The sequence below is a fragment of the Capricornis sumatraensis genome, chromosome 9, assembly GCF_032405125.1.
Source record: "Capricornis sumatraensis isolate serow.1 chromosome 9, serow.2, whole genome shotgun sequence".
NCBI classification, from domain to species: Eukaryota; Metazoa; Chordata; class Mammalia; order Artiodactyla; family Bovidae; genus Capricornis; species Capricornis sumatraensis.
Window position 1 is genome coordinate 16,268,796 of NC_091077.1, and position 63,265 is coordinate 16,332,060.

Here is a 63,265-nt window from a genome sequence, read left to right on the forward strand (position 1 = left end):
AAAATGTGGGCCATCCATGCGGTGGACTGTTCTTCAGCAGTGCAAGGGAATGAAGCATTGACACACTCTACAACTTGGCTGAGTCTCAAAACTATGTGGAAGAAGCCAGTCCCCAAAGGCCACATGGTGTCTGATTCCATTTACTCAGTAGATTCAGAGCAGGCAAATCCAAGGAGACACCAAAAAAGTAGATTAGTGCTTGCCTGGGGTGCGGAGAGGGGGAAATGGAGAGTGACAGCTAAGGGGTCCCGGGTTCCTTTTGAGGGTAAGGAAAATGCTCTGAAACTGACACACAACTCTGAATAAACTGAAAGCCATCTGAGTGTACACTTGAAAAGGATGAATTGCGTAGTATTTTAATTCCATTTCAAGAAAGCTGTTGAGGGGCTTCCCTGGTGGCTCAGTGGTAAAGAATCCACCCGCAGTGCAGGAGACCCGGGTTTGATCCCTGGGTCAAGAAGATCCCCTGCAGAAGGAAATGGCAACCTGCTCCAGTATTCTTGCCTGGGAAATCCCATGGAGAGAAGAGCCTGGTGGGCTACAGCCCATAGGGTCACAAACAGTCGGACGTGATTTAGCGACTAAACAAGAAAGTTGATTATAGACTCAGGTCCCTGCCACGTGGGAGACAGAGTTCTCAGTGCTGTCCGTCAGGACAGGCCAATTGAGGCAGAGACTTGGGGTCACAGTGTCACCCTGGCTGTGTCCCAGGCGGGAGAGTCCTCTGTGGCGGGGTGGTGGCCGGGCCCGCCTCGGCGGCTGTGAGCAGAGGGAGAATGGTGTACAGAGGCTCAGAGTCAGGAAATGATGTGCCATCCGTCATATCTTATAGGCCAGGGTGGACCCAATGGCTGCCTCCATCCTTGGGTGGAGGAACAGGAAAGGAGGGAGGCTGGAGACAGGGTGGCCTGAGCGGTGATGATCGGTTGAACCCAAACAAACAAGGACTGTAGAAAGAGGACAGAGTTCAGGTCGCTTCACAGGCAGATGAGTGGGGGCTTTGTCGGTGGTGGTGTGGGAGAGAGGGTGATGGAGGTGACCAGATGGATGCTGGGCCCCACCGTCATCAGCTAGGAGAACGCTTCCCTACGCAGCCTGCAGCTCCCAGGAGCCGACCCTCACTGGTCTGGCCACTTGGAGCTCTCTCCAAGTTTGTCTTGCTTTGGAGATTGGGGAAGACTGTACCCTCCCCTCAGATCAAGGGTCTCTTCTCGCCTCCCCATCTCCACCCCATCCCAGTGTCTTTCAGAGTTCAAGAACATTGTAGAACATCTGTAGACCACCAGGGACCCTGAAGTTGTAGCTCTCTGGGATGGAAGGGGAGCGGGGCAGAAGGGTAACTCATGGCACTCGCAATCTTTAGTTGGGGCACATGGAATCAAGTTCCCCAACCAGGGATGGAACCCCGCCCCCTGCATGGGGAGCGAGGAGTCCTAGCCAGCTGGACCCTCAGGAAGGTCCCACGGTGTCTATTGAGAAAGCAGGCACTGCCTGCTAGGGGTTTGGGGGAGAGGGAGGGAGGGGAGAGGTGGAGAATCCAGCAGCAAAGTGATGTGAAAACCTTCAGAAATGAAATCTGACAGCAGAACAGCAACCTGACTCATGTGCTTATGTAACCAGCTTCAGGAGTCTGATGCCCGTCAGCCGGGTGGTTTCCCATCCTTGCTTTTCTGGCCATTCCCAGCAGACATCAGCTAACACACACACACACCAAGGTGTTATTCGTGGAGAGTTGTGGTTCTGGAGATCAAGGAGACATCTACGTCTCTTCTCTGTTCTGGAACTATAGCGGGCCCCTCCCACCCCATTGATCCTGTGGAAATATGGCCCAAAGATGCCCACGTCCTAACCCCCAAGAACTTTGAATAGATGACCTACCGTGGCCAAAAGGAGTTTTGCAGGTGTGAGTTAGTTAAGGATCTGGAGGTGGGGAGATAATCCTTGGTTATCTGGATGGCTTCAGTGTCAACACTAGGGTCCTTATGCAAGGGAGGCGGGAGGGTCCAGGTCAGAGAAGGTGATGCTATGACCAAAGCAGAGGTCAGAGACAGGTTAGAAGATGCTAGCTTTAGGACTTCCCTGTGGTCCAGTAGTTAAGAATCAGGCAACCCACTCCAGTATTCTTGCCTGGAAAATCCCATGGATGGTGGAACCTGGTAGGCTACAGTCCATGGGGTTGCAAAGAGTTGGACACGACTGAGCAACTTCACTACTGATTCAAGGATCATGGGTTCAATCCCTGGTCCAGGAAGATTCCACATGCTTCAGTGCAGCTAAGCCTGAGACCCCTAGAGCCTATGCTCTGCAGCAAAAGTAACCACCACCGTGAGAAGCCCGCACACCGCAGCTAGAGAGTAGCCCCAACTCACTGCAGCTGGAGAAAGCCTGTGCACAGCAGTGAACACCCGTGCAGCCAAAAATAAATAAAAAAAAATAAACGTGCATAAAAAAACTTTCCAAAGAAGATGCTGGCTTTGAAGATGGAGGAAGGGGCCACGAACCACGGGAAGCAGGCAGCCTCTGGAAGCTGAAAGAGGTCAGGAAACAGTCTGCCCTGGAGCTTCTAGAAGGATTGCAACCCTGCTGTTTTAGACTTCAGACCTCCAGAACCAAAAGAGAATATATTTGTGTTGTTCTCAGCCAGTGTTTGTGGTAGGTTGACACAGACAAAATAGGAAAATTGCACACTTGGTTTCTGTGCGGCTCAGCAATAAAGAATCCACCTGCCAATGCAGGAGACGTGGGTTCGATCCCTGAGTCAGGAAGGTCCCTTGGAGGAGGACAGGGCAACCCACTCCAGTATTGTTGCCTGGGGAGTCCCATGGGCAGAGGAGCCTGGCAGGCCACAGTCCATGGGGTCACAAAGAGTCGGACGAAACTAAAGTGACTGAGCGCACGACACACCTGGTTTTCCTTCTCGTTTGACTCGGGAGCCCCCGGCTCACGGCCCTGCCCTCCTTCGCTTTCCCTTCTCACTCCAGGCCTTGTCAGGAGGCCACTGTCACTCCTCCTTCGCTGACCTGCCCGAGGCCGCTTCTCTGAACACAGGGCCATGAGCAGCTGAGCACAGAGATGACAGCAGGGCGCTCGGGTCTGCCTCTGTCCTGCTGGAGATACCAGCTAAACTCTCTAATCCCTGGGTTCCTGTCTGTCGAATCACAAACATACCACTCCTTGTTTCCTAGGGCTGTTATTGCTGGGGGAGCGCTCCCACAGCGTCTGGGTGTGTGCGTTCACTCGGTCATTCATTCATTCAGCAGATTATTTATTACCCGGTACCCGCTGTGAACCACGTCCTAGAATTGCAGCGGCGAATACAACTTGGCTCTTTTTGTTTTTAAAGAATCACTTCTCTCAAAATGAATACGTAAATGGATAGTTTTTTCCTTAAATGAAGTGCAGCCACAGTGGTCTCCTCCAGAAATCCAAGGAACAGTTATTGTAAGTCCCACCTGGTAAATCAGTGCTTCCAAATCTGTCACCAGGTTCCCCCTCCCACCCTAACCCTGCTGATGATCAGGAAGCTAAAACCTTCCTTGTGGTGTTTTTCCTTCTTCTAGAATGTTCCCAGAGCTTCAATCAAAGGGGAAAGCCCCCAGCTTCCCCACCTGCTGGGGTGAGCTCTGCCATCCACAGGCTCAACCATTCTGCTGCTGCTTTTTTAAGTTGGGATATTGTAATTCACGGGGCTTCCCTAGTGGCTCAGACAGTAAAGAATCTGCCTGCAATGAGGGAGACATAGGTTCGATCCTTGGGTTGGGAAGATCCCCTGGAGAAGGGAATGGCTACCTCCTCCAGTATTCTTGCCTGGAAAATTCATATACCATAATATTCACCCTTTTAAAACGTATGAGTCAGTGGTTTGTAATATAGTCACAGTGTTGTGCAATCATCCCCACTGTCTTAATTCCAGAACATTCTCATCATCCGCAAAGGTAATCTCGTACCCATTAGCCATCACTCCCCTTTTCCCCATCCCCAGGCACAAATCTGCTTCCCATCTCTATGTTTTTGCCTATTCTGGACATTTCCTATCAATGAAATCACAACAGGCAGCCTTTTGCATCTGATTTCTTTTACTTAACGTCACGTTTTCAGGCTTCATCCACGTTGTCACCTGGACCTAGCTGTGTTCTGTTTTGTTTTAAATATTTATTTATTTTGGCTGCACTGGGTCTTAGTTGAGGCATGCAAACTGTTAGCTGCAGCATGCAGGATCTAGTTCCCCAACCAGGGACCACACCCAGGCCTCCTGCATTGGGAGTGTGGAGTCTGAGCCACTGGACCCCCAGGGAAGCCCCGTGCATTCTTTTCCACTTTCTTTTCCCGGGTGGTCTGTCCCCAGCTACTGAATGTAGTTCCCCGTGCTGTGCAGTAGGGCCTTGTTAGTCCTTTCTTCTGCCTCCATCTTCACGTGGCCTCCTCCTCTGTGCCTGTCTCCGTATCTGTGTGTCTCTCCGCGTCCAAATCTCCCTCTTCTTTCCCTTATAAAGACACCATCATTTGGATCTCGGGCCCACCCTAAATCCAGGATGATCTCATCTTGAGATCCTTGACTTGATTACATCTGCAGAGACCCCATGTCCAAATAAGGCCACCTTCTGGGGTTCCGGGTGGACATGAAACTGGGGGGGATTTTATGCTACCCACCACAGGAGCTCTCTATTTCCAGTGACTTGTAAATGAGAACAGGCTTACAGGAGCTGTTAGTACTTAATCCGTACATTCTTTAGAACACATCGTAACTTTCGGGTATTTTAAAATTAAGGGTTGGACTCGAGCTCGCTCTCAGGAACCCAGTTTAAGTGAGGAGAGGAAAGAGATTGACCTTAAGGAGAACTAGTTTCTCGCTTGGGAAGTGTCTAAATCTGAATCCTCTGTGGGTATAATTTGCTGTAAAGTATAAATTGGTGCCTAATAATTACAGTGGGTCAAAATGTTTGGCTATTTGCCTGTCCTCTATAAAATCTGCTCCTTCTCCATGTGTTCAGATACCACCCTCTTAAATACAAAAGTCTTGTTGCCTTAGAGAGGGAAAAAAAGTTCTGTCTGCCTAGCCCTCCACCTAGCTTACATAAGCACATGAAAAGTGTTTTCTTCCTGACCTTGAGACATGAGATATATTAAAATGTATTCAAGCTCACAGTGTTGCAGTACTAAAAGGAATACTAATGAAGGTTTTGCAAGGTTCTGGAATTTTCCAAATGTAGGAGCCAGTTAGAACCAGCATTCTCAGGACAGGGGGGATCTTGAGATGGTCAGAAACCCACCCCTCATACGTGTTTGCTACCAACATGAGCTGTTTCAGGGCTCTGGAATTCAGTAATGACTCTACACAGCTAAACCACTTCCCTGCTTCCTTTATTCCATTCCCTGTGTGTGTCAGGAATTAAAAGGGAGCATCACATGAGCCCTTCTGGGTGCGTGTTGATTGCAGGGAATAGGCCCTCCTTTCCAAAACAAACCAATTAGATACGGTAGACCAGGGCTCAGCATTCTTTTTCTATAAAAAGCCCAGGAGTAAATACAGCCTCTGCAGGCCACAGAGCCTGCTTCACAGCTGCCCTACCTGCTAAAGTAGCCCCAGACAACAAGTGGGTGTGGCCTGGGTGCCGATAAAACTTTATTGACTAAAACCTGTCGCTGGCCCAAGGGCCAGAGTCTGCCACCACCTGATTTTACAACAGACTCCTGATTTTTCCTGTTCTCTTTCTAGGCCCATGATTCTGATCCTATAAATATGGTGAGGGGACAGGAGTTCCTGGCAGGTGTGAGTGTGCACTGGGAACTCCATGAAAGGTCTTCTTGCTAAGCCTCCCCAACCTCTCACACCATTTCAGTTGTCTTCACAGACATGCAGTGCCCTTGAATGATTTCCCAGGCCGTTGCAAGCAAGGTTCAGTTTTGTTTTTCCTTTTAGCATTGTAGGTTTATGTTTTTCTTTCCTGCCTTCCTCCTTGAACAGAATGGTTTTTATCTACTGAAAGAGAAACCCACTGACCTGCGTCAAGTGTTTGATTCCCCCTGCCCTCCTCACAGCCACCTCTGCTGATGTTTGCTCTTTATTTCCTGCATTAAAGGTTTTAAAAGTAATACTATTATATAATCAGGCCAGTTGGGGTTTTCTGCAAGATTTCAGATGCGACGTAGCTACACCTGAATTAATCTTTTCAAAATCACTTTGTTTTCATTAAAATGTTTTTATCACGTCATTTCGATTTCTGGACAGTCAGTTGAATTAGCGTAATTGTTTAAAACTTGCCAATGAGGAAAGCCTGCTGACTTGCTAGCAGGGCCTCAGCAGGTGGAATGGTTTTGCTGGGGCCCCTACAGTCCAGCCTCTGGCCTTGCCCTCAGAGGGATGAAATAACTTATCCACAAAGCGCATGCCTTTTTTTAGGGTCTGAATTCCTTGTGAATGAGGCTGAAGGTGCCTCTTTGCCTGATACCAGAAAGTGGTAGGAAATGGAGCGAAGGGAAGCAGATAAGCTCTGGGACAAGCCTGAGCTGTGCAGGGGCATCCTCCTCACGTCCTTCCCAGCTGTGTTCATATCGAAGCATCGCTATCACACCTTTGTCCTCCCGACCCGATTTGCCCTTTTCATCCTCATGTCGGCAGGCCGTTTTCCCTGGTGGTCGGTGTTATCATTTAGGAGTGATTCTTATTAGTTTCCTTTTTTTTTTTTTAGCACTACAGAATATTTTTTAGTTGAAGTGTTCATTTTCAATAGTTCATTTACAATATCATGTTAGTTTAGAGCAAAGTGATTCAGTTACGTGTGTGTGTGTGTGTTCTTTTTCAGATTCTTTTCTGTTACAAGACACTGAGTATAGCTCCCTGTGCTGTATGGTAGATCCTTGTTTACCTGGTTTATATATAGGAGTGTGTATGTGTTAATCCCAAACTCCTAATTCATCTCCTACCCGGCACTCTCCCTTTTGGTTACCATAAGTTTGTTTTCTATGTCTGTGAGTCTGCTTCTGTTCTGTGAATAAGGTCATTTGCATCATTTTCTAAGATTCCAGGTATAAGTGATGTCCCATGATGTTTGTTTCTCGCTGTCTGACTCGCTTCACTTAGTATGATCATCTCTGGGGCCATCCATGTTGCTCTAAATGGCATTATTTCATTCTTTTTTATAGCTGAGTCATATTTCATTGTGTGGGTGGGTGGATGTGTACATCTTCTTAAGCCAGTCATCTGTTGGTGGGCACTTGGGTTGCTTCCATGCCTTGGCTATTATAAATAGTGCTGCTATGAACATAGGGCTGCATTGTGTCTTTTCAAATTAAACTTTTCTCCGGATATATGCCCAGGAGTGGGATTGCTGGATCACATGGTAGTTACTAGTTTACTCTTGGTAAAAAGTTCCAGTGACACCCTCCCTCCCCCTCCCTACCCGCTGCCTCCCCTTCCCCTCCATGCAGTGGTTAAACTTGTTCATCAGAATGACTCAAAAAGACATAGCAGCTTTGTTTCCTTATTTCCCTGAACCACCCTGTCAAATGCTAAGGGAGCTCTGAAGAGCAACCATTAAAAGTGGGCAGCAAGGAGCTTCCGGGCCACTTTTAGAGCCCTGAGCAACTCCCTGGGTGTCGGAACCAGTTTCTTGAGGAAGCTCTCAGGGCCCTGTCCATCATGCAAGAGAGCTGTCAACAGAGAGGAAAGACACTCAGGATGTCAGGTTTGTGGGAGGAAGCTGAAATCCACGATGGCTGAGCTGCAGCCTCACTCTGAACTGCAACGTCCCTCTAGCACTAGTCGTGCCTTTTTTTTTTTTTTAGGAAACATTCTAACTGGTTTTAAGTGTAGATTCACATTGCTACACCACCATCCCCACCATCCATCTCCTGGACTTTCTCATCTTCCCAGACCCTGTCCCCATGAAACACTGGCTCCCCAGCCTGTGTTACCCACCATTCTACTTTCTGTCCTGAGAATCTGACTACACTCGGTCCCTCGTACATGTAAAATCATGCAGTATTTGTCCTTTTGTGACTGGCTTGTTTCACAGAGCCTGATGTCCTCGGGACTCATCCAGGTTGTAACAGGCATGAGAATTTCCTTCCTTTTAAAGGCTGGGTACTATTCCATCTTAAGGATATATCGCATTTTGTTTATCCATTTATCTGTTCACGGACCCTTGGGTTGCTTCCACCTCTTGGCTGTTGTGAAACACGATGCTATGCACACGGGTGTGTAGATACCTGTTTGAGTCCCTGCTCTCAGTTCTCTTGGGCCCATACCCAGAAGTGGAATTGTTGGAGTGCATGGTAATTCGTTTGACTTTTTGAGGAACTGCCAAACTTTCCCGAAGCAGCTGCACCGTTTTACATTTCCGCCAGCAGCGTAGGAGGGTTCCAGTTTCTCTGCATCCTCGCCTGCCCTTGTCATTCTACATCATCCCAGGTTAGTGGGTGTGCAGTGGCATTTCATTGTGGTTCTGATTTGCATTTTCCTAACAATAGGGGTGTTGAACTGCTTTTCACATGCTTATTGGCTACTCCTCATTATCTTTTTTAAAAAAGTGTGTATTTATTTGGCTGCGCTGGGTCTCGGTTGCAGCATGCAGGCTCTTTTACCTGTGGCATGCAGGATTTTAGTTATAGCATGCGGAATCTTTTAGTTGCACCATTTCTGTATGTTCTTTGGAGAAATATGTATTCACACCCTTTGCCCATTTCTGAATCAGTCGTTTGGTTTTTCATCGTTGGATCGTAAGGCTTCTCTACGCTAGTTGGGCCTGACACCAGAAAGTTGTAAGAACTTAAAAGCAAGTCTCAGATGCCCATGACCTCTGAGATCTCTGGGCATCCCAGCAGAAGCGTCTGGCATCTGGCAAGTGTGGTTTCAGGCCTGGGGAGGAAGCAGAAGGATTGGCCAGGGCCATCCCCGAACTAGAGACCAGCCGACCCGCCGTCATGCCCCCGTCACCCAGAGGAGTGGGTCATCAAAGCTGCGGTTGTGAGCCCTAAAGCCAGCATGCATCCCTGGAAGAAACGGTGTCACAGCAGCATTATTTCCTCCTCTGGCAGGTGACGGTCTGGTCAGTCGACCAAGAAAGTGGGGTGGAACACCGGGAGATGGGAAGGTCAGATCTGGTCCTAGACAACGTTCTTGGGGCAGAAGAGAGAAGTACACGGAGACGTTAAGATGATTCTGAGCTAATTACCCTTTAGCCAGGCTTATAATAAGTTGGGTGAAAGTCCCCAAAGGGCATTAATTAGCAAGTTAATTCCCCTGGAGAAGGAAATGGCAACCCGCTGCATTGTTCTTGTCTGGAGAATCCCATGCATAGAGGAGCCTGGTGGCTACAGTCTGTGGGGTCACAGAGTCGGACACGACTGAGTGACTGAGCACACGCGCTCACATACGGTGAGTTAATCAGAGGGAGACGCTCCTGGGTTCCATCCTCTGCTCTGTCCTGAGCAGTCATTTACCGTGTAATTTAGAAAGACGCAGATGTGGAAGGTTTGCTTATCAAAGCTTTAGGGTGGCCCCCATCTCTGTGTCATCAGAGCCCCCAAGTCTCGGTGACTGAAGCCAGCAAGGTGGGCTTCAGAGCAAAGAATGTTTCAGTTTCCATGTCCGGGTCTCACTTGGCCTTTCCCACCCTGGGCTCTGAGGACATTTGGGGCCAGATGGTTCTCTGTGGTTGGGGTATCCTTAGTGGTGACCCACTGGATGTCAGGAGCACCCCCAACCCCCGATGATGATCTCAGCTGTTTTCAGATACTGCCAAATGTCCCCCAAATGCCAAAATTAGCCAGGATGAGAACCATTGGTCTAAATTAGCAACTAGGGAAGTACAGGATGGAGAAAGAGGACTGAATGACAGCCTGTGAGAAAACAGCCTACAGATTTCAACTGATGAAGCAGTGCTTCTGAGATGAACTCCATCTGCCCCCTGTTCTGCTCTACATGCAGCAAACCGGGAACCCTAAGGGCCATCGTTGCCATGTCTTGTCCCATCCCGTCCCCAGGCAGCTCTGCAAAGCAGTCTCTCCAGCCCTGGAGTCTCGTCCACTCCTTGGCTTCAGGTACTGTTCTCTGCCCAAGTCTCCATCCCTCTTCTGGATTGTCTCTTGAGACCCCGACTCCTGCATCTAGCTGTCACCTGAGACCTCCCAAGCAGCTTGGGCGACTCCCATCCAAGGTCAAAGTCACCACCTCTCCCTGCCCTGAGTCTGCCCCTGCCCAGTCCTCGTCTCAGCAGTCCTGGCACTCTCCACCCTTGGCTCCTTCTATTACTGCTCCCTGGTTGCATCAGCCGCTTCAAGAGGCAAATCTGATCTAAGACCCTCATACATAAACTTCTGTAGCTTCAATTTCAAGAATAAAGTATAAACCCGAGGGGCCTCTAAAGGCCCATGACAGTATCCCCCTCCCCCCGCTGCCCACTTTGTTTTTCCTTGTTTCTCTTCTTCAAACCCCGAGCCCCCTGCAGTTAAAGCATGGAGTCTTAACCACTGGTCCACCAGGGAAGCCCCCAGCACTTCTTTTTAAAAGTCATAGACCTTCAATATTTGAAGTAGATAAATGCACTTTTATTTGCCAGCCATTTGGTATAGACCCAACAGCCTTTCCATTAATGGAAACTTGTCAGATTTCCTACTTGAAACCAAACCTATGGTAGAGACTCTTCTCTCTAATTTCCTTTTAATCAGAAATTTAAAGAAGCCTCCAGCCATCCAAATGCTCAATCGTTTGAAATAATTTTAGATTTTTGAAGAAAATATAATAAACAAACAAAAACAAGATCATGTAGAAATTCCCTGGCGGTGCAGTAGTTGGGACTCAGCGCTTTCACCACCAGTTCTTGGGTTCAATCCTTGGTCGTGGAACTAGGATCCCATAAACCACACAGCTCCAGCAAAAAAAAATAAGATCGTGCAGAAAGTTCCCACACACCCTGCACCCAGCTTCCTCCTAATATTAACCTTTTCTTTTTTTTTTTAACTATAAAGGTCATATGACCATCACAGAGAATTTGGGAAACAAAAATGAGGGGAAATACCCGCAATCCCTTACAACTGCAGCTAACTGTCATTCTGTTGTGTCCCCTCCCAGGATTATCTTTCCTTACTCTTGTTTTCCTACAGTGTTGTTCTCATCGGTGCATTTATTTGGAAAAGCAGTTTACTGATGCAGATCTGAAATCATAAAGCATTTTCTAACCTCTGCCTCTAAAATTCTGTCCCCTTGAGGCTTGTGCATGTTATTGGAATACGTGGATCTGACATCTGACAAGAGGGAAATGATTGAAACGATACAAAGACCACGCCCTGTGCTATGCTCAGTCTTGTCCGACTCTTGCGACCCCATGGACTATAGCCCAGCAGGCTCCTCTGGCCATGGGATTCTCCAGGCAAGAACACTGGAATGGGTTGCCATTCCCCTCTCCAGGGGGTCTTCCCGACCCAGGGATCGGGCCTGTGGCTCCTGCATTGGCAGGCGGATTCTTTACCTTCTGGGGCATATTCACTGTGATGACAGCTGTCAGCGTACCACCCAGGCAGACAGATACTGGGGCAGAGTCGTTCGTAAATGATGACAAGAGTATTGGCTGGTTTTTAATTTTATCTTAATTTTCTCTTTAAAAAGAAATATTTAAAGTTCATTCCTCTACTATAATTGAGGGATCAAATCCAGGTAACAGTGACAAAGGTGACATTTTTTCATGAGCCCTTACCTGAGTTTCATGAGGACCATTTCTTTTCAGCCAGCAATCTGTGCAGGTAAGGAGTTTGGACTGCATTTTTCTCCAGGAGCGTAATATGCAGCTGCCTGGATTTAAGCCCAAGAATGTTCTGCTTTGTTCTTTTTTTTTTTTTCTTTAAGATGACTCACCAATAGCCTTAGTTAGCTCTTATCTTTACAAAACAAGAATAATTTAGAGAAATTCCATGTTGACATTAGATTTTAATTTAGACATTAGATATTAATTTAAAGAAGTATCTTATTTGTTGATGTAATAATTAAGCCAGTGTTCCCCCCTGCCAAAAAAAAACTTTCAAGTTAAGGTTTATTAAGAATGGAGTCTAATTAAAATTAAAAGCTTCTGCACAACAAAGGAAACTATAAGCAAGGTGAAAAGACAGCCTTCGGAATGGGAGAAAATAATAGCAAATGAAGCAACTGATAAACAACTAATCTCAAAAATATACAAGCAACTCCTCCAGCTCAATTCCAGAAAAATAAATGACCCAATCAAAAAATGGGCCAAAGAACTAAATAGACATTTCTCCAAAGAAGACATACAGATGGCTAACAAACACATGAAAAGATGCTCAACATCACTCATTATCAGAGAAATGCAAATCAAAACCACAATGAGGTACCATTTCACACCAGTCAGAATGGCTGCGATCCAAAAGTCTACAAGCAATAAATGCTGGAGAGGGTGTGGAGAAAAGGGAACCCTCTTACACTGTTGGTGGGGATGGAAACTAGTACAGCCACTATGGAGAACAGTGTGGAGATTCCTTAACAAACGGGAAATAGAACTGCCTTATGACCCAGCAATCCCACTGCTGGGCATACACACTGAGGAAACCAGAATTGAAAGAGACACGTGTACCCCAATGTTCATCGCAGCACTGTTTACAATAGCTGGGACATGGAAGCAACCTAGATGTCCATCAGCAGATGAATGGATAAGAAAGCTGTGGTGCATATACACAATGGAGTATTACTCAGCCGTTAAAAAGATACATTTGAATCAGTTCTAATGAGGTGGATGAAACTGGAGCCAATTATACAGAGTGAAGTAAGCCAGAAAGAAAAACACCAATACAGTATACTAACACATATATATGGAATTTAGGAAGATGGTAATGATAACCCTGTATGCGAGACAGCAAAAGAGACACAGATGTATAGAACAGTCTTTTGGACTCTGAGAGAGGGAGAGAGTGGGATGATTTGGGAGAATAGCATTGAAACATGTATAATATCATATAAGAAATGAATCGCCAGTCTAGGTTCGATGCAGGATACAGGATGCTTGGGGCTGGTGCACTGGGATGACCCAGAGAGATGGTAGGGGGAGCGAGGTGGGAGGGGGATTCAGGATTGGGAACACGTGTACACCCGTGGTGGATTCATGTTGATGTATGACAAAACCAATACAGTATTGTAAAGTAAAATAAAGTTTAAAAAAAAAACACACACAGATGAACAGAAAAAAAAAAAAAAAAGAATGTTAAGAACTGACTCGTAGGCAGTACACCAGCTGCTTAATTAACATCTACTGACTGGGTACTAAAATCTAGCTGTGCCTGACTGCCCTACCCCAGCCTCTTTTTTTCCCTGCAATGTCAGAGTAATATTTTTCTACACATCATGTCCCTATGAGGAAATGATGCTAAACTACTTGAGGGATAATGGGGACAGACTGGCCCACTTCTGCCAGAATAAAGGTCTCACATGAATGTTTCCAGTTAGTGTATGTTTTAAGCCACAAAGCATCCCTAACTCTCAGATGTCCTAGAAGGAAAAGGAGCTTTGAACAGTTTTTGTGGAAGAGTGTGGTTTCTCCCCAGGCACCCAAGTTTTTCCTTAGTGTACCATCAAAATTTCCTAATCAGAGGTCACCTCGAAATGTGGAAAGAGCCTCCTCCATCTCTCAGAATTCTGGGGCTGGTGGAGCCCGAGGGAAACCAGGTTCTGATCTTGGAAGGCTAGAGACAAGACTACCCACAGCCCCTCCCTCATCTTTCCCCCGACAAATAGAGGAGGCCTGGCCCACCACCCCGATTCCAAATGGGTAGTAGGATTCCATCTGGTCTGCTTTCAGACACAGAGCTTTAAAACCTGCCAGGAGGAATTTCCCTGGTGATCCAGTGGTTAGGACTCCAAGCTTTCAGTGCTGAGGGCCAGGGTTCAAACCATGATCTCAAACCATGATCTGGAAACTAAGATCCCACGTGCCACAAGCTGCACAGCATGGCCTAGATAGACAGCTAGATAAGTAAATAAATAAACCCATAACAAAGGCTGAGGCACCAAAGAACTGATGCTTTTGAACAGTGGAGCTGGAGAAAACTCTTGAGAGTTCCTTGGACAGCAAGGAGATCAATCCTAAAGGAAACCAGTCAATCCTAAAAGAAATCAACCCTGAATATTCATTGGAAGGACTGATGCTGAAGCTGAAGCTCCAATACTCTGGCCACCTGATTGGAAGAGCTGACTCATTGGAAAAAACCCTGATGCTGGGAAAGATTGAGGGCAGGAGGAGAAGTGGGCAAGAGAGGATGAGATGGTTAGATAGCATCACTAACTCAATGGACATGAATTTGAACAAACTCCAGGAGACAGTGGAGGACAGGGAAGCCTGGCGTGCTGCAGTTCTTGGGCTTGCAAGGAGTCAGACACGACTCAGCAACTGACCAAACAACAACAAAAATAAATCAAACCTGCCAGGAAAGCCAGGTGGGCCAAGGGCAAGGGCAGACGTGTCTGCCCAGTTCCCAAGGGTGGGAGGGGGTGAGGCTGGGCCATGTGAGGGGGTGAGGCTGTCTTCATGAAGTCAGCTAGGGTAACAAAAGAGCCACAGAGACCCCAGGAGAAGTGTGCAAAGGTGACCACGTGTCTTTAAAGTGAAATAACCAAGAACAGGTTGGACAGGCTTGTACCTGACTACTGCAGGCCTCACCCTTGGATGTCTGCCTTTGACCTTCCCAGCAGGGCTGAGATCTGCCTGTGTACCTGTGCCCTGAGCCCAAAGATGGCCAGTGATGTCACACAGAGATGAGGGACACCCACCCCTTACCCTCATGGGGGTCAAGGTTCAATGAGGCCTGAGTGATGCAGTGAAAGCGGGGGAGGGTAAAGAAACCACCAAAAGGCCTAGACCTGAAAGGTAGGGAGCAGGGCAGGGCAACCCAGAGGGACTCTGGCCTGGCCTCAAAGCTGGCGAAGCAAAGGGGCGCCTGGGCCAGGGTCCCCAAGGCCTCTGAGGGTGGACATGGTGGCAAAAGGTGAGGCCTAGGAAGGGCCCACATCCCAGAGAGTCTGTTCCAAGCAGGCCAAGGACTCAGGACTGCATCCTGAAGCCACGGGGACACTAGCCAGGTGTGTGGGAAGCCACGCAGGCAGCAGGTGGGGAGGGACGGGGCTGGCAAGTCTGGGCGGGCAGCCTTTCAAGGAGGTCACAGCCTTGGCCAAATGGCCAGGGCGGGTTTCACTGGTACAGAGGGAGGGCCCTACACTGAGGGGCGGGGGCTCCCGAAGAGCCCAGGGAGGGGCCCCCGGGACAATGGGGGAAAGAATGGGTGTATGCAGAGGGGACCCCGCCTCTCCTGAGAAGAGTGTCAAGTCCAAGTTCCTTGGTTGAGGGAGGCCACCTACCCCCAGCTCACCAGGGTGCTCTTGGCTCAGTAGAGCTCTTTGAGCTGTTTTTCTTTTGGCTGCAAGTCTTGTGGGATCTTAGCTCCCCCACCAGGGATCGAGCCTGCAACCCCTGCGTTGAAAACACAGGGTCTTAACCCCTGTACTGCCAGGGAGCTCCCTTTTTCCCCCACTATCAGGAAGCTTCCAGACAGTCTGCTTTGTGATGGGGGGAACAGACTGTGGAAATGGGCCACGGGGGGTACCCAGCTGCTAACAAGGATCTATCCCAGGAGAATATCCATTGCTGATGGAAGTGTGTCATGCAGATGACCATCACAGCTTAATTTATAACCACAGGAAACATTATAACACGACATTAGAGGAGCATGCTCAATCTCTCAGTCAAGTCTGGCTTCTTATGACCCCCATGGACTATAGCCCACTAGGCTCCTCTGTCCATGGGATTCTCCAGGACAATACTGGACAATTCTCCAGGACAATTCTCCAGGAGAATACTGGAGTGGGTTGCCGTTTCCTCCTCCAAGGGATCTTCCTCACCCAGGGATCAAACCCACATCTCTCATTACGTCTCATGTACTGGCAGGTGGATTCTTTACCACCGCGCCGCCTGGGAAGCCTGTTAGAGGAGTGGTCGTCTCTAGTAAGTGATTTTACAGCCATTGCAGAAGATTTCCGTACAAAAGCCACAGTACGAGCTTTCCGCAGTGTGTTTCACAGGCTGGCAGAATGTTTATGACGCATCTTCAGCAGAAAGGCGGGATGCAAAGTTGAGTTTGGCAAGAGCTCACCCCCACATGAGGTCCAACTGTGGGAAAATGTTGTTTTTGCAGATCAGACATGGTTGATGGTGGGCAACAGCATGACCTCCTCATTGAAATGAACAGAAATAAAGATGGAAAAGAATGTGCTGAAACAGGAGCAGTGGTTCCGTGTGGTTTGTGAAATCCTGGGCGGTTAGTGTTAATAATTACGGGAAAGCGGCAATTCCTCACCTGTTACCGTCACCTGTTGCGTAGGGCAGCCCCCCAGGAGAACCCGCTTCCATACCCACCCTGTCCTGCATGGGCACCATCCTGTGATTTCTTTCCTCCAGGCATCGCTCCCAACCTTCCACCCCTTCCTTTACAGTCACAGCTGGGACCCCTTGGTGGGTCTGTCAACCTTCCAGGCATGCCCCACCGGGCCCTCGTGGGGGCTTGGGGCCCCCTGTGTGCCACCCTCTCTGGTACTTTTTAGAAAACCGTGTGGCTTCCTGGATGCCACTTTGGGGCAGTGAACTCACTGGACTTGGCTGTGGCCCAAGGTAAATGCCCAGGCAGGCCTGGCCGGCCAGCAGCTTAGCCCTCCTGGCTCTGGTTATCACACTGACATTGCTGTGACCTAAGGTGACCCAGCCCTGTGTGCACCACGCTGTTGGTTTGCTGAGCTGCTGGCAGGCACCTGGAACGCCCCCCTGGTTTTTCACCTGTGCTGCTGCTACAGGTGGGAACTGCCCCACACCCGCCATCTTTGCTGGATCTCTTGGTATTTCCTCTATAGTAATTTCTCCAAGACAGTTTTGTGTTAATTCATCTCTCTGTCTTTATTTACAAACAAAATCTGGGGCAACTTCCCTGCTGCCTGTCATCTGTGAATTTAAGCAAGGCTCCTATGGTCTCATCTCAGTCAAGGCCAAGGACAGAGCCCTTTGGCATTCTACTGGAGACCCTCCTTCTATGTAAGATCGGTTCACTGCCAAGCTTGAGTGTTTGTGGACACCCAGTAAATTTTTTAACATGTTTATTTATTTGGCCGTGCCAAGTCTTAGTTGCAGCATGCAGGATCTTCATTGCAGCTTGCGGAATCTTTTTAGTTGCGGCATGCAGGCTCTTGTGGCATGTGAGATCTTAGTTCCGTGGCCAGGAATTGAACCCGGGTGGTCCCCTGCATTGAAAGTGCAGAGTTTTAGTCACAGGACCAGCAGGGAAGTCTGGCCCCAGTAAATTTTAAAGTTGCTCAAGCTGTGCTCATGGGTTCTTAATCCCCCTGTGAATTTACAAGGATGTCACAAGGGACTCAGCCAGCACCTAGCTTATACCCCAGGGGCCCGTATCCACTCTGTCTCCCCACTATGCACAGAACCACCCAGGGACTAGCAGGCCATTTGCTGTAGTGACCGTGAACACCTTCTCTCAGTCTACTCTCCTCTAGGGCTGCAGAGCACACCTCTCGGAGTTTAGTCTTGATTTGTTCCAGGAAACGGGAAACCCAAAATTCTCAGCCCATCATTTCCCGTGCTCACAGCCCAGAAGGCTTTTTTTTTTTTGCTGCAGATTAACATTGAGTTTGTAAGGTTAGCTTCCTTACTCTTTGCCAGTCAGGATGGCTTTGCCCTTCTGTCATCTCTGTCCTCCCCAGCTCCCCCAGAGGTGCTCCGCACAGGCTCAGCCAGCTGTCTCCATGTCCCACTCGAGCATCGTTCAGTCTAGAGGCTTCACTTGATGCCGTCTGTGCCCCTGGGCTGCGCTGCGCCGGGCCCTGAGCAGCTGAGGCAGGTGCGCGTGCCTAGTCCCGCCTTGAGCCTTGGTGATCTTCGAAGTGTGTTTTTTCTGTTCCTCTCAGCCCAGGGGCCTCTCACCTGCACAGAGGGAAGACGGAAACCACAGTGAAGGAGTCTCATTTCTTCTCCATCGTGTGGTATTGGGCAGACACACTCTGAGTCCCTTAAAGGGATGTTAATAGTCATAAAATATACTAAAACCTTGTCATCTTAACCATCTTAAGGGCACAATTCAGTGGCTGTAAGTACTTTCACACCACAGTGCAACCATTCCCACCATTCATTTCCAGAACTCGTGTCTTGAAATACTGAAACTCCGTCCCCATGAAACACTCACTCCCTGGCCCCTGCCTCCACCCCCAGCCCCACCGTCCACTTCCTGTCTCTGTGGCTCTGACTCCTCCAGGGACCATCTGTGAGTGGGATCGACAGTGTGTCCTTCTGTGTCTAGTTTCTCTCACTGAGCATCCTGTCTTCAGGGTTTATCCACAGTGTGGCAGGGCTCAGCCTCTCCTTCCTTTTTTTTTAAGACTAAAATAAAATCCCAGTGCTGTGGATGGACCACATCTATTTATCCATTCCTCCACCCATAGACACTTGGGTTGCTCCCACCTCAGCATCGCTGTGAATAACGCCACTGCTGAACATAGGTATCCCTAAATAAATATTTTCAATTGTTTGTCTCTTCCCTCTGCCAAGAAGGGCCTGGCCCATTCTGGTCCTTTTTAAACGTGACTCGGAGTGCCCACACACATACCTTTTCAAAAATTATTCTTTTGTTTTTAACAAGGCTCAGTTCTTCCCGAACTTAACTTAAAAAAAAAAAAAATTAACCATTTGTTTGGGAATAGTCTTCAATTTATAAAAAAAAAGTTACAAAGAGAGTACAGAGTTTCCATATATCTCCCACTCAGTTTCCCAACGCTCACGTTCCTGCAGGAATTCTTCTTCTTTTTTTGTCTTTCTTTATTTGCATATTTACTGTAATGCCTTTATTTGTATCTCTAGAAATATAAATATTTCCATATTTACTTATGCATGGGTGTGCTGGGTCTCTATTGCTGCACTCGAGCTTCCTCTAGTTGTGGCAAGCGGGGGTTACTCTAGTTGTGCGCAGAGGCTTCTCAATGTGGTGGCTTCTCTTTTTGTGGAGCACAGGCTTCAGTAGTTGCAGCTCACACACTCCAGAGGGCAGGCTCGTGAACTGTGGCACCCAGACTTAGTTGCTCCAAGACACGTGGGATCTTCCCAGAGCAGGGATCGAATCCATGTCCCCTGCATTGGCAGGTGGATTCCAGTCCGCTGCAGGGACATCCGAGGTTGGCTCTTTTATCTCAGGACAGTGCCCGTGAGATCCACCCTGACTGTTGTGTGTTGCATTCTGTCCTGTGGGTAGACCGACGTTCATCCAACCTTTTACTCAGTGAGGGGCCTCTGTGTTGTTTCCAGTTTGGGCCTCAGAGAAGCAGTGAACAGTGGTGCATAGGTTTCTGTCTGGACTGAAGTTTTGCATTCTCTGAGATAAATACCCAGGAGTGGAGTTGTTGCCTTTTCTTTACAGACCGCCCAATTGTCTTCCAGAGCGACTGCACTCTCTTACACTCTCACCAGCCATGTATGAGCAATCCAGTTTCTCCACATCCTCGCAAGCAATTAGCATCATCACTGTTTTTTTATTTTAACCATCCTGGTAGTGAAGGTCCCTGGTGGTTTTAGTTTGCATTTCTCTGATGGTTGGTTGATGTTGAACATCATTCCATGTGCTTTTTTTACACCATCATTCAATATCTTCTTCCCTGAAATGCAGTCTTCATCTCTTCTGCTCATTTTTCTGAATGGGTTGTTTGTATTTTTACGATTGGATTTTGAGAGTCCGTTATATATTCTAGATGCTAGTCCTTCATCAGGCAGTTTGCAAATATTTCTTCCCACTCTGTAGCCTGTCTTTCCATCCTTTTAAGAGATCTTCCACAAGCAAACATTTTTAATTATCATGAAGACAGGTAAAAAAATTTTTTTTTCTTTTGTGGATCAGGCTGCTGGTGTCACAGCAAAGAACTCTTCACCATTTCAGCCCCAGTTCCTAAAGATTTTCTCCTATGTTAGCTCTGAATAGTTCTATGGTTCTAAATCTGTGGTCCATTTTGAGTTTTTGTTTGTGAAAAACGTGAAGTTTTTAGGTTGAAGTTCATGTTCATGCCCACAGACATGGCCATTTGTCCTTTCTATGTTTAACTTCCAGAATTATCCATAAAGAATATGGAATATTTTGTATGATTGTGATTTTTTTTTAATTTTTAAAATTTTTATTTTTACTTTATTTTACTTTACAATATTGTATTGGTTTTGCCATACATTGACATGATTGTATAACCCACATGTTCTGTACAATATTTATGCAAAAAATATATATATGTATTTGCTACCATATTATCCTTTTGCTATACATGAGGGAGCTTTCAACATGGCTCTCTAAATCACTCTGTATTAAACATTAATTCTCAACTTGCAAATCTTCATTCCAGTACCAGTCAACTGTGGACGGTGGAGTTATGGGTTATTTCTACTTTTATACTGTTTTGTGATGCTTAAGTCTTCTGCACACACAGTCAAGAAAATACCACTTTTTTTTTTTATAGTGGTGTTTGCTGGTTTGACGTAATTGGGAGTAAGGGGGCTGTGTATTTTGTTAATTGGGTAATTTCAGATCCACAAAGAATATTCTTTCTGGCTTACACTTCTAAACCACAGTATGCCTTTTTTTTTTAGTTGTTTTCTTTGTCCTTTGAGGCAGGGAGTTAAGATTTGAGGTTTGGCTGTTGGTTTTGTTTTTTGGGGTTGTTTTTTTTTTTGCCTCCTGTATTTTTTCTTTTTCTTTTTTATGCCACCTCGGTTGTATAACATACAGTGAAGCAAGGCAGAGAAATCAATGAGTTGTCTCAGCATCGATTCAGTCTGTTCTCAGGCAACCGCCAAGCCTGGAGCTGTGAACTGAAAACTCCACTCGGCATCGGATTTTCTTAATTGTCTCTGGAACACTCTCCCTGCAGCCTGTGCTTGCTAGAACCCTCTAGAGACAGGCGGCACTCACAGCCTGGGAGAGAAGTTCTCGCAGACACAAAGAACGGAGGTGGTGGAGGAGGACCCAGGATCTCACCCACCTGGGAGAAATGGGGGAGCTGTTCTGAAGCCAAGCCTCCAAAACTACTGGGCGGCTGGAGAAGTCTGGTCCTGCCTAAAGGTGCCGCCGGTCTGATCCACCTGCTTGGCCTATAGCAGAAAATTCCAGGAACATGGTGCCCTGGCCCAGCTGCCTCCCAGAGATGTTTCCAGTTGGTTTCCCATAGAGTGACAGGAGGAGTCTGCCATTTAGAATATTAAAAAATTTTTTAAAGTGTAGTTGATTTGCGGTGTTGTGTTAGTTTCAGGTGTACTGCCAAATGGTTCAGTAATAATACCAGGTGGATCAATGGTAGAGAATCCACCCGCCAGTGCAGGAGACTTGGCTTCGATCTCCAGGTCGGAAAGATCCCCTGGAGAAGGAAATGGCCACCCACTCCAGTATGCTTGCCTGGGAAATCCCATGGACAGAGAAGCCTGGTGGGCTACTGTCATGTCATGGGGTTGCAAAAGAGTCAGACATGACTTAGCAACCAAACAACAATACATGTATATCTTATTCTTTTTCAGAGATTGTTTCCATTATTGGTTATTATAAGATATTGAATATAGGTCCCCATGATATACAGCAGCGGGGTATATTGTTGGTATAACAACAGGGGGTATATCCTTGTTGGTTAGAATTTAAAATTCTTATTTGGAAGTCAGTGTTTCTGGAAGCCAGTATGGGTCTAGATTATATAAGGACAGTTTAAGTCCAATTAAGATGGTCACTTGATGGGTTTCCTTGAAAAATTACTTTCAGCAGGTCTGTAACTATTAAGTCATATTCATAGACTTTCCTTGTGGGTCCTTACGATTCCCCCATGGGCTGATGGGGTCCTGCTGGTGTATCGGGGGATTTATAGACGGCAGCTCACTTGGGAGCCTAAGTGCAATAGAAATTAGCCCCTGTTCACCTGAACTGCACAGCGTGGGGTCTGTCATCCAAGTAACATCTCAAGATGGGATCACTACAGCTCTCACACCAGCTTCGTCACCTGATTTGCTCAGAGACCACTCTCTAAGAAACCAAGACAAAACAGGGGGTTTTGTTGTGGTGGTTTTAGCATCGAGGACATTTTAAAAAGTGATTATGTTATTTGCTTTTATTCATTGAAGAACATTAGGAGGGATATGATTCATAACCCAGGGTGTGTGGGTGCTAAGTCGCTTCTGCAACCCCGTGGACTGTGTAGCCGTCCAGGCAAGAATACTGGAGTGGATTGCCATGCCCTCCTCCAAGGGAACTTCCCGACCCAGGGATCGAACCCTTGTCTGTTGTGTCTCCTGCATTTGCAGGCAGAATCTTTACCGTCTGAGCCACCAGGCTTAGGATGTATACCTGTATTATATGACCAGTCTGTCTGAGGCTCTCCCACCCGGAAGCCCAACCCAGGGTAGCATCTTTTTTTATTATTATTATTAATTTTCTTTGGAGTATAGTTGCTTTACGATGTTGTGTCAGTTTCTGCTGTACTGCACAGTGACTCAGCCGTATGTTTACATATATCCCCTCTTCTTTGGATTTCCTCCCCATTTAGTAACCACAGAGCATTGCGTAGAGGCCCCTCTGCTATATATAGTAGGTTCTCCTCAGTTAGCGATTTTATACCTGCTGTCAGTAGTGTATATATGTTAATCCAGGGCTTCCGGTTCATCCCGCCTCACCCCTTTCCCCTTTGATGTCCATCCATTTGTTCTCTATGTCTGTGTCTATTTCTGCTTTGCAAATAAGATCATCTACACTATTTTTCTAGTTTCCAGGTTTGAAGAAAAAAAAAAAAATTCCTGAGAACGGACTGCTGTCTGTGTTTGTGGCTGAGAACAGGGTGTGTTTTTTCCTCCGGGCCGAGAACTTTTTCCATTTTCACTGTTCACTTCTCTTTGTTGTCCCTCCCTGTCCTCTGGGTCCCCTCCATGGTGGACGCGTCGCCACAGTGGGCCAGGAGCACGCCGGTCGATGGCACCTCTCAGTGGCGGGCAGAGGGTGCTAATTAAGCCCCCGGGTGGCTCCCGTGGCAGTGCAGACAGCACCACCCAGATCCCAGCGCCCGGCCACTGCTCACCTGCCCCACTGTAGCTGTGCTGGTGCAGAACACGATGGCAGGATAAATACAGATTCCTAGCAGTCTCAGAGTCAGGGACAGCAAGATTCACTCACAGTGGGTGTCAAGCCTACAGATCCCTCGGCTCCCTCTCCTCCTGCAGAAAGATGGCCCTTCCTCTCAGTTTACCTGTTAACCAAGCTGCAATGCACATATCATACAATCCACCAATTTCAGTGTGCAGTGCAGTGGCTTTTAATGTTCTCAGAGTCACCACAATCAATTTTATTGATTTAAAAAATGTTTTAATTAAAAACTGTTTCTTTGGCTGCACCACGTGGCTTTCAGGATCTTAGTTCCCCAACCAGAGATTGAACTCCAGGCCCACGACAGTGAAAGCACCAGTTCCTAACCACTGGACCATCAGGGAATTTCCCCCTTCTCATTTTTTTTTCATGCAGTCAAGTTTAGAACCCCCAGAAGAAACCCATACCCAGGAGCTGTCACCCTCTAATCTCCCCCAGTCCTGTTGTTCTAGGCGCTGTCATGTCCAACTCTTTTTAATCCTGTGGACTTTAGCCCACCAGGCTCCTCTGTCTGTGGGATTTTCCAGGCAAGAATACTGGAGTGGGTTGCCATGCCCTCCTCCAGGGGATCTTCCCAACTCAGGGATCGAACCCAGGTCTCCCACATTGCAGCCGGATTCTTTAGCGTCTGAGCCACCAGGGAAGCCCCCAGTCCTAGGCACCTGTTAATCTGCTTTCTACCTTTGTGGATGGACTTATCCTGAATGTTTCCTTAACTTATCCTAGAGGCGGGATCCTGCACTGAGAGATCTTGTGTGCCTGACCTCTTTCACTCAGCAGGGTTTTTCCCAGGTCCATCCACATAGGAGCATGTTTCTACCTCTCGTTCCTTCTTCGGCTGAGTACCTCGCATTCCACTGTGTGGACGGACGACATTATTCTCGGATTCCACGTTTGCAGATTCACCAGCTGGCTAAAATGTATCTGTAACCCTCGAATCAGTACTTGAGCGGTGTTCACAGTCACGTGCAGAGATAGTTGAGGTGAAAAATGTGAGTCACTTAGGAGTTCCCTGGTGGTCCGGTGACTAAGGCTCCAGCCTAACCATTTTGCAGAGAACAATCCAGCGGCATTAAGTACATTCACAGTGTCAGGCAGTCATCACCACCATCCATCTCCAAAACTCTCTTCATTTTCCCCAGTTGAAACTCTGTCCAATTGAGCAAAACTCCTCATTCCCCTCCCCCACCCCAGGAGCCCACCCAACCCCATCCTGCATTCTGTCTCTGGGAGGCTGACTCCTCTTGGGACCTCCTAGAAGAGGAATCCAACCATCTTTGTCCTTTCATGTCTGACTTACTTCACTGAGCATCGTGTCCTCACATTTTGTCCACATTGCAGCAAGTGTCGGAATTTCATTCCTTTTTCTAGCTGAGTAAAATCCTGTGAAACGGTGATTTCTCAGTGTCTATTTTGTGAGAGACCCTTCCTCCCTCCTACCAAGGAGACAGACAGAAATGAGAGTAAATGAGTAAATCATGGCATACATTGACGGGGCCAACTCAGCATTGTGTTACCTGGAATTTTGTCCCTTCTCCCCTTCTGAGAGTCCAGGGGTACCTGGCATCCCTAAGCAAGACCCTAAGATGCAAGAACCTCAAAGTGTCTGCCCAACAGCCCAAGGAGGCTCTGATTCCACTTACTGTAGATTTAGCGTTATCCATCATTTTCTAAAAATTCTCTGGAAGCGGTGATTCTTCAGTGGTGTTGCTGGTTACCTTTTCTTCTGTGGGCTGTTCAATTACAGCAGAATCCATCCGACTTCAGGCAGGACCTTGGGTCACAGGAACAGCCTACCAGCCACACCAGGACACTGGACAAAGGCTTTGTCTCTGCGTTCATCCCCTGTTTGTATGTCCAGATAGATCATAATTGCTGAGGTGGAGTTCACTGGGTGTAGAAATGCCGGGAAGCACTTGCCAGGGACCGTGGAGGCCTCAGTTTACGATTTTCACCTTTGCCAAACAGGTGTTGGTATATGAGCAACAGCTTGGTCACCTGTGTCTGCCATGATAACAGGCACCGTCAGCCATTTACCATCTCCACGTCAGGACGTCTGAGATCACCGAGCACATGGCACCACCCAGTCTCTGTGCTGCTCAGAACCAGAATCCCAGCTACTTTCCTCGAGTGACATAGAGAAACTAGGGGATGGGGAGGGGGTGCATTGGGGACCCAGGAGCCAGACCTGGAATGCCAGTGGTCAGATTTCTTTTAAAGGCTGCTGTTTGTCTTAGAGCAAAGCTTTTAAATGTGGCTTTCACCCTAAGAATAAATAAATTAGCCAAGCAGCCCATCCCAGGTAGGCTTGACTTCCATGGTAGATTTGTCAAAAAAGAGGCAGCAGAAAATCAGCCTAATTAATGACAGCCTGGCTTTCTAAGAGCTGCATCTTTCCATCCGTGGGGGAGAGATCAGTGAGTACCATGCATCCAAATGTTCAACACTTTTTTTTTCCCCGTCCATATTTTTATTTTTGGCTCTGATGGGTCTTTGCCGGGTCTTTGCCGCTGCTCAGGCTTTTATCTCGTTGCAGTGAGGGGAGCTGCTCTCCAGTCTCGGTGCTCCAGCTTCTCACTGTGGTGGCTTCTCTTGTCCCGGGGCACAGGCTCTAGGCACGCACGCGTCGGTAGTTACAGCACGTGGGCTCAGTAGCTGTGGCTTGCAGGCCCTAGAGCAGTGGCTCAGCAGTTGTGTTGCACAGGGTTAGTTGCCCCATCGCATGTGGGATCTTTCCGGACCAGAGATCAAACCCCTGTCCCCTGCATTGGCAGGTGGATTCTTAATCCCCGGACCACCAGAGAAGTCCTTCAATACATATTTTTAAATTAAAGAAGGCAAAAATTACATTTGCACTTATTAAACATTAATTCTAGCATCACATTCTTTTTTAATAATTTGAAATTATTTTAATTTCAAATTTCTCTTGGTCTCTTGTGTTCAACATCCTTTCCACTCGACATCCAGTCTGCTGCTAGATTTCTGGTTTTGTTGTTGTTTTGTTTTTTATTATGTGTATGTATGTATTGTGTTTAGGGGGTGTGTGTCCAAAATCCGGTATAATCATGACTTCAAGCATAGTTTTAATAGATGAGTACTCACCCATAGATTGGGACCGTAAAGTAACATACAAGGCACTGCTAGTAACAAGTGTGAAAAAATTATAGATTTGAATCGGGTCGTCTTGTGAGTATATCATGGGCTTTCATTTATCAAATATAACTGGCATTGGACATGGGACTTCTTAATTGTCAGTGTCCTTATTTATCAAGATGAAGATAAGATTGCCTACTTTCACACTTACTGAGAGGATTGAATGAATTCACATATGAGTAGAACACATTCAAGTTTATGATCTGTGGCAGGGTTGGGGGGATACATTGCTATCCACAGTAATATCCCAACTCTGAAATTAACAAGCTGATGAGCACAGACAGCCCTGCTGGGCCCCTGGCGTGTGTTCGGTTGGTTTCCGATCACCTTCTACTATAGGATCAGAGTCTCAGATTCTGTTAGCAATTACGAGCATCAGAGACCCCGTGGTCTCCACATCTCAGAATCACCCTGACAGCTGGTCTCAGATTAATTACAATCGCGTGTGTGATGTCGGTACAAGCTCCCTAGTCCGTGATGCTAAGATTCTCTGTGGCGGATATAAGCTGGTCCTTACTACCTGCCCCCTCTCCCCACCAAGGCAGAAAGGGTCTGGAGTGGGGGAGTTGCCATTTTGTTGGTGTTTTACCCAAGGAGAAAATCGTGTGAGATTTCCACACTGAATGGTCACAGTGGGGACACACTTCCTGCCCTCCAGACCCACGGCTTCAGCCAATACAGTAAGAGAACCAGCTTGCCATTTCTAGAAGGATCCCCCCCTCCTCCTCCAGGGTATAAAAACAGCACAGAGCAGCCGGGTCTCAGCGCCCAGAGCGTGACCATGGGGAACGGGCATTCCAAGAGCGGTGACAGGGAGGGCGCACCCCGCAGCCGCCCTGAGCTCTCTTTCTACGGCTCTCTCCCCAGGAAGTGGAGCGAGAGCATCTTCCTGGACAACGAGCTGCTGACCTCCAAGATCCTGTCAGCGCTGCGGCCCCAGTCGGAGCAGGGCCTCCCGACGGGCCACCTGCGCTACCCCGCCCACTTCCTCAGCACCCACTCTGTCTTTGCCTCCGTCGCAGCATCCCTGAAGGAGCACCCGAGGGCCACCCTCCTGTCCGATGGCAGCCCGCGCCCGACCAGGAATGTCGGCATGACGGTCTTGCAGAAGGGGGGTCCACAGCCAGCACCCAGCCCAGCGGGAACCGGGACGAGACTTGGGTGAGTGGGGTACCCCCTTTGCCACCAGGGGCTGGTGAAAGGAGGGAGCGGGTAGGTGGGGAGGCTTCCTCAGGGACCCCTCAGACAGCCTCTCTAGAAGGAGACCCTCGGCAGGACCACACCACCAAAAGGCAAGATTCCCATTAACACCTGCCTGGGAGATTCACTCCTCTTCTTTTTCAAAAACGGTGTGTTCTGCACTGTTATGTTTTAAACGGATAACCAACAAAGACCTACACTATAGCACAGGAAACTCTGCTCAGTGTTATGTGGCAGCCTGGATAGGAGAGGGGTCTGGGGTAGAATGGATACATGTATATGTATGACTGAGTCCCTTCACTGTTCACCTGAAACTATCACAACATTGTTAATCGGCTATACCCCAATACAAAATAAAAAGTTCAAAAGGGAAGGGGGAAAAAAGATGTGTTCTGGGGTCCCCAGCCATTTGGAGCCAGTTTGCTTCCTGCTCTTGAAGGACCCTTGGACAGGGCTCCTTTCTGTCCTGCAGACCAGGCAGGAAGTCTGCTGAGGTCGCTGCGGAGTCTGTATCCTATTATTTATGCTTTAGACTGGTTTTCCTAGGGCTTCGAGGTGGTTCTCGAAGTGTTGCGTTCAGCAGCGTTCAAGTAGAAAACCTCATGTTAAGAAAAATGTCGCTGCATGAGTCGGTGGGACAAGAAGCTGATCTTCTTTTCCCCTAGAAAGGATTCTCCCTCTAGTCTAGACTGGGAATGAAGCTGTGTCCACCCTGCTCTGGCTGGAAAGAATTCTGGGGATTCCAGAGGGCACCAGTGGCTAGGAAAGGAAGCATTTAATTAATACACCTGTAGAGTGTACTTGGGTGGCTTCCCTGATGCTCAGATGGTAGAGAATCTGCCTATAATGCAGGAGACTGGGGTTTGATCCCGGGATCGGGAAGATCCCCTGGAGAAGGGAATGGCAACCCACTCCAGTATTCTTGCCTGGAGAATCCCATGGGCAGAGGAGCCTGGTGGCTACAGTCCAGGGGGTCGCAAAGAGTCAGACACGGCTGAGTGACTAACACTTTCACTCACTTTTTCATAGAATGTACTTGAACATTAAATTGTTTTGGTGGCAGATACAGAGAACAAACTAATGGTTGCCAGTGGGGAGAGGCAAGATAGGGGCAAGGAATTAAGAGGCACAAACTACTACATACAAAATAGATAAGCTACAGGGATGTATTGAACAGCACAGGAGATATAGCCAATATTTCATAATAACTATAAATGGAATATAACCTTTAAAGTTGAGTCAAAAAAATTGTGGTTCACTGTGTTATTCACCCATAACGTACATAATTTTGTACATCAACCATACCCCCTCCCCCTCAAAAAACAGTTAGTTTGATGGAAGAGCTCGTCATGTCACATTCACAGGTAGTCTCCTAATTTTAAAAAATGATCTGTGACAAGGACTTCCCTGGCGGTCCAGTGGTTAAGACTGGGCGCTTCCATGGCAGGGGGTGCAGGTTCAGTCCTGCTCAGGGAACTAAGATCCCACAAACCATGCAGCACAGCCAGAAAAAGGAAGAAAAATAAAGATTTATGACATAGTTAAGCCTTATATTGACATCCAGAAAGTTCTCAAATAGTATCTAATCAAATCAAGTAACAACCTGGTTTGCTCTTATAGACTGTGTGTGTGTGTGTGTGTGTGTACGTGCATGCGTGCACGTGCGTGCTTAATTCAAGTTTTTTAAAGTTGTTTTTATGTCTATTTAGACCACTCACAGGAGAGATGGATGAAACTGATGCACTGTTTCCGAAGCTCAAGCAGGTGGCCGATGACTCTCTTTTTCTTACATCTTCCAGCACTGAGCCCATCTTTATAGAAGGTACCGTCAACGCGATCCTTCCCCGGGTGTCGCGTGGGCTCCAGTCCCTGGGAGGCATCGAGACCCACATGCAGGCATCCAGGGGACGAGGGTGGGGGGTAGCCCCTGAGCCAGCCAGGCCCCAGCCGCCGAGCAGCAGCCTCCTGTCCTTCCCTCAGACCCCTACACTGCCTCGCTGAGAGGCGAGGTCGACGCGGACACCCACGAGTTCGAGGCTGAGTCCTGGAGCCTCTCTGTGGACCCCGAGTATGTGAAGAAACAGAAGAGGGAGGTGGTGAAAAGGCAGGATGTGCTTTATGGTAAGGAGGCCTGTGTGCCTTCTCTTTCTTCTTCTTTGCTCTTTTTTTTTTTTTTAATTGATTCCACTGGGGAGCCGGGGCTCCACTGTCGACCCTCCCTGAGACCACGTGGCCCCCTCCACTTGCTCCCCTCGTCCCAGGGCAGCTGGGCCTTCCAGGCCAGGGATGGGGTGGCCGGGCAAGACTTTGTGAGAATCAGTCCCCAGGGAGGGGAATGGCCCAATGCCCAGTCCTGAGTCATCCCCACCTTGCTGGTGACCCCGAGGGAGAAGACCACCCAGGCCCATCCCAGCCATCCCCAGTCAGATGACTGCAGACAGGCCTGGACAGAGCTGCAATGGGGGCTATGAAGGCGGGTCTGTCCATCTGAATGTGACCGTAACACTGGCTCTCAGTGGGGCACCCCTTCACAGTAACCATCAGAGAAGCTGGCCGTGAGCAGCCACTCTCCTGAGACCAGATGTCATGGTCACCATGGAAACCATAGCTTCCAGACACTGCCCAAACCTGGGCTGGTGCTCCCGGCGGGTCCCTCCAGGCCCCCCTCCCTGCAGCTCAGTGGTGTCCACTCATCTCCTTCCACGTTTTACACACTTAGCTCCCTGCCAGGGCCAGAACAAGTGGGGGGTGTGGGCAAAGAGGAGAGCCCGGGTCAGCCAGTGGTCCTGCAGACAGGGCCGGTGGTGGGTGGGCAGTCCACCGCTTCCATCTGGACAGCCCTTTGCCTTGCTGTCTCCACTTCTGGACAAGCACAGAGTCCTTCCAGCCCCGTGGCTGGCAGCCCTGGAATGGGCTGATGCTGTTAAGCTTTTCCTTAAACTTTTTATTTTATATTGGACTATAACTGATTGACAGACTTTTCTGATGGCTCATTGGTTAAGAATCTGCCTGCCAAGCAGGAGACGTAAGTTTGATCCCTGGGTTGGCAAGATCCCCTGGAGAAGGAAATGGCTCGCTACCCACTCCAGTATTCTTGCCTGGGAAATCCCATGGACAGAGGAGCAGAGCCTGGCGGGCTACAGTCCCTGGGGTCACAAAAGAGACGCAACTTAGTGACAACAGCAACAGCCAATGAACAACATGGTGATAGTTTCAGGTGGACAGCATCAGGAATCAGCCGTCCGTATACATGTATCCTGTTGACTTCTGTTTCATCTCTGACAGCTTCAAGACCTTGAGTTAAACAACAGAAAAACTTCATCACAAAATCTAATCTTTCTTTGCTTTTAATGTGAATTAAAAATCCTCCCTTGAGCTTCGCTTTTCCCATCAGTTACAGTCTGGGGCGGGTCTCTGACACAGCACCAGCATGTGAGTTTCACATCCCAGGGAGGGATGTCCATCAGAACAGCCTTGTTTCAAACAGCCTGAAAACGTCTTCAGTTGACATTAGACAGAAAACCCTCCTGTGAAGTTGAGGTCTTGGCACACATCCAGTCCTCCCTTTTCTGATGTCTGTCCACCTCCTTAAGCTGGGCCCTGGGCAGTGCTGGGCTAGGGAGGATGGGAGGCGTGGCCCCTGGGAGCTCAGACCACCATGATGAGGGCTTCAAGGAAAGCTGAGAGGCCAGACTGGCCCATAGTGAGACGAGGGAGGGCCCAGCCGGGGTGTCAACCTGCACCACTAATTCCCGCATCCCGGTCCCCTCAGAGCTGATGCAGACGGAGGCCCACCATGTGCGGACGCTCAAGATCATGCTCAAGGTCTATTCCCGGGCCCTGCGGGAGGAGCTGCAATTCAGCCCCAAGGCCGTCAGCCGCCTGTTCCCAGGAGCCGAAGACCTGCTGGAGGTGCACGGCCACTTCCTGTGTCGGCTGAAGGAGCGCCGCCTGGAGTCGCTAGAGGAGGGCAGTGCCCGCAACTACGTCATCCGGAAGATCGGGGACCTCCTGGTTCAGCAGGTGGGTATGGCCAGGCCCACCCCCACCCCACTCTGTCCTTCTGTTTGCTGAGAGCCCAGCCCCCAAGGACAGTGGTCCTGGCCTCTCACAGCTGCCCATCTGAGGCAGGGGAGCTCAGAAACACAGAGGCCTGAACAGCAAACGTGCTTGTCAAGACGCCATCCAGTGTAGATGCTGTGCTTTTGTTTGGTTGGTTGGTTGGCCAGTTTTTACTTTTTTTTTGGTCTTGACACCTGCCTGGTGTTTGGACCACTGCCATGGATGGCAGGGCCATTCACCCCAAACTGACTTTTGAGTGGACTTCTGGGCCGAGCCCGAGATTGACAGAGGGGACCCAGAACCCCTCATCTGCCCTCGAATCACCCGGAGCATGCAAGTCACCTAACTAAGGAGAAGACGACCCTTTCATGAAAAGAAGACCCTTTTCACCTCTGAATTTTTTCTGACATTCTCTCGCTTAAATGTATTCCTCCTGGTTGGATTTTGGGGTGTTTTACAAGCGCCTGTGACATGCAGAAGTTTTCTCCTTTGCCCTTTCGGTGCCCTGTTAATGAGACGCCATGTGCTGAAGCATTTTGTTTGGGGCCAGCAAGCCAGACAAGAGAGTGAAACCCCAAGTCAGGTCAATCTGTGGTTTAGCAGACTCAGGCAAACGAGGCAAAGACGTTCCCCGGCAGTTTCCATGTTTCCCCTAGTAACAGGTCCACACCTCTCCTCAGTTTTCAGGTGAAAACGGAGAGAGGATGAAAGAAAAATACAGCGTCTTTTGTAGCGGCCACAACGACGCCGTCAGTCACTACAAGCTGCTGCTGCAGCAAAACAAGAAATTTCAAAACTTGATCAAGGTAAAAAAGAAAATTATCTCTTTATATTAAAAACATTGTTTTTGCAGTAGGTGGGTTTTTTGGTTTGTTCATGGGGAGCGGTTTTTTTGGTTTGTTTTTCCCACAAAACTGTAGGCATTTGGAGAGCTTTATAAAGGACTTGTTACAACCAGTGATTTTCCAGGTTCTGCCTCATTTTTAACCACAGAGTCATTCAGAATAGGGCCATGAAAGCTCTGGAAAATCCCCAGGTGTAAAGCACAGCAGGCGTGGACCACAGCAGGGTGGCCCCTGAGATGCCACTCAGTGGGTGACCACCGTCCCTCAGACTGTCGAGGGGACACAAGTGTCATCACACGGGGCCTCCCTGCCCCTCCGGAGCCACCTCCCCTGCCTCAGATGTTCTAGCAGATACAAGGCCTCCAAGCCTTTGCCCCTCTCTGTCCTCCGCCCATCTGCTCCCTGCTCGTCCCCATCAGCCCATGGAATGACCCACACCTGTCTTCTGCCTGACAGCATGTGGGTGCTCAGGGCCCAGGAGCCAAGACCCCTGCCTGCCGGGTCGGGAGAGGTGCTCCCGGGCCAAGGCCATGGGCTGCTGTCAACGTGTGCCCTGCAGCAGTACAGGGCCCCAGAAAGCTCCCTGCCTGCAGCCTGTGCCCCAAAGTGACACCCAGTAAATAACGGTCTAGAGTGAAGGGTGGAGAGTCATTAAATTTCACTCCATTGTCCCGGCAGCAGACCGATGGGACAGGGAAAGGGTCGTCTAGTGGTCTGAATTCATCTGGTGATGAGCACGGGGCCAGGCCGCCTGACATCCTGAACCAGAAGCCCCTTGCAGGTGGGGGTTTTGCATGAGACAGAAGGAAACAGAGCCAAGTCTCAGGTCTCTGTCCCATCCCCTCCCATCCTCTTACGAACTGGCTCCGGGACCTCCCTGGCGGTCCAGTGGTTAAGACTCCACACTTTCGATGCAGGGGGCGCGGGTTTGATCCTAGTCAGGGGAATTAAGATCCCACATGCCACCATGGCACAGTCAAAAATACAGTGGTTCCTGGCCTTCCTAAAACACAAACCAGAACAGTGGGGACAGACAAGCAGAAGGAAGCACGGGAAGCTGCCCTCAGCCCCCACCAAGAAGCAGCTTCAGGGCTTTCCCTGGCCATCCAGTGGTTAGGACTTGCCACTTTCACTGCTGTGGACCTGGATTCAATCCCTGATTGAGGAACTAAGATTCCGCAAGCTGCACAATTCAGCCAAAAAAAAGAAAGGATGGCTTCAGATGATTGCCTCTTTGGGCTCTTAGCCAGAGGCACGCACCAGCAGCCACCAGGGAGCTGCTGCAGGGACCACAGGCCCAGCTGCATCAGAAGGCCTCATCAGCCGTCCGCAGTGTTAGGGTCTGCACATGTGCACGTGTGTGTGTGGACAGCTCTCCGGTGATTCCCAAAATCCACACCAGCTGGTTTCTTCCTCATGGCTTTTGCAGAGCCCTGCATTTTACAGCAAGTGAGTCAACCTCTGGCTTCTTGGCCTTTCTGTATACAGCAGGCACTCCTTGCTTGCTTTTTAAAATTTTTTATTTGGTTAGTTACTTTTGGCTGTGCTGGGTCTTCGTTGCTGCGTGCTGGCCTTCTCTAGTGGCAGGCGGGAGCTGCTCTTCGCTGCAGTGCACACGCTTCTCACCGCAATAGCTGGTTTTTGAGAAGCACAGGCTCTAGGGCGCCCGGGCTTTAGTAGTCACAGCATGTGGGCTCAGTTGCTCCACGGCATGTGGAATCTTCCCGGACTAGGGTTCAAATTGGTGTCCCCTGCATTGCAAGGTGGACTCTCAACCACTGGACCACCAGGGAAGCCCGGTTCCTGCTTTCAAGTGTCTGGTGAAGCAACAAAGAAAAGGTCCCCATGAACTGATAAAGGAAAGGGTCCCCAGCCCCCCGTGTCCCACCGTGAACAGTTTGGCAGGAAACATGTCCACACGGCATGGCTTTTGTCTTCTCCATTTCACAGAGAATCGGCAACTTCTCCATTGTGAGGCGGCTCGGCGTGCAGGAATGTATCCTCCTGGTCACCCAACGCATCACCAAGTACCCCGTGCTGGTGGAGCGAATTATCCAGAATACAGAAGGTATGCCAGCCCTCCTGCCTTGCCTGTCCACGCTGGGTGGGGAGGAGGGTCTCGGTCTCCCCGCCCCCTGTCCTAATGGTGGATTAGACAATCTACTCTGCAGTCTGTCCTGGATTCAGCCGGGCTCAGCGATCATTAATTGAGCTCCCACCTTGTGGACTCTACCCTCCAGTGGCTGGGATTTCCAACTTGAGAAACACAGGGTGTTTGGTCTCCCCTGCCTGCACCGCCCCCCTTCAGTTCCTGCACAGTCTCGACTAGAACAGTCCCCAGTCAGTATTGGAGAGTCAGTGGAAGGGTGCAAGCTGTGTTCTGGCTAAGGTCACTCTTGGGGGACCTCTGTGTCACATGCCTGGTGCCATGGAGGGCAGAGAAGATGAGCATGTAGCCCAGCCCAGGGTTCTCAGCGGCCAGGGCAGTCCTGACCACACCTCCCTTGTTTTCTCCAGGGGATTTGGGCAGTGGGAGGATGCAGGTGTCCCGCTGCCCTCGGAGTGGGCGGAGCCAGCCCTTGGTGATGGTTGGGGGACGGGGGTGGGAGTCTTTTATGGAGAGCTGGAGGGCAGGGGGAGGCTGGTTACCCAGGAGTGGCCAGCAGGGCTGTGCAGGGCCGTTTTAATCGCTTGACTTGCGCCTCAGCTTCTACATTCGACAAACGCTCTGTCTTGGTGTCAGCCAGGCGCTGGGCTGTCACCTTTACTTAGGAGAAGCGTTTACCTCTCAGGAGACTTGAGCTGGAAGGTGACTCTCGAGGCCGCTCTGAGCCGTGGCCTTGGGAGACACCTCCTCGGCCCCATAGCCCGCCTGCCTCTGTCACGTTTGTGGATGCAGACCAAGGAAAGCGCTAACTCTGCTATGTGTGGCAGCTGGCTCCGAGGACCACAGAGACCTGACCCAGGCCCTGAGCCTCATCAAAGACACCATCTCACAAGTGGACGCCAGGGTCAGCGAGTGTGAGAAGGGCCAGCGCCTCAGGGAGATCGCGGGGAAGATGGACCTCAAGTCCTCCAGCAAGCTCAAAAATGGGCTGACCTTCCGCAAGGAGGACATGCTGCAGAGGCAGCTCCACCTGGAGGGCACCCTCTGCTGGAAGACCACCTCCGGGCGCCTGAAAGGTAGAGCCCTGCCCCGGCCGCCTCTGCTGAGCGCCGCCACGGAGCGGTCAGCGCCGTCCTGGATCAGCGGCACCATCTTGGCTTGGTGGATATCATCCTGGGTTGGTGGTACCATATTAGAGTAGTGGGTGCCATCTTGGATCAGTGGTGCCATCTTGGAGTGGGGGTGCCATCTTGGAGTGGTGGGTGCCATCTTGGATCAGTGGCACCATCTTGGATTGGTGACACCATCTTGGAGTGATGGCTGCCATCTTGGATCAAGGTTACCGCCTTGGAGTGGTGGGTGTAATGTTCGAGTGGTGGATGCTGTCTTGGATCAGTGGCACCATTTTGGAGTGGTGGGTGCCAGCTGACACAGAGCCACCACTTTACGGCTAAAGGAAGGCTATATACTGAGTTGGGAGGAGTGCAGAGTCAGAGCAGGAGCGAGCTGGAGGTGGCTGCAGGGGTGCCCCCGTCTCTAGTGATGGAGGTGGTATGGTGCACACAGCAAGGGCCGCCAGGTGAAGAGGGCACAGCAAGTCACCGACTCCTGAGCAGAAACCCAGCATATCATGACCCCCTGATTCAGCAGGGAGTCAGGGTTCTAAACAACAGTAACAGGCCCCAGTGGGGGTAGAGGAGGCGACCTGGGTGTCCCCCCTGCTGCTTGGGGCGAGCTCCAAGCCCTCCTTTCCAGATCTGCTGTGCAGTTCCAAACCAGAGCTCGCTCAGGGCTCATCCCTGAGTGTCCTGTCCATTCCATGAGCCTCTGGAAACACCCATCGCCTGTCCTTTGGCCTCAGCATCTTTAAAGATCTCTGGGGAAGTGTCACAGGTGGCCAGATGACAGGAAGTGTCTGTTCTCCACGTGAGTGGGTGAGCAGCGAGAAGATACAGTTTACAGCTGAGACCCCCCTATGTGCCCAGCACCAAGGCAGGTGGCCGAGGCCCTACCCCCATGGGGCTCCAGTCAGTGGACAGACAGAAGTAAACTGGAAAACAGTGAAAAGCTCAGTACGTGCTTCAGAGGAACCCCGCAGGCTTCAGTGCAGGAGAATTCCGTAAGGGGAGGGTATCTAACTTGGGTGGGGTGTCCTGAGCAAGCTCCCCGAGGAGGCAGTGTCTTCATTTCCCACAGCGCTAGTGCCGCTGTTAGAGACACAGCTTGGGATTCACAACCCCGTGTACCAGCTCTGCCGGGCGGTCACCTCACGATGTCCCCAGAGGGACAGGGCTCCAAGTCTGCCACCACCAGGCAGCTCGGGCGCCTGGGGACGAGAGCATATCCGTGACAGGAGGCAGGATGCGAGGGTCCAGGGGGTTCGCTGTTAAATGTTGAAACCAGGAGAGGGGAGGGGAGGGGTCAAGTTGAAGCTGAGACACCCCCCGACACCGGGCTCCTGCAGAAGCATCATAGCACCTACTTAGCGCCACTGGGCCGAAGCCACCTGGGCTTCCGTCTGCCTGGCGGAATCCACACGGCCACAGGGACCCTGAAAGACATCTCCTTTCATGCTCTCCCTTTAGACGTCCTCGCAGTCCTGTTGACAGATGTGCTGCTGCTGCTCCAAGAAAAGGATCAGAAATACGTCTTTGCATCCGTGGTACGTGTCCTGTCCCTTCACTGCTCGAAACCTGCCCATGCGGAGGCGGCCGAGCGGCGGGAGCAGCCAGGGGGCTGCCTCAGTGCTGGGGCAGGGAGTGGCCCGAGAGCACGGTGGCTAGGGAAGCACACCCATTGGTACCCTGTCATCCCAGGCCCTCCCAGGGCCAGGAGGTGCCAGCAAGGCAGGAGTAGACTTTGCCAAAACCAAGTCCCATGCAGTGGCCTGAGGGGGCCTCAGGGTCATGCCAAGGCTGCCCGGTCACCCCTGAGGACACGGCTCAGGCAGCCGCCATCCTGTGAGCTGTGGCTGCGTTGGCCGCATGGCCCACTGGTCCTAGAACAGCCACACTGCAGGAGCTCCCCGCTGGGGAGGACGTGGAGTCAGTCTAGGGTCCATCCACTCCACCTGGCTCTTGTCTACCAGAGTCGGCCTCCTCCCCCTCTCACCTGGGTTACCTGTGAATACCCACTGCTGAGTCCCCTGGAGAGGAAGAGGGACTTTGTCACTCAACTCTGGAGTCTCATCCCTTTCCCAGAGACTTAAACTGGCTTCTCAAGAAGTTTCCAGAAGTGGGTAGCGCTGTCACGCCCTTGATCCCAGCAAGCGCCATGCGTGCCGTGTGTTCATTCCCACGAGGGCGACACCACGTCTGCTGCTCCCCAAGTCCCCCACCTGGCCACCCTCTGTGTGTGCCTGGATCCTGATCATCACCTCTGCTCAGAAAGACCCCAGTCCTGTTGGGTCAGGGCCACCCCCCTCAGCCCTCACTTCAACTTAATCACCCCTTTAACGACACTGTCTCCATGTACCATCGTGTTTTCTGAGATTAGGACCTCGGCATATGGATTTCGCTAGGGTCATTGGCGGCTGGAGACCAATTCAGCCCATAACAACCAGTTAACAAGCGTGCCTTCTACTGGTCAGTCAGAGGACTGCCTCTTGGGGGATGCCCAGAGATTAGGAATACTGCTTGGCTCTGATTGTTTGGGACACAGGTTTGGGAGGAAGATGTGTTTGTTACCATAGACCACCAGCTGTTATATTGCTGAGTTTTGTATAGCATACATGCATTAGCGATCATAAAACATCTTTTAAGCACATTGAACAGACACATGAAAAATGATGTGAGGATATCATCACCATAGTGCATTTTTCCCCCTAGATGGCAAAACCTTTCTGCCTTGAATTGGAGGATAAGCGGGGTGCACGCCCCCACCCCCGTCCCCTTCCCCTCCAGCTCGCGGTTCCACAGCCGTGGGGCAGCAGCAGGTACAGGGTCACCCTCCCTGTTCCCCTCCCACCCGTGCAGGACTCCAAGCGCCCCGTCATCTCGCTGCAAAAGCTCATCGTGAGGGAGGTAGCCAACGAGGAGAAAGCCATGTTTCTGATCAGTGCCTCCCTGCGCGGGCCCGAGATGTACGAGATCTACACCAGCTCCAAGGAAGACAGGAACACCTGGATGGCCCACATCCGGAGGGCCGTGGAGAGGTGAGGAGCCGGGTGGGCCTTCCCACCCCACGGCTGCACCCTCAGCTGTGTTGTCGTTGCTCAGTCACTCAGTCCTGTATGACTCTTTGCGACCCCCTGGACTACAGCCCACCAGGCTCCTTTGTCCGTGGGACTTCCCAGGCAAGAATACTGGAGTGGGTTGCCATTTCCTCCTCCAGGGCATCCTCCTGACCCAGGGACTGAACCCGCATCTCCTGCATTAGCAGGCGGTTCTTTACCACTGAGCCACCAGGGAAGCTCTTGGCTTCGGCAGCTGGCAAATTGGCAGAGGCCTAGAAGTGCCCGTGGGGGCGCCGGGGTCGCAGGCAGGTGGGAGACCCCTGTGCTTCTCCCCTCCCCCTCATTCCACCTCAGTGCTCTGTCCGTCCCTTCATCTGAGGGCAGACAGACAGCCCCACTTGGCTCCTTCCGACATGACTGACAGTGCGTGTCTCTGGGACAGGGATGCAGGGCTGGCAGCTCTAATCTTCTGCATCGGTGGGCTGTCCCCCTCCCACGAAGCGGGCTGTTCTTCCCCCGCCAACCCCAGACCCCAGCCCTGTGGCTCCGTGTGATGCCTGGCTCATGGTCCTCAGATGGGGCCGGGGGTCTGGCCCCCATGCCCAGCCTGCTGCCTCTCTTTATACCCAGGAGCTTCCCTTAGTCTGCTCAGCCTCCCCTCAGTGCTCAGCTTCAGCTCTGCTGGGCTGGCAGCCTCCCGTGCCTGGGAGGCCCCAGGGAATGAATTGCCCCAAATAGTGTCCAGGGGTTTAAAACCTGTGGCCGGTTGTTTCCCAGCGCTTGGAGACGGGATGCGTGCTGATGGCTGTGTCTCCCCCTCAAGGCTGGCCGTTAGCAAGGTACTCTCTCAGCTCATCAGAGATGCTTTCTTCAGTGGCTTCTCCAGGTGGACCTCTGCCAGCTCAGAGGCAGCCAGTCCCTGGGGTGCGCTCACCCATCCGTCCCCTCTCCCTATAGCTGCCCAGACGAGGAGGAAGGGCCCTTCAGCGAGGCCGAAGAGGAAAAGAAGGTGGTCGAGACGCGTGCTGTGAGGCTGAGGGACTTCCAAGGTGAGGGGGGAGGGAGTCAGTCCAGCCTCCACACCCATGGCCCAGCCCTCACCTGGTGACACGGTCCCAGGAGCCCTCCTGGGCCCAGTGGTGGCCCTTCCCTCCTGTCCCATGAGGGCTGGCCATGGAGCGGGTCACTGCCCACACATCCAGGGCTTGAACTGTGGGGTGGCCCGCGCCCTGGGGCAGTGATCTTCCAGGGAGTGTGTGGGAAAGGGATGAGGGGCTCTGGGGTTCCTCCTGGGGTCCTTGCTCAGGAAGGGACTCGATGTGATATCCCACGTCAAGTGTGTCATACCCTCCAGGTCCCTGTAAGAGCTGGGACCCCCATGGCCTCCTCCTGAAGTCGAGTGGATTCAGGCCATCCTGGTTTTGCAACCAGCCACACCGGCTTCCTCTTCCACCTGGATATTTTGTTAACCATGTTATCAAACTGTATTTCACATACCACACAGGTCACCCATTCCTAATGTGCCATGCAGTGGCTTTTAGTCTATAACAAAAGGTGGTGCAACTGTCCGGACAGTTTCAGGCTGTTTTCTTCACCCCCAAAAGAAACCCCATCCCCATTAGCCATCATTCCCATTCTTTCTCCACCCCTAGACCCTGGGAACCTCTGTCCTACTGTCTGTGAATTTAGCTATTCCAGACATCTCTTATCAACGGGGACATTTGTCCCTTTGTGACGGGTTTATCTCACTGCATGATGTTTTCAGGGTTCATCCGTGCAACAGACTCTTTCCTTTTTTAAAGCTGAATAACATTCCATCTTATAGCTGGACCACATCGTGCTTATTCTCCTCCCCAGTTTTCACAGCTTCCTGTGCAGTTTCAGCGAGGTCATTGCCAAGAATAAGTCCAAGTACTTTGTGATCTCAGTCAACTCCCCTCGTCTCCCTTTCTTATCATGATCTTTATATTCAACTTAGATAACAGGGAAGCAGTAAGCACCTAAAATTAGGTAGCGCGTATTTTATTTCTCTGTGTGGGGAGAGGCGCACGTTTGAGGGTATTCAGGAATAAAATTATTCAAAGGAAAGGGGAAATCCCCATGACCCCTTGCTAAGTATCAGGCTAACATAGTGCTTATTTCACCCCCTTCTCACTCTTGTATTCCTGCCTAAGGGTAATAAAGTACAGGCCTTGCCCAGACACATCTCCACAGACATCCAGGAATGTCTCGTTGTCACCCATTCCTGACGAGTCGTGGTGAATTAGAAATCGGTATCTTCTTCACTGAACTCTTCTTTCCCATCTTGGACCGAAAGCCAATCTCATCTTTCACACTGGAAGGTCAGGGACCCTCCCATCAAAGCTAGGATCGAGACAGGGCCCCCCCACCACCATCACCACCAACAGTATCTCCACCCTGGACTTTCCAACCAGGGTAATAATGGGAAGACACAGAAGTAAGAGATCACAGTTGCGGAAATTCCCTTGTGGTCCAGTGGTTAGGACTGCACACTTTCACTGCCAAAAGCACAGGTTCAATCCCTGGTCAGGGAACTAAGCTTCCACAAGCCATTCTGCACAGCCAAAAAAGAAAATAGAAAAGAAAAAATCACAATTGGAAGGGAGGGGGCAGAATTATTTTTTGCAGGTGACAGGATTATCTGCCTAGGAAATCCGATAGAATCAACTGGAAAACTATTGGAAATGGTAAGAGAACTAAATAATTTAGCTAAATAGGATGTGTATATATATATATATTTATATTTATACTAGCAGTCACGTGAGAAAGTCTAGTGAAATAAATCGTAGTCACAGCAGCAAAAAAAGCTATAGGGACTTCCCTGGTGGTTTAGTGGTTAAGACTCCACACTTCGTTGCAGGGGACTCGGGTTGATATCCCTGGTCAGGGAACTAAGATCCCCCATGCTGTGAAATGTGGCCAGAAATAAAAATTTAAAAAGTATAAAACCCAGAGACTTGTAAGAAGGCTTTCAAGATCAGAAAACTAAGTCTTTAAAGGCTCTCGGTTTGTCCCAAACTAATCAATTTGGTCTGCTATGGCCCCCCACACACACTCCCGCCATGTTTGATCTTTTTATAATTGAGGGAACCAAGCAGGAGGCAGGGCCGCACCCTTGCCTGTCTCTCGGGAATTCTGGATGAAGGGAGCGGTCCAGGACAGGATGAGGTCAGCGGGAACACCGGAGGCCCTCCTGGCCCAGCAAGGCATCATGACAGCCGGTTCCTGGGGGAAACCACCCCAGAGGAGGCTGACCACCACCTCACGGCCGCTTTGCAGAGCGACTGAACAGGAAAGACCAGCAGATCGCCCAGAGCCTGAGCGAGAAGCAGCAGATCTACCTGGAGATGGCCGAGATGAGCGGGCTCGAGGACCTCGCCCTGTCTCGGCTCCTCTTCCGGGGAGGGGACCCTCCCGAGAACCTGCAGGGCGAGCTAATTCTCAAGTCAGCCATGAGTGAGAGTGAGTAGCCACCAGCCCACCGCTGCAGCCCACCCTCATCCTTCCTGGGGCCTCCCAGGGGACCCCAGGCTGGGCACACAGCCCTGTGTGGCCTACAAGCCACCCCATCCCCGCGTGCTTCTGCCCACTTCCGTTCTGTTAGAGCTGGAAGGTCCCTGGACCATTCAGGTGCCAGCCCCTCGCCGCAGACTCAAAGCACCATCTCACATTCACTCAAACATTCCCAGTGCCTGCCAAGCTCCAGGCCCAATGCTGGGCAGGGAGGATCTCAAATTGACTGAGATGGTTCCTCTTCTTTCTGATCAGTGGATCACTGATGCTCTCCCCAGAAAAAGACACACATACAAGTTTGGTGGGTCATTTTAGGGGCTCCTGGTCCCCGTAGCTGAGGGGTGCTGGCCGATAAGCGGCCTGCTTCCCAGAGCCATCAGGGTCCTTACGGAGCCCCTAGCATCTTCCACGCGGCTGCTGAGTCCGGTGCCAGGCCAGGGGGTTTGCCAGGCATGATGGCCAGTGCTTGTCCAATCTGATAGCACAGCCAGGGCTGCTCTTCCATCAGCCGGCAAGATAGACACGGCTCTGCCCTCCAGAACTTTCCATCAGAGTGAAGAGAACAGGCGGGAAGGGTCCCATGTGGACTCTCAGTCTTGCTCCCTCCAGCCTAGCTGCCATCTCCCATGTCTCTAGTCATCACTTTTCTGGGCCCTGAAAGCCCTCGTGTCTGGTGCCTCAGCCTAGAATATTCTCCCCACCTCCTCACCTGGCCAAAGTTTGTGTGTCCTCAAGCACCTTGTGTGACCACCCCTGCCCGCCCCCCCCAAGGCCACCTCCTGTGTCTCCTGCCCGTCTGTGTGATCGTCAGCACACAGGTAGTGGCCATGCTGAGTTCCCTCCCAGACCCTCCACCTCCCACCCCACGGTCCCCTGAGATCCCACATCTTCTGTAGATTGGCGCGTCCTAAGCGCAGCACCTGTGCGGGGGGTGCCCAGGGTAGGGGGTAACCGACACCCTGTGAGGCCTCTGCCTGGGTCCCTGAATGTGGCTCTGAATGCCCAGGGCGGAGCCGTAGGGTGACTCGCCTCCCCTCCGCCCCCTTCCTTCCGCAGTTGAAGACATCCAGAGTTTCATCTGCAGGCGGCTGGGCAACGCCTACGGCCAGGCAGAAGACGGGGGCAGCGCAGGAAGCCCAGGCAAGGGTAAACGGTGCTGCCGCCTTCTGGGGACCCCGGAGCTCGGCGACCACGGGAGGGTGTGCCTTTCCCTGGCCTCTGGGCGTTTGCTCTTCAACATCTCTCTGCTGCTTCCCTCGACCTTCTGTAAATACCAGGGTCAGGTTTCTGGAACTTCCCAGGGCTTGTCAGTCATGTTCTAACAGCAGCACCCAGGCCAGTTTCTGCGGCCCAGGTTCCCTACCCAGCCAGGGGATGAGGTGGGGCCGGGAGCAGGGCAGGTGGGACCCGAGGCAGCTCATACGCCTGGCTTGGTGTTTCAGACAGCAGTCTTCAGAGGAACGTGTGCAGCAGTGACCTCAGCCCCCGAGACTGGCAGGGCCTGGTGAGCAGCCTGGACTTGAGGCCTGGAGACACCCAGGGGGCCCCCGAGGAAACCTCGAAGGTGGTACGTTGCCTCCTTGGGATGTGCCTGAGCTCAGTACAGAGTCAGCCCATGTCCTTATAATTATCCTCTGAGGCCAAACAGCCTGTGCTTGGTTTGTCTGGTTTTTCCCACTTGGGGCAAATAGCAGCCAGTGCTACCCTGCTCGGCAGTGACGAATAGTTAATGTGCAAATGGACGTGTGGGTTCCTCCTGCACTCCCCAGGAAGGGCAGGGTGGGAGGCTGCACAGGAGGGAGGCAGGGGAGGGCACCCGCTCAGGGCAGTGGCCTCATCAGTAGGTGAGAGGTACTAGGTGGGGACCACCAGCTGTCAGTCTACACAGGTGTCCACCTTCCACGGATGTGACGTCACTGGCTGTTCCTCTCTTTGGCTCCTAAGGCCCACCCTTGCCAAGCACTGGTCTCAGAGTACCAGCTCTGGGCTCCTCAGAGCCTCGCACATGATGGGCCCACATCCCCACACCCTTCTACCTCCCAGGAACCACCCTTCGGCCTCAATTCTTCAGATACCAAGGCTGGCACAAGTCAGATGAGCAGTGGAGGGAGCCGGTCGCATGCTAAAGGGATGTCTCATCAATAATAAGTGGGTCCCACTCAGGTCGGATTGGTCTTTAAAAGCTCTCTCTGTTGATGCTGTCTCCCCAGGCAGAGTCACCAGGTGCAGACCTTGGCCCCCACCCACCCGCGGTCCTGGAGTTGGAGGTAAGTGAAGGCTTGTGTGTCCGCGTCCCCACACCCACTCCGTGGGACCTGGCGGGGCTTCCTGCAGCGCCCAGTGGCCCTGTCCCTCTCTCCGCAGCTCGTCCAGCGGATCCAGACGCTGTCCCAGCTGCTCCTCAGCCTCCAGGTACGGGGCCTTTGGGGAGCCGCGGGCCACATGTGCCCTCCTCCTTCAGGTTGAGGCTGGGGGCTAGGGGACAGCCAGGGTCTTCCTAAAGCTGGCCTTCCCCTCCCCTCCCCCAGGTGGTCATCGCCCAACAGGACAGCTACGTGGAGATTCAGAAAGCAGCCATCCAGGAGCGCGAGAAGCAGTTCCGGCTGCAGTCGACACGCGGGAACCTGCTGCTGGAGCAGGAGCGGCAGCGCAACTTTGAGAAGCAGCGGGAGGAGCTGGCGGGCGTGCAGAAGCTGCAGGGCCAGCTGCGGCTGGAGCAGCAACGCTGGGAGCGCGAGCGGGAGCAGCAGCGCCGGGAGCTGGACCAGGCCTCGGCGCGGCTGCAGCAGCGTGAGAGTGAGTTGCTGCGGCTGCAGGAGCGGCTGAACCAGGAGCGCGAGGATCTGGAGCGCCAGCGCCAGGCCTACCAGCACGACCTGGAGCGGCTGCGCGAGGCCCAGCGCGCCGTGGAGCGGGAGCGCGAGCGCCTGGAGGTGCTGCGCCGGCTCAAGAAGCAGAACACAGCGCCCGGGGCGCTGCCGCCGGAGGCACTGGCGGAGGTGAGTGCCGGCCTCAGGGTGCCTGTGCCTGAGAGCCTGAGTGTGCACGTGCGTAGGTGGGTGCGTGCCTGCGTTTTTGGGACAGGGGAGGAATGTTGACTGCATCAGGCCTACACCAGGCTCTATGCCCAGATGGGACCCTCCGAGCTAAGAGGCTTCAGTTAAGCTGCACCTGGCCTGGGAGGTGGGCAAGCACACCAGGTCCATCCGGCCTCCAAAAACCCCACCCCTACGCTGGAGCCTGAAAAGTGTGGGCGGGGCTGGTGCATGGCACCGTGCTGATCCGCAGGGCGTGGGCCCTCCTCGGCACCCCAAGAAGGGCTTCCAGCAGGAACAACAGTGTTGGGACCCGTCCTGTGTGGCTTTTTCAGACCCAGCCTCTAAGTCACACTCCCAGCTTCAATGGGAACGGGCTGGATGGATCCATGACCCTGACCAAAGCACCGGGGCCCCGACCCAACTCGCTGGTGTCCAGTGCGGGGTCCGAGTACGCCGAGCGCCCCGAGGTGGCCCGCAGGGACAGCGCCCCGGCCAAGAGCGACGTGCCCATCCAGCTGCTGAGTGCCACCAACCAGATCCAGAGGCAGGCGGCTGTGCAGCAGCAGATTCCCACCAAGCTGGCAGCCTCCACCAAGGGCGGGAAGGACAAGGGAGGCAAGAACCGGGGCTCCCAGCGCTGGGACAGCTCGGGTGAGTTGGGGCTTCCTGGCGCCCCCTTTCCCTCCCCTCACCTGGTGCCCTTCTGGCCCCTTACCTCCGGACCAGACACCGGCAGGAAACCTCAGCTGGTGATGGAGCTGAGGCCTGCGCCACACACACAACCACCTACCTGCCCCCAGAGACTTCACAACTCAGTTCCTGTTCCCACCTTGGCTCTCAAAACTGGGATCAGACACGAGGGAGCACCTTGGTGATTCAGAAACGGGCCTCGGAAACCCTCGTGCAGAGGCGGGAAGTGTGCCGGTGACTGACGCTGCTTACTGCCCACTGAGTCCTTGCCCCAGAGCCAGTGTTCCCCAGTAGGAAGGCTCTGGGGCCCTCCTGGGGAACAGGGCCCGGGTCCCAGGACCCCTGGGCTGCAGCATCACAGAGCCTCTTGTCCGAAGATTGAATGAGTCCAGGGGCCCCTCTGGTTCGCCAGGGGTGTCTGCTCTGGGTTTTGTCAGTGAATTAGGGGCTGTTGTCTGAGCAGCATCCCTCCCTGGGAACCGGCACTAGAGGAAGTGTGGACGAGGAGTGGGGTGAGGCCCTGGGCCGAGGTCCGAGTGCTCCGGCACTGACAGTGAGACTGCAGACCTCAGTATTTTCCACCCTCTTTCAGCCTCATTTGACCTGAGGCAGCCGCTGCTTCTCAACAAGCTCATGGGCAAAGAAGAGAACACCTCTCGGAACCGCCGCTCACTGAGTCCCGTCCTGCCCAGCTCCACGCCCCTGCAAGGTGAGCCAGCCCACCCAGCCTCCTACCCCCTGGCACCCACGGTGCCTGGCTGATGCTGACACCCACCATGCCATCTCTCTTCCAGACCCCAACCTCCCAGCCCCGACCCCAGGCCCAACCGACATCCCCACCGAGTCCCTCCACCTCAAGGCCTGGGGGTCATCCTTCCCACCCGGGGCCCCATCCTCCACACCAGTCAACAAGGAAGAAACCGGCAAGGAAGACGTCATCTTCTTCTAGGGGGCATGGCTCAGGGTGCAGACCCCTCCCTGCACCGCCCCCTCTTCATGCTCTGTGGCCCCGCCCCACCCCCAGCCCACCCTCTCCCCTTCCCAAGCAGGCCTCCTCTGACATCTGCCAGGATGGGGGCAGGCAGGGCTAGCCTGCTGTCTTGAGGCTGCTCGCTCTGAAGGATTAGCAGTGGTGCCTGGGCAACTTTGTAAACCTTTTTTTTTAACATGAAAAGGAAAGTTTGTAATGGAAGGTTGAAGCAAAGCTAACCCACAGAGCTGCCATCTGCCATCGTAGTGCCCCATTCCAGTAGAGGAGAGTCCCACTCCGGGCTCTTTCCAAGGTAGTGACCAGGGCCACCAGGAGACCCTGGAGCGAGCCACGATGGCACCAGAAGGGGCCCGGTGGGGTTGGCTCTGTCCACAGAATCCGGCCGAATTGACTTCTAAAGCAGAGACCCGAGTGGGTTCGTGGTGAACTTCTAGGCCAGGATGTGAGCCCACCCAGGGGTGGCACACAGTTCACCCAGGACAGAGGGCCACAGGGCAGGCAGGGTGGCTGAAGGGGTTGGCCGATGGCATGCCTGGTATGTCCTGCAGGTTCAGAAGTTCGTCCTGAAAGCGGCTGACCGGGAGGGGACAGACCACCGCTCATTTTAATCTGGTGGAGGTTTTTAAAGCCTACTCTTGTCGAAGTTGGTGCTTTCCCAAAGCGCCTCTCAGACTCAATGCCTGGGAAGCCAAGCCCAGGCCTTCCACCAGGGCTGGCGCGTGCCTGAGGGTCCCAGCCCCGGATGGAGAGTCCTCCTTCCCTGTGAGGTGGCCCCCAGCTGGCATCCCCAGTGGATGGGCAGATACTGGGGTGACACAGAGCGGTGGGAGCAGAGCTTGGAAGGGACCAGCGTGGCCTGGGCGGTCACTGTTGGCAGCGAGTGCACAGAAGGCCGCCTCACAGGCACCTCACGTCCAGTGAGCTGTCGCAGGTTGTCATCAGTCCCCCAGAGGAGGGTGAGGACCACCAGTCCAGCCTCATGGTGCAGCCGCAGGTGTTGGGGTGGTGCCGCGCGTGACAGTGGGCACACCACATTCCAGCTCTGGCCAAGTGCAGGCTCAGGGCCAGGGAGCATTCCAGGCTTTTCCTGCAGCCCAGACTCCCCTGCAGAACCCAGTGTCCCGCCAAGCATTGGTGGGAAGACAGGGTCTGGGGTGGAGCAGGAGCCTGGGCACCATGGCCAGCAGTGCCAAGGAGCTGACAGCAGTCCTGGAGTGCTCCAGAGGAGCAGCACCCCGCTCCCCCGGGACACGTCCAGCCACCCATGCCACACCTGCCACCACTGTGTTTGGTCCTGAGACGCATCGGAGCACTTTAGAAAAGCTGACTTCATATTCCTGTCCTGTCGTGGAGAGGACATTCCTGGGCCCCATGCCCCCACCCATGGGATCCTCTCTCACCCACCCAGGGGATTCCTGCAGGGCTACGTTCGACGCCACATGGTGGGAATCGGCCAAGGAGGCTTCCAGGTGGTGCCTGCAGCGGGGCAGCACCATGGGCCCGTCCCACCAGGACCCCGAGGCCACCCCCAGGTACAGCCCAGTCTCGTTTGTGAAGTTAGGAGTTGAGCAAACATTCCTCCTTCCGTGGGGTCTGTGCACATCTTTGTTATTGTGACCATGACCTTAGTCAACCCGACGATCCTTTTTTACAGTGATAGCAGCATTTCCTCACTGGGGGTGATGTCTGAACCGCTCTAGAACTTAAGACCTGACTCTAGCAATAAACGTGTCTAAGGGGAGCTGACTGGAGTCACTTTCTTTCGGGTTTTGTTTTAGGATAACCTGCCCGAACTTCAGTGCTGCAGTCTGCATGGCGGGGGGCAGGGGCACTCAGGCCCTCTGTTTTGCTAGGACCTTGGGGAGCCCTGGACACCAGGCCCAAGGCCTGCTTGATGACCAGGCTGTGATTCTCCACCTCTCCTGGGGGGGAGAGTGTAGGGAGGCAGGGACATGTCCCGGGCCAGTAACAGCCCTCACCCCCACCCCCACTTGGCATCAGCTCAGACTAGTGACAGGATGGACCGCACAGACAACCCAGGCCAGGCAGCCTGCTCTGGTCCCGGTGAGGAAGCCCCAGTGATTCCACCTGGACAGTCAAGGCTGGAGGCAGTGGCAGTGCTGAGGTGGCTGTGGGGGCCCCCTGTCTCCTGCGCTGGCTGGGTCCCCAACCATTTAGGCTGCCCCCCCCACCATGGTCCTGGGATATCAGCCTCCTCGACAAGGGGGGACTGTACTGGTTTCCAGACCTGTCAGTCTCCTTCCTCAAACGAGCCTAATTTGCCATACACGTGCTCCCCCACATCCCACGAAAAAGCTGTTGATGCCCCTGGGCTTGGTCCCCTGGAATCATCATCTTGCTTCACCCCAACCTATACCTGAGCTGCCAGCCCAGGGAAGGGCACCAGGCAGGGGACACAGCCACATGACTGGCAGTGCCAGCAGCTGTATCCCAGCCCTGCCACCCCGGCCCTCAGGGATGCCAGCCCCTGGGGTACCTGTGACCTGCCGTATCACACATGCAGGTGTTCACGTGGTTCCCTGGCAAGCACACTGCCTTGCAGGTGTTAACTCAGAGTCTTCAGACAGGCAGGTGCCACTCTGACCCCCACCCTAATCTCACAGGTCCCCTGGGTGCCTGGAAGGCAGAGGAAAGGGGGAGAGTGACCTGGCCCAGCCTCCTAACCCAGAGGGAGCCCCCCAGAGGGACGGGGCAAGGGCTCAGCTGGAGGCCAGGTGGGGTCCTTGTGTCCTGTGAGATCCTGAGCAGCCCCACACCCCAGCTGTTGCCCACCATGTACCTTCTTTGTAAAAGAACAAAACATGGTTGAAACCACAGGCTTCAGGGCCTGTAAACAGGACCCTTCATTGGCTCTTTCAGGGGCCAGTGAGTGAGGGGCAGGCATGGGCCGCCCACCACCTACCAGTATCACCTGAGGCCACACACGTACATGGCCTCTCAAACCCCAGACTGGAAACAAACTGGTCCCTTCTTGCCTGCTGTGCTTTCACAAGCTGGGAGCCTCAGGCATCTCCAGTGATGATGCTCAGAGCCCTCGAAATGCCCTGAATGGACCACGGCAGCTCTGAGTCCACGCCGTGGCTGTGAGATGCTTCGGCCACAACAGGCAACCCGTGATGCCTGGGAGCTTGAGACCCAGGCAGGGCCTGGCAGAGGAGGCAGCATCCACAGCCAGCCAAGGGTGCCCACACCCGCGGGTTGGGAAGGAAGGACGGCTCTCTGTGGCTGAGCCTCGGGGTCAACAGGCTGCATTTGCAGCATTGGAGGGGAAGGTGATGGGAGGTGGTGCTTCCTGCTGCAGCTCCAGCCCACAGGCTGAACCCTAAATAAGACCTGGGGGTGCCCCCGACCGCTGGAGAGAGAGGGTGTGAGAATAAGCAGACAGAGACACAGGGCTTAGGAATCGGCTCACATCTGACCTGCCACCATCACCACCTCATTTAATTGATCCTCACTTCACATTCCTCAGGCCCAACCTGGCTGCCCTGCTCGCCTTTATTGCACACAGGACTCTGGCCTGCCAGGGGCCAGTTCCTCTGCAAGTGAGTCTTCGGGGTCTTCCTGTTCCACCCCTACTGAGGCGGCACCTGGGGGACCTCAGCCCCCCAAGCCCACCCCTCTGGGGGCTGGTACCCCAGACTGCTCTGGTGTGTCCTCTAGCCACACCGTCCTCCCGGCACCTGGCCGTAATCTGCTGGATTAGAGACCCGCCCCCGCCCGGGCAATCACGCTCCACGGGAAGGGCCCCTGTTGGGGTTCTGGCGCCCCTATCCATCAGGGGGTGGCACTGGCCTGGCCACCCGCCTGGACTGCCTGGTACACGCTGAGGAGCGACGAGAGGGTGCCCAGGAGGCCCACCAGCCACTGGGGGAAGCGGCCGGCCCACAGGACACCCGGGGGCAGCCAGTGCACTGCGTTGGCCAGGTCTGCCAGGTTGCTCAGGAGGGTCAGTACCTCCGAGCAGATCTGGGTCTCCACAGTCCTCCGCTTGCCCCGGGTCAGCCGCCTGTGGGAACAAAGGGCAAGGAGTGCTGGGGAGGGCGGAGGACCGGCAGGCTGCGACCATCACATCCACCAGAGGGAGCCCACAGTGGGAACCAGAGTCTCAGGTCCACGGGCGGGGCGAGGGGGAAAGAGGAGGGGTGAGCAGCTTCCGGGCCTGTGCTGGGCACCTGCTTTACCCTGTATTCTTTCCCAGGATGAGACAGTGACTGACCTTTGTCCTCAGGACACTGACTCCACCTCGGATCATCCTCCCAGACCCGGGCCCAGCCGTGAAGGCTCAGCCCTGGAGTCCCAGCTCTGCCACTTCCTGCCTAGCCCCAGCTAGCCTCAGTTTCCCCATCTGTAAAAGAGCTCCCATCCCCCGGGGGGCCGCAGCAATGCCCCAGTACCTAGCACACATCAGCCCCCCACCCCCACCCAGCAGAGCCTGCACGCATGGGGGCAGGGCAGTGACAGCACCTCCTTGACTGGGCAGACCCGCCGGGGACCCTGGCTTGCCAGAAGAAGCCTTCTAGAGGAACCGTGGACGACGTACCTGGTGAAGGCTTCCGGGGGTTTCCTCAGCCTGTGTCTCAGCTTCAGGACCATCCACAGAGACCTGCAACACCACACAGGATGGGGTGGGAGCAGCTGGGTAGGGCGTCACCAGGTAAATGGGGTCCGGATGGGTGCAAAGCCTGTCCACTCCCTCCCTACACAGACACACCCTGGACACTGGCTGGGCCTGTCTGAAGGCAGTCTAGACAACCTTCTGGGTCCCCAGGGCTGGATCTGCAGGACGGGGAAGCAGCCACCCGATGGGCATCCTCCAGTGCTCCCTCCAGCCTTTGCTCCCTGCAGCCTGGGCAGGTGACTCTCCAGCACCCTGGGGCCTTAGGAGCCCCTGGTCATGATATTGTTCAGTCGCTCAGTTGTGTCCGACTCTTTGTGACCCCATGGACTGCAGCACACCAGGCTTTTCTGTCCTTCAACAGCTCCTGGAGTTTGCTCAAACCTGTGTCCACTGAGTCATGATGAGCACACCCCAAATGCTCCCCAGCCCCCATACCCTTGCTCACACCAAATACAGAGACACATGGGAAAACTAGCTGCTCTAAAATAAATGGAGGACTTCCCTGCCTGCCAATGCTGGGGACTCGGGTTCAATCCCTGTTCCAGGAAGATTCCACATGCTGAGGGGCAGCCCAGCCCGTGAGCCAACTACTGAGCCCACGCGCTGCAACTCCTGAAGGCTTTATAGCACCTAAAGCCCTTTCTCCGCAAGAGAAGCCGCTGCAGTGAGAGGCCGAGCACTGCAGCTAGAGTAGCCCCCACACAGCAACGAAGACCCAGTGCAGCCATAAATAAGGGAAATTTTACATAGATAAGAAGCACCCAAAAAGGTATTTAATACAAAATAACATGAATGGAACAGGCAGAGCATATTCACCCTAAAAATAGGATTTTTAGGGCAGCGGAAATACTTCAGTGGTGGATACACGTTATCGTACGTTTGTGCAAACTCAAAGTGCAACACAGAGCGTGAGCCCTGACGTAAACCACGGACGTGGGGGTGAGTATGCCACGTCAGCGTCGGTTCATCGACTAACACGTGTCGGGCTGTGGTGCCATGTGGATGGCGGGGAAGTCTGTGTGTGTGTGGTGGGTACCTGCGAACACTCTGCTTCCGGTTCAGTTTTGCTGTGAACCTAAAACTGCTCTAAAAAATAGTCTATTTAAAAGAAAAAAAATTAAGGGAACCAAAGCAGCCCTGAAAGCAGGAATGGGAAGTCTCTCGGGGCCACAGGTCACAGGGCGGCCTCAGAAGAGGCTGTGGCCTCAGAGCACCCGGAGCCCACGGGGTGGGGGCGGTGCTGATGGAAAGACAGGGCCGGCTCCATAACAGCCACCGAGGCTGTGAGGGGAGCCGACGTCGAAACAGAGCCGTGTCCCTGGACCAGGAGAGCAGAAACCAGTGAAAACGTAGCACAGCGTCCAAATCAAAGGCCGCTGGGACTGACACGTGTGCGCTGCCACTGCCGCTCAGTCGCTCAGTCGTGTCCGACTCTGCGACCCATGGACGGCAGCCCGCCAGGCTCCTCTGTCCACAGGATTCTCCAGGCAAGAATACTGGAGTGGGCTGCCATGCTCTCCTCCAGGGGATCTTCCCGACCCAGGGATCAAACCCGCATCTCCTTCTTGGCAGGTGGATTCTTTACCACTGAGCCACCTGGGAAGCCCACTACTATATATGAAGTAGATAACTCATGAGAACCTCAGTTCAGTTCAGTTCAGTTGCTCAGTCGTGTCCGACTCTTTGCGACCCCATGAATCGCAGCACGCCAGGCCTCCCTGTCCATCACCATCTCCCGGAGTTCAGTCAGACTCACGTCCATCGAGAACGTACTGTACAGCTAAGGAACGCAGTGCTCTGTGGTAAATGGGAAGGAAATCCAGAACAGGGGGTCCATGTATAGACACGGCTGACTCACTCTGTGACACAGCAGACACTAATACAACAGTTTAAAGCAACTAAACAAAAATAAAAAAAATGTTTTGTTTTTTAAATCAAACACTGGGGAAAATCGCCAAAGTATAAAGAGAGAGGGGCTCTGGGTTGGATAGCGGGTACCTTGAATCTTCCACTTTGGGGTCTGCTCATTTTCCAGACCATCCACAGTAAGCATATCACTAGGGTGAGGGAGAGACAAGGGCTACTGGACATCAGTGTACGCCCAGGGACAAGGGACAGCAGATGAGGGCACTGGCCCCCCAACCTCGAGGTCAGGGGCTACCCCACATCCCTTCAGGGATCTAAGAGACCTTTGCCCCCAGGAAACAGGGGCACTGGAGGTCCTGCTTCGCCCATGCTGTCTGGGCCAGGGGTCTCTGAACAAACCCACTCAGCAAATTGGCAGAGGGGAAGAAACCATTAAAGTTTTAGAGAACTTGTGGTTTGTGGAAGCACAGAGCCAGTCTGGAAACTCCCAGCTACTTCGTCTGAGGTTTGCTGATGACAATGCCAGCAGGACCTGGGGACCTGGGGAAAGGCAGCCACGCCAGCCACTTCTGTCCATGCCCCCCAAGTTATTTTCTTCTTCCTGGGTCTGGTAGGCACAGTCACAGGCCCCCACCCCCAGAGATTCCCACATCCTAATCCCCAGGCTTATGATGTGAGTGTGTTCCCTTCCACAGCAAAAATGACTCTGCAGGCCTTCCCTGGTGGTGCAGTGGATAAGAGTCCACCTGGCAATGCATGAGACACAGGTTCGATCCCTGGTCTGGGACGATCCCACATGCCTCAGAGCAACTAAGCCTGTGCACCACAACTACGCAAGCTCTCATACCTAGAGCCCCGGCTCTGCAACAAGAGAAGCCACCACACCTCAGAAGAGAAGCCTGCACACCACAACAAAGAGGGGCCTCCGCTCGCCACAACTAGAGAAAGCCCGAGCACCGCAACAAAGACCCAGCACAGCCAAAAACTAAGCGCATAAATTTTTTCAAAAAGGAATTTGCAGATGGAATTGAGTTAAGGGTGTGGACATCAGAGATGATCTGGGGTGGGCGGTGTCGTCACAGGGGTCCTCAAAGGAGGGAGGAGGAGGCTCAGAGTCAGAAAAGGAGTTGTGACAAGAGACGCAGAAGCTGGAGTGACACGTTTCAAAGATGGAGGGAGGGGCTGCGAGCTAAGGAAGGTGGGCGCCTCTGGCAGCTGGGGGGCTTCCCAGGCGGTGCCAGCGGTAAAGAACCTGCCTGCCAGTGCAGATGTAAGAGAGGGCAGGTTTGATCCCTGGGTCGGGAAGATCCCCTGGAGGAAGCAGGGCACAGCAACCCACTCCAGGATTCTTGCCTGGAGAATGCCATGGACAGAGGAGCCCAGCGGGCTACAGTCCTTAGAGTATCACAGAGTTGGACACAACTGAAGCGACTTAGCACGCACACACGCACACTAGAAGCTGGGAAGGCCAAGAACAGACTCCCTCGGAGCCCCTAGGAGGACCACAGGCCTGCCCACGCCTGGATGTTAGCCCACTGAGAGCCATTTTGGACTTCTAACCTCCGAAACTGTTAAGATGATCGATTTGTGTTGCCAGAGTCAGACACGACTGAGCGACTGAACTGAGAGCTGCCAAGTTTGTGGGAATCTATTTCAGCAGCTGCAGGGGATGGACACAGTGAGGGATGACAAGAGGCAGAAAGGCAGGAGAGGCCAAGACAGTCCCACCCCCGCCCCCCCAGCCCACCTGCCCACCCGCCCAGGCGATGTCAGGGGCTCCCTTCCAGTCTCCTGATGGGCAGCAACGCTGCTTACCTAGCAACCCCCAGGAGCAGGGAGAGGCCCCAGAGGGTGGTGCTCAGTGTCCACCACCGGGCAGAGTCCACGTGGAGGATCTTGGCGTCAGCGGCCCAGGCGACATGCTCACAGGGGTAGTAGAGCTGGTCGGCCAGGTTGCTCAGGATGGACACGCAGCGGACAAACACATCCTCCTCCTGCAGGAATGGAAGAGAGTGGGGGCTCGGGCTGTACCAGGGGGCAGTCACAGGGCAAGGTCCGGCCAGGCAGGTTGTGGCTGGCACTGTGGGAGAAGAAAGGCCTGATTTCTCAGTGTGGTCACCTCTGCCCAGTAGAGCAGCTGGTCTCAACTCCACCGCGCTGTGGGATCCCTGCATGTGTGTGCTAAGCTGCTTCAGTCGTGTCCTCTTTGCGACCCCATGAACTGTAGCCCACCAGGCTCCTCAGTCTATGGGATTTCCCGGGCAAGAATACTGCAAGTGGGCTGCCATTTCCTTCTCAAGGGGCCCCTCCTGACCCAGGGATCAAACAGTTGTCTCCTGCGTCTCCTGCATTGGCAGGAAGATTCTTTACCACTGCACCACCTGGGACACCTCAAGGGATGCCTGGGGAGCTTCACAAACCCCCACTCAGCCCCCAGTCCCAGGGGTTCTGCCTCACCAAGGCTGAGGTGGGCCCTGGCACCAGGATTTTTTTTTTTTTAAAGTTCCCGGATGATTCCTATGGAGGACAACCTGGGATGCCCTGCATCAGGGCATTCCTAGTTCCTGTGTATGGGTCTCAGACTCAGGACCCTGAAGGGGGCAGGGGAGGGAGCCCTGCAGAGAACCCTGACCAGGCAGAGTGGCTGGCTGGCCTGCTGGGTTGCCACACACCCAGTGCCAGCTTGAAGCAGCCACAACGCTCACTGCAAGGCTTGGGTCACCTCCCCCCAGATCAGACAGGGGTGAGCACCTAGCAAGGCAAGGCCGGTTGAGGCTGTAAGAGCCTTTCCCTGGGCCCCAGAGGCCCCCTCCAGGCCTCCAAGTTGGCCCGGTCCCTGGCCAAGTCCTTCACTTCCCTGCCTGTAACTGTGTCATCCTCGCTGCCTGCCGTACCCTTCCCCTCCTGTCTTCCCTGTCTAGCCCTCTCCTTCCTGTTAGCCGGCTGTGGTCCTGCCTCCCTCTGGGTGCTGAACCCCACTCCAGCTCCCCCATCCCATCTGGGACCTTCTGGGGTGTCCCGGCACACTTCATCCCTCTGTGAGGATGGGGCTCACTCCACCGGTGTTTTCTGAGAAGTTTCAAGACCTGGGGCCCTATGCTGGGGAAGAGGCAGGAGCAGAGGGCACTCAACCAAAGAGGGTTCTTGTTCTGGCTAAGGGATATACGAGATGCAGAGAGCCACCCCCCCCCCCCCCCCGCCACATAGGGACTCAGGGGAGTCTTCACAGAGGAGATGGTTGGGGGGGATAGTACAGGGAACATGCCCTCATCAAAGAAGCTGGAGAGATGGGTGTCAACACAGGAGGAAGGCCCAGGCAAACCCTTGAGATTGGGGATAATCAGGCTGTGGGCACTAGGGCGGGATGCGGGGGCATCTGAGCAAGTGAGTCTGGGAGGAGACCCCCGGAGGGTCGGGGGAAGGGCAGGGCAGCCCAGGAAGGAGGCATAACTCAGCCCATCCCCTGGGAGAGCAAGATCACATTCCCTGCTGCCCCCTCCCCAGGTGAGGAGCGTCACTCTAGACCCACTGGTGACATGATGAGGTTCTGTTGTATCTGCAAGATCTTATAAATAATCTACGTGTCCAAGGGGACTCGTTCAGTAAGTCACCATCCGGCCCATCCAGCTATACATGTGTACCCTGAGGCCCTAAAGAAGGAAGGAGCTTCTTTTGGTTTTTGTTTTTTTGCCAAGGCACATGGCTTGAGGGGATGTTAGTTCCCCAAATGGGGATTATACTCAGGCCCTCTGCAGTGAAGGGGCCTCTCAGGCGGCGCAGTGGTAAAGAATCTGCCTGCCAGTGCAGGAGATGCAAAAGATGCAGATTAGATCCCTGGGCTGGGAAGATTCCCTGCAGGAGGAAATGGCAACCCACTCCAGTATTCTTGCCTGGAGAATCCCATGGACAGAGAAGCCTGGTGGGCTACAGAGAAGCCTGAGGACGCAGTCTCCTGCGGCAGTGAAAGGGCTGAGTCCTAACTGCTGGACCACCAGGGAATTCCCAGAAGGAGCTTATTTTGGACTGATATGGAATGACCTCCAAGTTGCACCATTCCATGAAAAAACAAGTAGCAGAAGAATGTAAATGTCATGTAACTATTAACGTAACCAAAGCACAGGTGCAGGAAATCTCATGAAGGAAACACAAGAGGCTGATAGCAGTGGCTGCCTCCGAGGAGGAAAACTGTGACCGAAGGGCCAGGAAGAAGACTTCTTAATTACACAGTCTTTGGGAATGAGCTAATTTGTTTAACTGAAATTGAAACGAGAATGTCTGATTGTCTCAAAAGAAAAAAGTAAAATTGAAAAAATAATAAACTGCCCATATTGTTGCCTTTGCCTAAAGGCCAGTCCATAAGATGCCAACTTCCCAGGGTCCGCATCCCCTCCCTGGAGCCCCACGCAACCCCGTTACCTCTGCCCCCAGGCCGTACTGCTTAGTGTAGACAAACATGGCCGCATCATCAAAGAGTCGCAGGACCATCCTGCAGTGGCTGAGCTGGGAGGACAGTGCCAACAGGCGCGTCCCCACTTCTGACCTGGCAGGACATTGTTCCACCAGGACCCCGCCCACCAGCTGGCAGCAGTAACCCAGCGTTCGGATCTGTGGGAAACCAGAAGCAGTCAGTAGGACTGAGCCGATCACCCCTGACCTGGCCTCGGGCCTCGGGGGATCAAACAGGAGGAACTCTCAATCAAACTCCCAACAGAAAGTTGAAACATATTTGTAGGTGGGATACATGTAGACACATGACATCATTGTGCAAAAGGCTCTGTGAGATTGGATTGATAGGTATACACTATTGATACTATGTGTAGAACAGATAACTGGGTGTGTTAGTCGCTCAGTCATGTCCAACTCTTCGACACCACATTGACTGCAGCCTGCCAGGCTCCTCTGTCCATGAGGATTCTCCAGGCGAGAATACTGGAGTGAGATGCCATTCCCTTCTGCACAGGATCTTCCCAACCTAGGGACTGAATCTTGATCTCCCACATTACAGACGGATTCTTTACCATCTGAGCCACTAGGGAAGCCCAAAACAGATAACTAATGAGAACCTACTGCATACCTCAGGGAACTCGAGTCAGTTCTCTGTGGTGACCTGAATGAGAAGGAAGTCCCGGATGGAGGAGATATATGTATATGGATGGCTGATTCATTCTGCTGTATGGTAGAAACTAACACAACATTGTAAAGCAACTATATACTCCAATAAAAATCAAGTTTTAAAAGAAAAGGCACTGTGGAGACTCAGGGCGTGCTGGCTCATGTCACTGAATGGCACAGTCTTTGGAGACACGTGATGGGGATCAGAAAAAAAAAACCCATCTCTTACCTCCTAGATCCTTTTTCCCAGCAGGCAGGAAGGCTATTTGCATCTACCTGGCTGGACCAAAGTCCGTGGCTGGGTTGTGACTTAGGAAGGTAAGCAGGCCTCAACCCAGTGAACAAAAGGCTAATTTGTTTGCCTTACTTTAGTGAGAAGGAACCCAGTGGTGATTCCGGAATCAGTGGGTGATCTGGAGCATGGTGAACAGGGTCTGCTTCCCCACCCTTACATCTTTATTTCATCTGCTTTTCAGAAGTTGCTTTCTCCTGTTGTTTTATATATTATTTTTACTTGGAATTCCTTTCTGCACCTTTGTAAGGGCAAAAACACTGCATTTTAAGTCCAGCTTTCTTGTTTAGTCACCAAGTCGCCGCCAACTCTTGCAAACCCATGGACTGTAGCCCACCAGACTCCTCTGTCCATGGGATTTCCCAGGCAACAATCCTGGGGTGGGATACCATTTCCTTCTCCAGAGAATTTAGAACCTGAATACTCAATCAGAGAGGATTTGCCTAGAACCTAAATGCCCAGCCACTGGTACATTCCCTGGTACAACTGGAATGCCTACCTGTAAGAGATTGATTGGGACAAGCTCAGAGTCCGACCTCAGCGGCCTGGAAGGAACAATCTACATGCCCAATCTGAGTTGAGCGGAAGGTCAGAACCTAAACATCCAGCCACGGGGAAAGCAGTGCAAAATCTTATATTCCCATATTAGATTCGACAACCGAGGAACTAACTATAGTGGCTTAGTCTGATCCTAAATGTCCAAACATGGGTTTGTTTGGCATGGGAATGTCTGGCCAGGCCGAACTTGCCAGAGCAACCTAAGTGGCCAACTTCAGGGGATTTAGTCAGAACTAAATCCAGAACTAAATGTCCAGCCCTAAAGGGAGCCCTGCCACATCCCAAGTTCTCATACGACATTGTTTGGGACCAGCTTCAGTGGTCCGGCTGGATTCAAATGCACAAGCGTGAGGATCTGGCTGGTACTGTGAATGTCCAGTCGTTTGGGGTGGCGGGAAGAACCTACATGTCCACCGCTAGGGGACGGAGCATCTGCCCTGGAGGGATCCTGAGTGACCCCGCTCCCTCTCTGGCCTCAACGTCCCGGTCTCTGGGTTTTGGCCGGACTCCAGGACCTCTGGCCTCGCTCCTTCCCAGCCTCACCAGGCGATCGCGACCCCTATAGGACTCCAGCGCCGACGCCAGATCGCTCAGGGCCACCATAGCGACTCCGCTGTGACGACACCGTGACGTCGGTTAGCCGCGCCAGGGGGCGAGCCCGGCGCAGGCCGGGCGGGGTCCGTTCCTGGGAGCTTTCTGCGCAGGCGCTGGCGCGACCCTTTGTCCGGGACTCTGCCGTTTGTCTGCTTCTGGGAGCAATGAGGTTTGCGGCTTTGGGACCTCTACTTGTGGTTTCTCCTGGCCCTGTGCACCTAGGTGGACGGTCTGAGGTCGCTAACCATGTTTTCAAAGTTAACCAGTTACACACACGCACACATAAAGATTCCAAGCAAAAGCACCAACCTGTTTGCTGTGGTCCAAGAAGAAAGTTTTCTAATTTTTCTGCTTCACCCTTTCTGCGTTGTCGGCTTGTCTTTAGAGAGCATGGTTTGCTGTTATGTCCTGTAAGGCAGTTTTAAAAAGGGAACTTTGGGGAATTCTCTGGTAGCCTAGTGGGTTGGGACGCTCTGCTTGGACTACAGGGGGCGCAGGTTCCATCTGTGTTTCCGCGTGCCTGCGTGCTCAGTCGTCCGACTCTGCGGACCCCATGGACTCTAGCCCGCCAGGCTCCTCTCTCCGTGGGATTTTCCGGGCAAGAATACTGGAGTGGGTTGCCATGCCCTCTTCCAGGGGATCTTCCCAACCCAGGGGTCAAACCCGCATGTCCTACATCTCTTGCATTGGGAGGCGGATTCTTTACCACTGAGCTACCTGGGAAGCCCAAGTTCCTGCATGCGTGCGTAAGTAAACTAGTCCCTTTAAAAAACAAAAAAAAAAAAAAAAAAAAAGGAGAAATGCATGGAACCGGTCTAGAATAGACAGAAATCTGATAACTGGAATATCCCCGGAGGATAACTGGGTGGCTGATGTTGACTAAAAACGCACACCATGAGAGCTGTGTTTTTCAGTTTTATTGGGGCGTTTACTGAGGACTATAACCCAAGAGGTCTCGGGAAGAGTTGAGCGGAAGGTCTGCACGTGTGTGATTTTGGAGAAGATTATGTGTAATCACGCATCCCAGTGGAAAGTTGTTTCTGGCTACAAAGAGTAAATACTGCAGTTAATGATTTTAGTGTTTTTCTAAGTGTGGGAAGATCGACAAGAATCTACTCATAAATTTTTTTTCTGAAAACATCTTCACTATCTAAAGACCTGTCCTGTCAATTTTCCCAGAGCAGAGAGCAGCTCGTTTCTGATCCTCCACCTGGAACTCTTTTCAGGGGGTGTTAAAGGTCAGTGACTGCAGTGGCCAATGACTCAATCCTTGTGGAGCCAGATGGCCAGCCATTAGTCATCACTGGGAAGAGATTAAATGTTCACCTTTGTACTGTTTTGTAGTCTTTGAATTTTGTGCCATCTGCATGCACTAGCTGGGAAAAAAATCAAAGACACTAATTTTTGTTTGACTTAGTATGAATAGAATGCCAGATTTCTATTTTATATTCACTCAAAACTTTGATAGAGTTCCATGTATTTTGGCATCTACCATTACTGCTAAAAGTCTAGAAAGTTTATTATCTTAGTGATTTAAAAAAATTTTTTGAAAGAGGCTTGAAACTTCTAATCCAATTCTGAGAATATAAAGAAATCCTATGTTGTAAAAAATCAAAGCACAGAGAATTAACCTGTGATACACTATTATTGACTAATACACAGATTTTGTTCAAATTTCACAAAATTTTGTGTTAGTGTGCATTTGGTTTCATACCTTATTCAAGATTCCACATTGTATTTAGTTACACTGAGCAGCTTAAGCTGCATGCAACAAATTCTGGTAAATTCTCTTTTCATTTTTATTCTATCACAAATGTTTTCTAATTTTCCTTGTTATGGCTTCTTAGATTCACACATCATTTAAAATTGGACATTTAATTTCCAAATACATGGAGTTTCTAAAGTATCTTTGATATTAATTTCTCACTTTGATATTAATTTCTCAGTTAAATGCTTTCTTCTCTGCAATCACCCTGTGTTTTTTCAGTCTTGTAATTTTACTGAGGCTTTCAATGGCTAAGTCAAAGATCTCCCTTGGTCAATGTCACATTGCAGTTAAAAATATGTGATTTATTTTCAAATGTCTTTTGATATTGATTTTCTCACATAATTCCACAGTGATAAGAGAACAAACAGATTCTGTATAATTTCAATACCTTTAGATCATGAAATTTTTGTACCTTGTTTTATGTCCCTGGATATGTTCCAGGGTCTCCTAGGTTATACTCTATGGGAACTTGAACAGAATTTGTATCCTACTGTTGTTTGAAGATTGCATAAATCTTAATTATGTTGAATTGGCTCATAGTCCTTTTCAGATCTACTATATCCTTCTCTCTGCAACCCCATGGACTATACAGTCCCTGGAATTCTCCAGGCCAGAGTACTGGAGTGGATAGCCGTTCCCTCTCCAGGGGATCTTCCCAACCCAGGGATTGAACCCAAGTCTCCTGCATTGCAGGCAGATTCTTTACCAGCTGAGCCGCAAGGGAAGCCCACTATATCCTTCTACCTCTCTATATATTCATTCTATTGATTTTGAGAGTTTGGTATTGAAACTCCAACTAAAAATCTTAATTTATCTACTTTAAAAAATAATTGTAGTACACCCGTGGTGGATTCATGTCAATGTATGGCCGGGAATCAAACCGGGGTCTCCCGCATTGCAGGCAGACACTTTACCGTCTGAGCCACCAGGGGAGCCCTGACTTGATGAGGAACCACGAGTCCATTTTTCACAATGGCTGCACCATTTTACATTCCCACCCACAATGCACAAGGGTTCCGATTTCTCCACATTCTTGCCAACACTTGGACTATTCATTTTAATAATACATTTTATTTAACCCAACGTGCAAAAATATTGTCATGCCAGCTTGGGATCCGTCCAGACTAATGTACACACATTATACCACCTAATCCTCTCACCTCCATTCTCTTCTCATAGTTCATCAGGTTTCTTTGTCCTCTTCTTAGTCAACTCAGGAAATTCCTCTACATACATTCCTCCTTTGCAAGATTGCATCTGCTCTCCTATTTTTCCCAAGGCTAAAATAATAAGTAAGGGTCAAGGAAAGATAAGCTGGCTTACCAGTAAGGAGACACCCAAGAGCATATCTCCTGCTGACTCTGAAGTGGGAGCTCATTGTGGTTTTGTTTTGCATCACTAATGATGCTGACTGGTTTCCTTTTTTTAAGAAACAAATACATTTCCTCTTGATTT

General features: G+C 51.9%; 2 protein-coding genes across 4 annotated transcripts; one reads left to right on the top strand and one right to left on the bottom strand.

The window, feature by feature from the left end:
• Positions 1 to 27,418: 27,418 nt before the first annotated feature.
• Positions 27,419 to 48,679, top strand: ARHGEF18 (Rho/Rac guanine nucleotide exchange factor 18). The gene is made up of 19 exons (XM_068981368.1): positions 27,419 to 27,501; positions 29,250 to 29,362; positions 29,521 to 29,661; positions 31,313 to 31,563; positions 32,283 to 32,408; positions 34,398 to 34,515; positions 35,382 to 35,630; positions 37,140 to 37,216; positions 38,529 to 38,707; positions 39,686 to 39,777; positions 42,029 to 42,211; positions 43,319 to 43,408; positions 43,705 to 43,833; positions 44,477 to 44,529; positions 44,627 to 44,674; positions 44,791 to 45,261; positions 45,633 to 45,951; positions 46,583 to 46,699; positions 46,785 to 48,679. The coding sequence occupies exons 1-19, from the start codon at positions 27,434 to 27,436 to the stop codon at positions 46,937 to 46,939; spliced, it is 2,979 nt and encodes a 992-aa protein (XP_068837469.1). The 5' UTR covers positions 27,419 to 27,433; the 3' UTR covers positions 46,940 to 48,679.
• Positions 48,680 to 50,436: 1,757 nt separating this feature from the next.
• On the bottom strand, positions 50,437 to 60,448 carry PEX11G (peroxisomal biogenesis factor 11 gamma). Of its 3 annotated transcripts, none has more exons than XM_068981374.1 (5): positions 60,352 to 60,448; positions 57,903 to 58,091; positions 55,302 to 55,480; positions 51,543 to 51,605; positions 50,437 to 51,008 (listed from the first exon to the last, which is right to left on the bottom strand). In XM_068981374.1, exons 2-5 carry the CDS (start codon positions 57,969 to 57,971, stop codon positions 50,777 to 50,779), a joined length of 543 nt encoding a protein of 180 aa, XP_068837475.1. In that variant the 5' UTR covers positions 57,972 to 58,091; positions 60,352 to 60,448; the 3' UTR covers positions 50,437 to 50,776. The 3 variants fall into 3 exon arrangements, with proteins under 3 accessions (XP_068837475.1, XP_068837476.1, XP_068837474.1); XM_068981375.1 differs by lacking the exon at positions 60,352 to 60,448 and adding an exon at positions 59,992 to 60,075 and having other exon boundaries at positions 50,437 to 50,825; XM_068981373.1 differs by lacking the exon at positions 60,352 to 60,448 and adding an exon at positions 59,992 to 60,075.
• Between the last annotated feature and the right edge of the window lie 2,817 nt (positions 60,449 to 63,265).

What these genes read in the sequence shown, in the direction of transcription:
- ARHGEF18 (XM_068981368.1), top strand. Translation starts at nt 27,434, where the DNA reads ATGACGGTCTTGCAGAAGGGGGGTCCACAGCCAGCACCCAGCCCAGCG. An exon ending in GGAACCGGGACGAGACTTGG is followed by an intron (nt 27,502 to 29,249) that starts GTGAGTGGGGTA and finishes ATGTCTATTTAG; the next exon opens with ACCACTCACAGGAGAGATGG. An exon ending in ATCCGGAGGGCCGTGGAGAG is followed by an intron (nt 38,708 to 39,685) that starts GTGAGGAGCCGG and finishes CTCTCCCTATAG; the next exon opens with CTGCCCAGACGAGGAGGAAG.
- PEX11G (XM_068981373.1), bottom strand. Translation starts at nt 60,051, where the DNA reads ATGGTGGCCCTGAGCGATCTGGCGTCGGCGCTGGAGTCCTATAGGGGT. An exon ending in ATAGGGGTCGCGATCGCCTG is followed by an intron (nt 58,092 to 59,991) that starts GTGAGGCTGGGA and finishes GGTTTCCCACAG; the next exon opens with ATCCGAACGCTGGGTTACTG. An exon ending in CCCCCGGAAGCCTTCACCAG is followed by an intron (nt 51,009 to 51,542) that starts GTACGTCGTCCA and finishes TTGTTCCCACAG; the next exon opens with GCGGCTGACCCGGGGCAAGC.